The sequence below is a fragment of the Mauremys mutica genome, chromosome 4 (genome assembly GCF_020497125.1).
Source record: "Mauremys mutica isolate MM-2020 ecotype Southern chromosome 4, ASM2049712v1, whole genome shotgun sequence".
NCBI lineage: Eukaryota > Metazoa > Chordata > Testudines > Geoemydidae > Mauremys > Mauremys mutica.
The window spans coordinates 151588456-151658209 of NC_059075.1; the positions used below are offsets into that span (position 1 = coordinate 151588456).

Sequence of the window (69754 nt, forward strand, 5' to 3'; positions counted from 1 at the left end):
TCTGCAGGGATCTGTTCTGGCCCAGTGTTAACATCTTTATTAATGACCTGGATGTAGGAAGAGAGAGCTTGCTGATCTAGTCTGCAGATGACACAAAGCAGGAGGGCTTGCCAACACTGGAGGATAGAGCTACAATTCAGAGGGCTCTTGCTACATTGGAGAACTGTCCTACAGCCAACACAATGAAATCCAGCAAAGACAAATGTAAGGTGCTGCACTTAGGGAAGAAATGCACAAATACAGAATGGAGGGAAACTGGCTTGGCAGCAGCACTGCTGAGAAGGATCTGGGAGTTGCGGTGGGTCACAACCACAACATGAGTCAGCAAAGCGACGCTGTTGCAAAACAAAACAAAACAAACCAAAAAAAATAGGTTGCATTAACAGATTATAGCACGTACGTCAGGTGCTGGTTAGGCCTCAGTTGGACTGTCTCCAATGTTGGTCACCGCTGTACCGAATGGATGCAGAGAAACTGGAAAGGATCCAGAGATGAGAGACAAAGATGATCAAAGAGGTGGAATGCGAGCCCCGGGGGCAAAGGCTGAAGGAACTGGGTCTGTTTAGTTTGGAAAAGAGGAGTTTAAGAGGGGGGACAGGACGACCGTTTTCAAATACTTGAAAGGCTGCCATAAAAGAGATGGAGAAAAGTTGTTCTCTCTTGCCAGAGGGCAGGGCAAGAGGCAATGGGTTCAAACTACAGCACAGCAGGAGAGATTTAGATTCATTTCAGGAAAATCTTCCTATCTGTAAAAACAGTAGGACAATGGAACAGACCTGCCAAGGGAGGTTGTGGAAGCTACTTCACTGGAAGTTTTCAAAAGGAGGCTGGAGCCATCTGTCTGGGATGGTTCAGACACAACAAATCCTGCATCTTGGCAGGGGATTAGACTAGATGACCCTTGCGGTCCCTTCTAACTGTGGGGTTCTATGATTACTGACACTTTTTCACACACCAAAAACCTCAACAGCGAACTGGCTCTCGGTAAATAAAAAAAATGTAAATGATTCTGGAAACAACCTTGATAAAAATAAGTCACAAAACCCAGAGAATATTGACAGCTCTTACCAAAACTTCACATTTTTCTTTCTGGAATCAAAATAAGGGCCCCATTGTACAGCAAAATCCCTTTACCCAAATCCACCTATCCACGGTCTGGTTTAAAAGGCAGCAATTGTTAAGGTTTCCTAACAATCCCTATTAAAAGACCCTGTTTTCAGTGACATAACTTTCCCAAACTTTAATCATTCTGGGGTGAAACTGGATGGCCTCTGGATTCACCCTCAAATTAGTGCTAGCTGAAAAATTGAATTTCCACTTTGTGGAAAATTTTGTGATTTTGGGAGTTTTGTTTTAAACCTGACTTGAGACAAAAAGCTAAATTTTTCAAATGTTACACTAGACCAAATACAAAGATAATTCTGTGTCTGCAACATTGAAAGGGTCAGCTTTAATGATTTGACACATTTTTATTTGAAAAAATGCCCAAATGAAATGTTTTGAGTCAAAAATGTCAAACCTAAAATGTTTTGACCTTTGTCATCTTGGAAGATGAAGGCCACTAGTGGCCATTTTGATTTCTAATCCCACTGCTTCATTGCATAAAAAGGAAGGTAGGAATATGCCAGGTTGGAAAAAATGACCTGCTAAAGTTGAAAAGAAACAGGAAACTTGGAATGAAACTCTAATGTCAGAATGAAGTGAAACAGTAAAGTAAAAAATGAAATAAAAGATCCATTTAAAAACTTGTTCTGATATAAATTTGTTGAAAATTTTGTTAGCATTGACAAAAAAACTAAATGAAATTTTTAGTTCTGACAAATTGATAATTTTTTACCAAAAAACATTAATTGGCCAATTCCCTACCAGTTCTGTTTCAGATGTCCTTAATAGTTCACTTAAGGTAGGGAGACTCTTTTCTTGCTTAGACTTACGGGATAATTTTGCCATGCACTAACGTACTAAGTTGTCCTCAGCTTCTCCTTCTTAGAACCTTCAACTTCCAGTCTAGGCTTTCATTCTGAACATTTGTATGTTTCTACCTCCTGTGTGGGGATTTACCACTATTATTTTTAACTTCAAACTCTCACTCAAATTCTGTTTTCCTTCAGTTTCTCTTTCAGTTCCTGTCTTCTAAGAATCTTTCCCTGTCTTTCTCCAGGCCCCGTCTCGCATTTGTCTTCTTGAAACTGGCTCTTTTCTCTTCTCCACCGTCCTTCAAAACACAACGCTATTCAGAGCCACAAAGAATCGTCTCACAAGACAGCTCTGTTTCTTCTGGGAAAGGTGCAAAAATTGACTCATTTTATCTCACAATATTCCACTCAGCACACACCTTATTTTTAACACAGGACAAGTTCATACTCCTTGTTAGTGCAAAGGGGTATACTGTAATTCCCCGACCCATCTGAGCCAGCCAGTCTAGAACTGGTGTCTTATAAATGAATGGCCCCATATTCCATTCCTTGCCCTCCCTGAGTCAGTCACCACCAGCTTGGCTTGGAGCTGGTGTTCTCTAGAAAGGCAAAGCCCCATATCCCATTCCCCAAGCCAGCCAGTCCCTCTGCCACGGAGCAGGATCAGAATGAGCACCCCTGAGTGGAAAGGCCTCAGTCCCCATTCTTCACCCTCCGCCACCAACCACCATTCCCTCTGCCCTGGGGCTGGATTGGAGCCAGCATTCCCTAGAGAGGAAAGGGGCCATATCTCATTCCCCACCCTCTGAGCCAGTCAGTCCCCTCACATTGGGTCCAGACCACAGCTGGCACCCCTAGAAAGGAAAGGCCCCATTCCCCATCTCCTTGAGCCACCAGCCCCCCTCCTGTTTCAACATATTTATTGATGTTTTAGTTACAGACAAGAATACTGACAGACACCGACAGAAGCAGAAATACAGTTTGCTGCCTCTACAAACAGACGAGCTGAATATGGGGCTAGCAGATTGTCCCTCAACTGGGATCGGGTTGGGTGAATTAGCAATTCTCCTCTGCACTGTTCTCAGAAAGGACAAGATGTTGACCAAACAATGAACCAGGTTTATGACCAGAAACAGTATTCCAGGGCATTACTGCCTCTGCTCAGACAATGGACCCATCTGACCCAGTATCCTGCCTCCTGGCAGCCCCAGGTCAGACCCATGGGCCCACCTAGCCTGATATTTCACCCGCTCCCTGTCACTCTGGATCAGACCAATGGGACTATCTTGCCCAGCATCCTGTCTCCAGCAGCGGCCATCGTCAGCTGCTTCCAAACAAGGTGCAAGAAGCCTCATCATGGGCCATTATAAAATAAATTACTCACCGTGAAAGTTTCTTCCTCCCTCTGCTACATTAGTGTCCGGTTTATGCCCAGAGGCATGACGGCTTAGATCTCTTAGACATCTTTGTCTCATACAGTGGTTTTCAACCTTTTCTCATTAGCAGACCTCTAAAAACATTTCAAATGGAGATATGAACCCCTTTGGAAACCTTAGACGTAGTCTGCAGACCCCCAGGGGTCCACAGACTGAAAACCACTCTTTTACGGTAACAAGCTTTCACAGACCCCTGAGACATAGTTTGTGGACTGACCACGGGTGGAAAACCACTGGTCTAGTGGAAATGCATATGTTCCATATAAATCCTTTCCCTCAATCCTACCGAAGTCTCAGCCCCCATTATATCATGTGTCAGGGAGTTCCAATGGCTAATTAAACCTCATGTTTTTTAAAAAGCATTTAAAGTTCTACTCATTCAAATTGGTCAATGGGAAACATGCACAAACAAAAAACAGAGCAAAACAAACAACTGCCTCCCTCATTCTTAGACACATGCACAGCAATTATGCTGGAGATTTAATACAGGCAAATATGACTCATGTTCACTGCTTGGGACACAGACAGAGATGTGTGATTTGTGGGTTATTCTACCACAAGCAGTTGAAACTCCAAATGCAGGTGGAACCCACAATGTGGGTTTATACCACCCTCTAGTGGCTAGAACAGAGCAAAGATTTATGAGTCTATTTCCTCTAATGTACAAAGCAAGCAATAGAGGCTCATTTTGTTCCGATACAGAGGTTCCCAAATTCAGTTCCCTGAAGATAACTCAGACGAAGGGCCCCAACATTTCAGGCAAGACACAGATGGCCCTAGACAACACAGACACTCCAGGAGGATTGAGTCACCCAGCCAGAGCCCATAAGGAAAGTGAAATCAGCTTTTGAAATGGGATTTCTTGAACCTCCCTTCTAAAGCTGGGTCTGAAGGGGACTGTGCATTAATGATTCCTGCAGAGCAAGGGGTGAAGGGGGAAATTAACCTGACTTGAGGCATTGCACCTCCCCCTACTCCAAGGAGCATTTAGACATCTCTTTAGTAGGGCCCTACCAAATTCACAGTCCATTCCTGAAAATTTCACGGCCACAGCATTTTAAAAATCTTGACTGTCACGGTTTCAGATCTTAAATTTCATGGTGCTGTAACAAAACATGACTCTGACTTTAAAGTCTATGAGTCTATGAATGTGTGTTTGAAAATGGCAAAAGATAAACACACAAAGCCCTTAAGACTCAGTGTTTCTCAAACTGGGGGTCTCGACCCGAAAGGGGTTCGCAAGGCTACTGTAGGGGGGTCACGGTATTGCCACCCTTACGTCTGTGCTGCTTTCAGAGCTGGGTGGTCGGAGAGCAGCGGCTGCTGGCCAGGTGCCCAGCTCTGAAGGCAGCGCTGCCGCCAGCAGCGGCACAGAAGTAAGGGTGGCAATACCATGATTCCCCAAAATAGTCTTGCACCCCCTTTTGGGTCAGGACCCCCAGTTTGAGAAATACTGTGTACTGCTGTGTACTTCTACCCTATAGTATAGGGTACTTTTATAGTATAGGGTAAAAGTAAATAAAAGACCAGATTTCATGGTCCATGATGTGTTTTTCATGGCCATGAATTTGGTAGGGCCCTATTCTTTATATTCCACCAACTGTCCACTAAAGCACAGATCCCTTTAGGGGTTGCTTTGGCTTCTGGTTCCTTCCCTCTGCCCAATATGTTCCAAGGGAAATACACAGAACACCTCCTTCCACCATAATCTACCTGTTGCTGCTTCTGTATTTCCTCCTCTTTTCAATCCTCATCATCTAATTTCCTAACCCATTTACTTATTCTCCAAGGTAAAAATACCCAGTCATCTATGGACAGGTTTGTGAAAGTCCAGAAACAGCCTCAAGTCTTCCAGGAAACCAGAACTGATGCTGGATTCCTCTCTAGTTAATGATGGGTATAAAGCTGGAGTGACCATCCCCACCTCCTCCACTGAAGTTAAGGGAGTTAGGGCTGGATTCTGATCTCAGAGACCTCAGTGTAAATCCAGAGGGAACCCACTGATGTTAATGAAGTCAAGGCAGATTCTGATCTCACTGGCCCTCGTATGAATCTGGAATGACCCCACTGATATCCATGGAAGATGAGTTACAGCTGGATTCTGACCCCACTGACCTTGGTGTAAATCTGGAGCAACCCCACTGATGTCAGTGGAATTATACTGATGTAAAATGGCCATGTAAGTGAGGGCAGGATCAGGTTCCTGGCTTCAATCCCCCTAGAAAGAAGAACTAATGATGGAAACATTGGGGCAAATCTTCACCTGGTATACATCACTAGAACGCCATTCACTGCAGTGGACCCATGCCAATTCACACCATCTGAGGATCTGACTATTGTATCCAGTCCTCAAGGGGAGTATTGGTCACCCTGGAATCAAATTGCCCTGGGAGAAGAGAGTTGACTCTACTGGAGGCAATGTATCAATTCACCAAAGTAGTTAGGATGGACCTTGAGTGGAGACATTGTATCACACTGATCTTGGTCTAGAGATATCACTTGCGAAGAACTGGCCCTCTTGGATACAGTTGTATCAAAGCAACCAGGCCAGAAGAATTGACAATGGTGGAAACATTGTACCAAGTTCTCTGAAAAGAGGAAGAGTGACTCTATTGGAGACAATGTATCAATGCACCCAAGGAAGGAGACATTGCATCAAAGGAACCCTGGCCTACCCTCCAGGGAAGAATTGACTCTCTTAGAAACATTGAATCGAATTATTTACGGAAAGGAGAAATGACCCTGGTGGAAACATTGTATCAAATGTGCCAGGTTAAGAGGTATGTGTGATCCCACTGGAAACATTGTATCAGATGGACCCTGCTAGAGACATTGTTTCAAATCCCCCAGGAGAAGAGCATTGACTCGTAACACTGTTAATCAGGCTGACCCTGGATAATACACTGTATCAAATTCTCCAAGGGACCAGCGGTGACTAGTGGCACCACAAACCCAAGCTGACCCTGAGGGAGATATTGGGTCAAGTTCCCCAGAAGAAGAGCATTGACTCGACTGGTGGATGACATCTCAAGCTGACCCTGGGGGCAACACTGAGTCAAGTTCCCCAGGAGGCCACGTTGGGATTCCTGGTCCACGACTGGAGAGTTGAAGGTCCCGCCCTCTGCCCCAGGCTCACAAGATCTCCCTGGTGTGTGTGCGCCAGTGCTTGACCAGGGTGGAGCTGCGTCCGAAGTCCTTGCCGCACTGGGTGCAGTGGTAGGGTTTCTCACGGCGGTGGCTCCGCTGGTGGTCCGTGTAGTGGGAGTTCTGGGAGAAGCCGCGCCCGCAGTCCGGGCAGACGTAGGGCCTCTCGCCCGTGTGGGTGCGCTGGTGGCGGATGAGGTTGGAGCTGCGGCTGAACTTCTTCCCGCACTCGGTGCACTTGTAAGGTTTCTCGCCGCGCTGGGTGCGCTGGTGCTGGAAGAGGTCAGAGCTGCGGCTAAAGCCCTTCCCGCAGTCAGGGCAGATGTAGGGCCGCTCCCCGGTGTGGATGCGCTGGTGCTTGATGAGGTCCGAGCTGCGGCTGAAGCTCTGACCGCAGTCGGGGCACTGGTAGGGGCGCTCCCCGGTGTGGGTGCGCTGGTGCTTCACCAGGTCGGAGCGCTGGCTGAATCCCTTCCCGCACTCGGTGCACATATTGGGCCGCTCCCCCGTGTGGGTCCTCCAGTGCTGGATAAGGGTGGAACTGCGGCTGAAGCTTTTCCCGCACTCAGTGCACTGGTAGGGCCGCTCCCCTGTGTGCACCCGCTGGTGCTGGGCCAGCAGGGAGCTCCGGGTGAAGCTCTTCCCACACTCGCTGCAGATGGTCGGGTGTGCCTCGCGGTAAGGGGGTTTCTTGGGGGCTGGTCTGGGCTGAGTGGGTGCCAATGGGAGAGGCAGCCCTGGGGGCTTTTCCCACTGAGATTCCAAGGCTGAAGGGTTTTGTGAGCCAGGAGAGTGCTCAGAGGTTTGCCGCAGGGCTGGAACCTGGGATAAAGTCTCATCAGACAATGCCCCATCTGGGTTCTCTTCTATGGACTCATTCCCACCAGGCAGCATCCCATGTGGCTCTTCTCCCACGGAAGCATCCTCATCGGGTGATGCCCCATCTGGATCTGCTCCCACAGGCCCATGCTGCAGGGAACTCTCCTCATCCATCCTGCCACCTGATGGGAGAGAGAGAATCCAGCCAGGGCTCATTCTCTGGGGTTGCCAGGTGTCCAGTTTTCAACCAAACACCTGGTTGAAAAGTGACACTCCCAAGCCGGGTGAAAATGAGTGAGTGAGTGAGTGAGGGTGGGGGAGAGTGAACGACGGAGGGAAGGGGGATGAAATGAGTAGGGTGGGGCCTCAGAGAAGGGGTGGGGCAAGGATGTTCGGGTTTGTTTGGTCAGAAAGTTGGTCTGCTTGGTTGACAAACCCCCCCGGGGTGGCAAATGCCACTGAGCAGAAAACCTGAGGGGCAGGAAGTCAATTCCCTCAAACACTTCCCCAGTAGGGAGAGGAAAGGCTGGTTCTGCCCCAGTGGGTCAGCTGAGCCCTCAGAGAAAGGCTGGGAGAGGGGAGGGTTCCTGCCAGGGGTGGCAGCCGGGAGTGACACCTGCCGTGAGGACAGGGCACCTGCTGGGGATGACACTGAGTGAGAGGAGACAGAACTGGGGGACTCCCAGCAGCTTTGCTGAGATCCCAGCTGTTCCCTTCACTCCTGGCCACTCTCTGAACCAGTGTCACTCATTGCTCACCTTTGCAGGAACCTTTCAGGCTCTCCTGTTCCTCAGCACCCTGGAGATCCGGGACACAAGGCCCTTCCTCTCCCTGCATCACGGCAATCACGGCAGGGATGGGGGAATCCTGCTGGCAGGGAAGAAAACAGGTGAGTTTGTTACATTTCCCCCGAGGGCTCTGTTCAGAAGCTGCTGCCTGGTTTTAAACCTGGCCCTGTTCTGTGCACAGGGGTGGGGGCAGATCCAAGCTGAGGTGAAATTTCACAAGGGCCCTTTTGGGCTCTTCCATAGAGAATCAGTGATCAGCGCCAGAATGATGGAGGAGTCCTGTCTCCCAGCTCTCCCCCTGCTGTAACCCCCCCCCCCCAGACCCCACTCCTCTCAGAGCTGGGGAGAGAACCCAGGAGTCCTGGCTCCCCCTGCTGTAACCCCCCAACCTCCCCTCCCGGAGCTAGGGAGAGAACCCAGGAGTCCTGGCTCCCAGCCCTCCCCCTCCTGTAACCCCCCAGAGCCCTCTACCCTCAGGGGAGAGAACCCAGGAGTCCTGGCTCCCAGCCCTCCCCCCGCTATAACCCCCCCCCCCTCCCGACCCCACTCCCCTCCCGGAGCTGGGGAGAGAACCCAGGAGTCCTGGCTCCCAGCCCCTTTGCACAGCGGCGTGGCTGCTTTCCGCCCCCCATCTCACCCTCGGAAGGACTCAGCCCCAGCCCTGGCCCTGCCCTTTGGCGGTGCTCGAGGCTATTTAAAAGCCGCATCCCTGCAGCTGAGCTGCTCCCTGCCCCCTTCCCGCTCGGCAGCGGTGCGGGGCTCCGCGCGCGGGACCGTCAGCGTCCCCGGGAAGCGAACCCGAACCCACCCCCAGCAGGGGCAGAAGCTCCACCCGCTGGGGTCCGGGGCGAGGATCCGCTCACCCCGCTGCCAGCAGCAGCTCAGCTGGGGACAGGATGCAGTGCGCCGGCAACCCAGTCCCCTGGAAATCTTCCCTGCCGCATCGTTCCTGCTCCTGGGCTGCCTCCCTCTGCCTGCTGCCCGCGGAAGAGCCCGGACTCCTGGGTTCTCTGCCCAGCTCTGGGAGGGGAGTGGGATCTGGGGGGTTGGAGCAGGGAGCCAGGACCCTGGGTTCTCGCTTGCAAAAAATGACCGGGTTTAATGTCTGGGGTTATAGGAACGGGGGCAGGGAATTTTTGTTTAATGCCTTTTTTTAAATCAGAAAATGCATCTTTTATAGCTTTCTCTGCCTCTTGAGGCTCGGCCACATGGAAGATAACAGCCTTCTACAGCTGCATGCTAATACTCCTTTATCTCAAGCAGTAGAGGCCCATGCTGTGGACTTTAAGGGTCTAGAATCAAATCCTGCTGCTAAGTAAGCAGGGGAAGCTTTGTGAAACTTGCATTGTTTGCTACCCAGAGATTGCCCCATTATGTTAGAGCCTAAAAGTGAAATGGATTAGAAACAAAAATGAAATTGACTAGACCAGATTCATTGCCTCACCTGCTTGAAATGCAAAAAGGAAAGCATGTAGTCAGCATGAATCCCTCCTGTTCTGCACGTTGGGTTGTGTTTTATCCTTGTTCCAAAGCAAATGTAAGATGCCCCCATGGAGGTGAGTGGTAGATCTGATCTGTTGTCTTTTAGACTCACTTTGCCCAAACGTGCCAAAAGGTCACAGAGAATCTCTTCTAATTTAGGCCACTTCAGCCATGTCAGGTGTGTTTACTGTGTGTGGAGTAATAATAGATTAATACATTTTAAGGAAAGAAAGGGCCATCAGGATCATCTTAATCTGACCTGTTACCACAGGCCAGAACATTTCTCATAGTAGCTCCTGCATCCATTTCATAACTGCTGGTTGAGCTAGAACTTTTGAAGAGAAATGTCCAATCTTGATTTTGAATGATAAAAGAATCCATCACATTCCCAGATAAATCATGGTTAATCACCTTGACTGTTAAAAATCAGAGCTTTTATTTCCTGTTGGAATTCACCTCCTCCCAGCTCCCAGGCTTTCAATCGTGCTATACATTTGCCTGCTAATATTTAATGATATCAACGACTGTGTTTCTTTAACAGAAATAATTCCACTGAGCTTAGTTGAAACTGTCCAAGAAAGGCAAAGGCATTTTTATCCAGAGACACTCCACCCCAAAGGATTACATCATCAGAACAGATACTCATTGGTGATCGGATCCCAAAGACAGGAAATTTGTAGAGAGGGAGGTTTCTGTAGGTGCATAGAGAGGGAGCATTTTCTCCCTTCTCTGGGATGAGATGCCCTGTTCCAATGAATATGCACAAAATCGGGATGTGCCAATATTTCCCCAGGACTCTTAACTCTGGATTTCCTGATTAAAATAATCAGTTTTACCCAGGCATCAGTGCCTTGCGAATTTTTAATGATGAGGGGAACAATTTACCAAGGAATCGTGGTGGATTCCCCATCCCTGGCCAGTTTAAAATCAAGATTGGATGCTTTTCTAAAAGATCTTCTCTAGTTCAAACAGGGATTAATTCAGGAAAGTCGTAACGGCCTGTGTTATACAGGAGATCAGAGGAGATGATCTAATGGTGCCTTCCAGTCTATGAATCCTTCTGTACACTTTATTCTACTAGTGTCCACTGCTTGCATCCGAAGAAGTGGGTATTCACCCACGAAAGCTCATGCTGCAAAACTTCTGTTAGTCTATAAGGTGCCACAGGATTCTTTGCTGCTTCTACAGAACCAGACTAACACGGCTACCCCTCTGATACTAGTGTCTAGTGATCCTAATTTCATTCAGGGCCCTTGTGCTGAAAAGGGGGGGGCTAGGTCTGAAAAGGGGAAAGATTAAACACTGAAGAGCTGAAAGCGGTCTGGGGTTTCATATCAAATTACTGCTGACTTAAGCCCATGGCAACAACCACCAAATCTTTTTATCATTGTATTAAAGATACCCAAAAAGAAGGAAAACCAGTGAAGGCTGTGAAAAGTCAAGTCTTAAGTAAGGCTTTTATTTTTACCGTCCCCCTTATTCCCTTTCCTTTGAGCTGTAGGGTTTCTTTTTAAGCGTGTCTGACAGTCTTTTAGTGGCCAAGAAGTGGTGGCAGTCCCATCGCATTATCATTAACCAATCACAACACATTTTGCTGACTGCAGCAATAAACGCTCCCTCCCGATTCTCGGCTCTTTCAGCTCCCTGTCACGCCAGCCAGTGACTTCCCCTGGAGCTTTGCAGAACCCTTCGCAGGATCCTACTGCAGCAGAGGGCCCAGCCCTGGTGTTACAGAAGCTGCAGGATCACATTGCAGCAGAAAGCTGAGCAATATCTAACGCAGGAATGGCAGTGTCCCATCCACAGCTCACGGTGCATCCCTGATCTCTACCACTGGGGCGGCCCCCTTGGGTCCTAGGCTCAGCACTGCAACGGCCTCCTCCTCGGTGTGTCCCTGGTGGTGCTGGGTCAGCTGGTGCTTGTGGCAGAAGCTCCTCCCTCACTGGGTGCAGCGGTAGGGCCGCTCCCCTGCGTGGAGGCGCCGGTGCCGCGCCAGGTTGGAGCTGAGGCAGAAGCACTTCCCGCAGTCAGGGCAGCGGGAGCGGGTCTCGCCGGTGTGGGTGCGCTGGTGCTCGATCAGGTTGGAGCTCTGGCCGAAGGCCTGGCCGCAGGCAGCGCACAGGTAGGGCTGCTCGCCCGTGTGGGTGTGCAGGTGAGTCACCAAATGCGGCTTCTGCCGGAAGCTCTTGTCACCCTCGGTGCAGCCGTAGGGCCTCCCAGAGCCCTTTCTGCACCCAGGGGCCCTCCCGTGCTCCCTGGGCCGAGGTGGCCTTGCCACGGCCGAGGGCTCGAAGAGGATGCCCAGGAGCCGGCCGAAGCCTCGCTCCTGGCGTCCGGATGTAGCAGATCTGCTGGGCGGGGGTGCCTCCTGCTGGCTCCCCCAAGCCCTGCCCTGGCTGGGGTTCTGCATGGCCCACTTCCGGGCTATCCCTGGGAAGGTCTGCTGGGGGTCCAGCCTCTTGAGGCTTTTCTCCTGGCTCCGCCTCCAGCGACTCTCGCCTGCCGGGAAAGGAAGAGACATTCAGAGAGGAAGGTGGAACGATGCTGATTTACACCCTCCGGGGATCTGGCCCCACTGATTTTAGGCCAGAAGGGGACCATAACATGATCATGGAGTCTGATGTCCTTCAGGGAACACACGGAGAAAATTTCACAGAGTGATTCCTGAAGAGAATCCAGCCGGGGCTCGTTCCCTGCGCCGGTGAGAGAGGGGTCAGTAAAGGGGTTTGTCACTGAGCAGAAAACCTGATAGGCTGGAAGCACCCCTCCCCCATGAACCTGAACCCTTCCTCGGGGTTGCCCCAACATCCCTGCTGAGCCCTCAGAGAAAGGCTGGGGGAGGGGAGGGCTCCTGCCAGGGGCGGGATCCAGGAGTGACACCTGCCATGAGGACAGGGCCCTGCTGGGGACGATACAGAGCGAGTGGAGACAGAACTGGGGGGCTCCCGCTGGCTTGGCTGGGATCCCAGCTTCCCCCTTCACTCCGAGCCGGTGTCCCTCATTCCTCACCTGGGCGGGTGATCTCGCTTTCCTCAGAGCCCTGGATATCCGGGACCCTTGGCTCTTCCCCTCGCTCCATCCAGGAGATCATGGCCAGGTTGGGGACAGGGAATCCTGCTCGGGGGAAGGAAAGAGGAGAGACAGGGCTCGGTGAAATCTCCCGCAAGGGCTCGGTGCAGAGAATGTGTCCTGATTTTAATCCCAGCCTCGCTCTCGGTGGGGGGGACACAGGATCAGAGTGGAGGGGGAAAGTTCACAGGGACTCTTTGGGGGCAGGGAGATGCCTGGGGGCAGGCGGGCTGTGCCCCCTGTGAGGGAGTCACGGCTCTGCATTATGCTCCATGGGGCAGGGATTGCCTCTGTTCTGGGTCTGTGCAGCACCAAGCTCAGTGGGGGCCCGGCCCATGACTGGGTTTCTTAGGCGTTACCGTAATATACCTAATAAATAATGTACAGTGCCCAGTCCTGGCCCATGACTGGGGTTCCTAGGGATTACCATAATACACTTAATATATAATATACAGCACTCAGCACAGTGCCATGGCTGGGGCTCAGAGGTGCTAGAGCTACATAAATGAAATACATCTCAGTGGTAAGAGGTGGGGGTCTGGGGGCTTCAGGGGCCACTCCACGAGAAATCTACAGAGCTCGGGAAGAATCAAGAGCTGAAGCCACCCTGGGTGCATAACCCCCTCTCCCCCCGCCATCCCCAAGGAGCAGGGGCAGCAGCGCCTCACCCAGCGAGATCAGAGTCTGGTAATTGTCCTGCATGACGTCCCTGTAGAGCTGCCTCTGCCCTTCGTCCAGGAGCCCCCACTCCTCCCGGGAGAAATACACGGCCACCTCCTCGAACCCCACTGGCGCCTGGTGAGTGATCACAGGCCAGACAGTGAAAACAACACTCTTCACATTCTCGCCTGTGTAACTCCCCAAATGCCTCTGCAGTGACCAAAGCGAGTCCCCAACCTGATCTATCCCATCCCCGCTGCCCTGAGCCAGCCAGTCCCCCGCCCCAGGGGCTGGATCGGAGCCAGAGCCCCCTAGAGGGTAAAGACCCCCTTCCCCACCCCCCTTGAGCCAGCCAGTCCCCCTGCCCAGGGGCTGGATTGAAGCTGGCGCCCCCTAGAGAGGGAAACGCCTTGTGCCCCATTCCCCACTGCCCAAAGCCAGCCAGCCCCCCTGCCCGGGGGCCCAGAGCGGTTCTGATTGCCCAAGGGGGTTAGGGCACATTTCTAACCCCACTGCCTCACTCCATACTTATTATTAACTGGGTTGGTTACAGTAGCGCCCAAGGGCAGAGTTCGGGGACTGTTTCCTACCAGGGCTGCCATCCCCCCGGCTGTCTGGTTCTCCTGCTGGGGGTGTGTGTGTGTGTGTGTATGTGGGGGGGGGGGCCTTCTCCCCTCCTCGCTCTCGCTGCGGATCTCGCTCTTCCTCTCTGCATCTGCTCCCCAGCCGGGACACACTGGGGGCCCAGCCCGCGCCCGCCTCTGTCCTTCGGGGGGAGCCCTAGATGAGCACAGCGGCCCCTCCCTTCTGGCCTCTCCCCTGAGGACCCAGGAGTCCGGGCAATCAGCACCGTTATAAACACCATCCCTGGGAAAACAGCCCAGCCGCTGCTGGTTCCTGGCGCAGACTGGCTCCGGGTCCAGCCTCCCTGCGCCGGGGCAGATCGGGTCCGCGCCCCGGGCCCCCCCGCACCCGGAGCAGCCGCGGCGTGGAGGCAGGGGGCTGGGGGGCTGCGCTGCTGGGCCAGCCGGGCTGGAGCCTCGGGGGGAACCCGGGTGCCCAGAGGAAGGATTTCCCGGGGACACCCAGGCTAGAGGCTCCCGCGTTGGAGCCGGAGATGGGATCCTGTCATCCCGCGGAGTCCTTAGCCCAATGCCCTGATCCCCCCACGCTGCTGGGGGTGGGGATCTAGTGGGTTTGAGCAGGGGGAGTCAGCCGGACTCCTGGGTTCTATCCCTGTGTTGGGGGCTGTAGTGGGTTAGAGCAGAGGCTGGGAGGCAGGACTCCTGGGTTCTGCTCCCAGCTCTGGGTGGGGAGGGGGTGGGGGTGTAAAGGGTTAGAGCAGAGGCTGGGAGTCAGGCCTCCTGGCTTTTATCCCCTAGCCCTTCTCTTCCCTTTGTTCCCTGCAAGGGGCACTGCCCCTCGCCCCCCAGAAATCTCACTGCCTCCAGGGGACCCAGTGAACTTTTCCCCCCTGCTTGGATCCAACATCCCTCCGCTACAGAGAACGGGCCTGGGTTAAAATCAGGGCACGGGCTCTGCACCAAGCCCTCAGGGGAGATTTCACCCAGCGCCTCCTCCCTCGCCTGTTTCCTTCCCCACCAGCAGGATTCCCTGATGGAGCCGGGGGCAGAGCCGAGGGTCCCGGATCTCCAGGGCTCCCCGGGAAGGGAGATCCCCAGAGATGCCCACCCAGGTGAGGAATGAGCGGCACTGGCTCGGAGTGAAGGGGAAAGCTGGGGTCCCAGCAAAGCCATTGGGAGCCCCCCCGCCCAGTTCTGTCACATCTCATTCAGTCTCATCCCCAGCAGGGGCCCTGTCCTCATGGCAGTTGTCACTCCTAGATCTCCCAGTTCTACGTTGTTGGGTCTGATGGCCTCTGCCCATCTGTCATTGAAATTATTGTGCAGTGACACTTTCATCAACAGAGCTCGGAGGGTTCTGCTCTGACCTCTGGAATGTGTCTGCAGCCTTAACAAAGTTCTGTAAGATATTAAATTTTTCAGGACCACAGTCTTAGCTGGGGTAAATCCTCTGTAACAACACGTATGGCTCAGGGGTCACCAACTCTAACCCCATCTGTCTAGCGTCTACTTGTCTACCTACCTTTTCATAATTAAACCAGGAGCTATGCTATGTATAAGAAGTCAGTTAAAACCACAAACTAGTAATAAACGCTGATTAAGTTCAATAACCAGCTTTCCTATTGAAATCAGTAAGATTATGTTCACACTGGTTCACTGTATATTAACTGAGGAGATATGAATGAAGAGCAAAGTTAAGCAGCGGGAGCTGAATTAAAACGATGGGTGAGACCCTCCTGCCTGCTCTGGCTTCTCGCACAGCCTAAAACTGGAGTTCTGCAGTCGGGAAGCAGAGGCAGCAAGTGAGTTTGGAAAACCTTCCACCTCCAAAGGAAAGGACCCTAATGAATACTAAGTAAAACATCTCCCTCTCTCCTGTGCTCACATGCAGTATCTTATCATCCTGTACAACCCGCGGCTACAAATCTCTATAATTTACCATGAGTGAGTGGAGACAGTGGGAGGACCAGCGTGTCCTTCTCAGAAGATAGTTCTTTAGCAGAGTCATAAAGCAGCTTCCTAGAGAATACCCACTGATCTCCACCTAAAGGGCCACAATGAATTGCAGGTCAAACAGCATCAAGAAAGATGGTTCCCTTGGAAGCTAGGTGGGTCCAGATGTTCCTGTTCCTTCTCCCGCTTCAAACTAAGAAGAAAACTCAACTATGCAAGTGTGGGCGGGGGGTACGTGTGGGGCCAGGGCTCGACCCTCCCTGGGGCTGAGGGGAGCCACACCGGCTCGCCGCACTTAATGGGGTCAGGCTCTTTGCTTCAGGGCAGCGGCGACAATACCGAGTCGGTAGGGCTTAGGCCTTCAGCTGCAAGGCTGAGCAACAGAGAGTCAATTAGAGCTCAGGCCCTCAGGCAGGGGCTGAGCAGCGAGCGAAACAATAGCAAAGGCCTCCTAGCAGGCCAGGGGGAGGGGGAGTCTGCCACCCTGGGGAGGGTGGCAGGGGGGCGCAAGCCCTCCCGCTCCATTGCATCCCAGCCTAGGGCCCTAACAGCGGCGAGGATCCGCTGCAGTCAGTGGGGATTCTGGCTGCAACACGCTGACATGGGCTCAGGTATATCTGCAGCCTGACTGGGGTCGGCTACCCCTGGGCCACTTCCAATCTCCCTTTCACTGGGTACCTGTCTTCCGCCGGCGTCGTCCAGTGGGTCCCAGGCCATGGGTTCCTCAGGGTACCGGGCGTGGGGAAGCTCAGGCCACTCCTCGGGATAGCGGGCGTGAGGAGGCTCAGGTGGCTCCTCTGGGTACTGAGCACAGGGCAGGTCGGGCCAGTGCTCCTCGGGTACCGAGCACGGGGCAGGCTGGGCCCGGCGGGAGCTTGGGCACCAGCGTCTGCGCTCTCTGGCAGTCTGCCCCCAACTGAACGCTGAGGCTGGGCTTTTATACTTCCTGTCCCGCCCCTTGACTTCCAGGGGGCGGGGACAGGCAGCGGTGGCTCCACCCACTGCAGCATCTGTTCTGGCTTGTCCCTCTCGGGCGCGGCAGGGAGTGAGGCCTCCTCGCTAGAGCAAGAGAGATTTAATTCCCTTATCGGTGTGTATCCACCCCGAACCCATGAGACTTTCCATGGGGGCAGAGAATGGTGCACTGGGGAAGCCCATTTCATACTGTACTGTCATTATTCACAATCTTCTCTCTCCAGGGCTGTCAGCTGGGAATATTTCACCAGCACAAAACTTACTCTGGGAAATTTTAAATGAAAATGTTTGATATTCAAATAAATGAAACACATTTTTAGAAAAAAAAGATTAAAAACCCTCCATTAAACAAGATTCTGTGAAACCAAGGAGTAATTTTAAACAGACTATTTTCATCTTCATATGCACAGCGTATGACACCATTAAACTCAGTACAGCAGAATGGAACAGACACTCGGTTGGTATAAATCACCATAGCTCTGCTGATGCTGATGGATCTTTGACAACTGATGCCAGGTGATGATCTATCCTGATATTCCCAAACTCCGACATGCAGCGTTCAGGATAGTTTAGGCAGTTGGTCCCATTTCACTGCAAGTTATTTTGTGAGAGAAAATGAAGACAACATTTTGGGGTCAAATGCATCAGCACTTTGAGAACAGAAAAACAATCTTTTCTCTTGGTCGACAGAATGGATTTTGAAGCTTTCCTCAGGTATTAGAACTGAAAGAAAAATAGACCACTCACCTTAGTCTTTGCCCCGTAATGTTAAAACTTGTTGCAAGACAGATCTCTCTTTCTTGAACTCAAATGGATTGTGTAAGGGGTAATTGGAGGTGGGGTTTATTTGTTCTGCCAACACAAGAGGACAGAATTCATAGAATAGCAGGGTTGGAAGGGAACTCAGGAGGTATCTAGTCCAACCTTCTGCTCAAAGCAGGACCCATCCCCAGACAGAAATTTACCTCCATTCCCTAGATAGCCTCCTCAAAGACTGAACTCACAATACTAGGTTTAGCAGGCCAATGCTCAAACCACTGAGCTATGCCTCCTGAATCTCAGGTCAGGCACAAGCGGAGTGAGTGTGTCATTAAAATACCAGTTGCGTCTCCCGGCAGCAGGAGGTCGTTAGACACCAATATATGGTCTTCAAATATTGTTCAAGTTCTTAGAAATGTTGATGCTTCTCTTTGTCTTTCCCTCTGTTTCATGCAGTTCATCTGTATGAAAATCCCCCCTAGCAAGAAGCACGTCCAATCATAAATACACTTAGAGGAGCACAGCAAGATTTTAATCAATATCTGCCAGGATTAGGGCTGTGAAGACAGTTTCTTTCAGAGCAGCAGGATTAGACATCTGGATGTCGCACAGCCAAAGGGCAAGGAGCATTCTGCTGCTCAGCGCTGAGCAAGAAGGAACATTGGAAGCAGCAGCATGAGAGGGTCCAGGAGTCCAGTAAAAAGTCAGGAAATGCAGCTGCACGTGCCCATCCGATTCAGATCTTGACTGAGAGCTGTCAAGGGCCCTCAGCAAAGAGCCTGTCATGCCACATGCCATTTAGGCAGGATCCTTATCAGGCAGGATAATGAGGGTGATGCTGCAGCTGGGAACAGGGAATATCCTACCAATGTCCCTAAAGGCCAGGATGTGACCTCACATTAGATCAGGAGGACCAGTTTGGAGATGATAGCAGTGAAAACTCTGGAGAGGGGGATGTGCCTGGGCAGAGACCGGAAGTCTAGGTGGTTACTGCAACTCTCTAACCCCTCCCTCCCATTGTTTTCTAGAGAAATTGGACTTTCAACACTGAGGATTTTGCAAGTTATGGCCAAATAATTTACTGTCCTGGATATTACGCCCTGCATTGCTGTGTGTGTATGTCTGGGGGGTAGTGCAGACGCCACAACATTTGCATGGCCTCCTCTACCTTCCTCTCCCCTCCACCAGCCTCTGCTGGGCACAATCCCAAGTGGATGCAGGGCACTGGGGGGAAAGGTTTGGGAAAAGCAGCTTTGCTGTTTATCCAAGAGCTCACAGTATGGGCTGTACGGCTTGTGCTGAAGCCCACGGTCTGTAGCAAGTCCACAGCTAGAAATCAGTGTCCCTCTGTCCGTTTCACTGCAGGCAGGCAGGTGGGGGTGGAGGGGTTCAAACACGGCTTGGATCAATGCTCTCCATCCTAGCTCAGGCTTTGGTTGGTTTCCTTCGTTTCCCCCCAGTCCTGGTAGCTTGTTCTGGGAAGTTTCTCAGGCAGCAGGAATTCTCCACGGCCTTTCAGGAGAACTGGGAGTGCAAACCTGCTCGGGCCTCCATAATAGCCACGTCCCTACCAAATTCAGGGCTCACTTTGACTAATTTACAAACCCTCTTGCCTTGAAATTGACCGACGTCACCATTTCAGATGTTTCCACCTGACATTTCCTGGTATTGTAACCATGGGGGTCCCGACCAACCTGGGAGAATGGGGGAGTTCAGAGGTTGTTGTGGGGGGGTCACAGCATTGTCACCCTCACTTGTGTGCTGCCTTCAGAGCTGGACTCCAAGGGCAGCAGCCAGCAACCTTTCTGAAGCTAGAGGAGGTTCCCAGATGTGCAGGTGGGTCCCTGCTGTTGGCAGCACCTCAGTTCCTACCTACTACTTGGGAGCACCTCGGCTCCTACCATTTTCGGGGCATCCAGAGAAATGGACTCCTGAGCCCCAGAAGGACCTGCAAGGGAAGCCCAGAGCCCCCGCTGCAGATGCCAGGCAGAAGCCCCAAGCCCAGGCACCCAGAGCGCCGGCAGGAGTTGGGAGGGGCATGAAAGTCCTGAGCCCAGTGCCCCACACTGGCTGGAGCCACAGGGGGCCAGAAGCTCTGAGTCCGGGCACCCAGAGATGTGACTGGAGCAGAAGCTGCCAAGGCCAAAGCCCTGAGCTCAATACTGGGCTGATGCAGCGCACTCACTTCTGCATTGCTCCTGCAGGTGCATCTGATATTCCCACGGAGAGGAAGTCCTGTCCCCAGACGGGCAGACAAACAGCTAGGAGGCCCCTACTGGGTTCTCCTGGCTGAGGGGTCCAGTAGGACAGGAAGATTGCATTTCATGGGGCAGGGCTAATTCAGTCTAGCCAAAAAAGGCACAACAAGAACCAATAGCTGCCAGCTGAAGCCAGAGAAATTCAAATGAGACGTAGGCCCATATTTTTGACAGTGAGGGAAACTTGCCACTGGAACAAATTACCCAGGGGAGAGGTGGAGTCTCTGTTTCCTGGTGTCCTCACGTCACAACTGCCTGTCATTCTGGAAGGTGCCTTTTAGTGACTTACAAGCAATTGGGCTTCATATGGTGCAAAGTGTGTGAAATTTCATAGCCTGTGAAATAGAGGCCAGATTAGGAGATCGAATTGTGTCATAACTTCTATGAAAAGCTCAGTGTGGGGTGCGGAACAGATTCTGCTGTTTTACTGGGTGGCCTGCTTGCTCCTCAGAATAAGTAATGAGCAAGTGGGGTGATCCGGGGTGCAGCTCAAACATCCAGCTGGGCTGGCCAGGGGCAGACATCAGGCCTGCCAGGGAAAGGTGGGTGTGGCAGTGATGTCACAAAGCCTTTGGCAGGAACTCAGCCTATTGGGCAAAGATGATGAGGCGTCTGTGACCTCACAGAGCTCCCTTGCCAACGGCCGGGCAGGACAGGGGTGCGGGGCAGGGGGAACCTCGGAGAGCCCTGTAGCCTTGCTGCAGCAAGCCTCCAGCTCGCGGTCTCTCATTCAGGACCAAGAGACAGTTGCTGTAGAGGAGATTCTCTTCGTGCGTTTGTCTTATCTGTGTGGATTTATTTCAAAGACATTGTCATCTGTGTGGAAGGTAAGAAAAAATATAGGCTCTAGATATAGATACAAGATAGGGGACTCTATCCTAGCAGATTCAAAGGCATCACCACCCTCCTAGGGAAAAAGTTTTTGCTAATATCCAAGCCTTCCACATTGCAACTTGAGAGCATTGCTCCTTGTTCTGTCATCTGCCAGCTCTAAGATTTCGTGAGAATCAATCTTTCATTAGGAAAATAATTCAAAAATGCAAATACAAAAAACTTTGAGTGAAATCAACCCATCCTGATCTTTAGTGTCTGGGGTGTGGGCCTTGGGCGCCAGACTGAGACCCTCATGGGCTAGTAACACCCAGGAAGGCAGTAAAATAATTCCAGTTCTCTTAGCATCCAGGCCTCCCTAATCCAAGGAACAGCTGAGGGCTGCGGGAGACAGAGGGGTGCTGAGAAGGTCTAACTCATGACTGAAAATACAGAGAGGTGTTATTGGCTTTGGTTGGGGGACAAGTAACAAATCCGTTGGGATTCTTGCCCCAAACAACAATCACCCATTGTCCCTTAGAGCACGAGGGCCCTAACGCGCCTGACTTGCTCAATCTCTCCCCTGCTAGGGCTGAGAGAACTTTCTCCATCCCCCAGGATACCGAGGGAAAGAGAAAAGAAGTGACCTCTCTTTGGTCACACAGCAAGGCCATGCCAGAGCTAGAAAGAGAAGCATAAGAAAGAAGTTGTATCAAAATGTTTTGCATTTCAAACTGACAGATTTCTTAAACAAAGGCAATTTGATGTGTGGTTCGTGAACTGAAATGATACATTCTTGTCTCCACATGTTTCTAGATTGATGATCCAGTAGATCTATCCCCTAGTTTTTATCCCTAGATTGAGGGAGGAAAACAAGTTTGCCTGTTTTGTGAATTCCCAATGGCTTTCTTGAATTTCCACAAACTAGTCGATTGAACTGAACGATTTGAATAAACTGAAAGGAAGACAATATTTTCTGCACCTTTACTGCTGCCCAAAGCTGGGTTAGTATTTCAGCTAGCTTTGCTTCCGGGGCCTTAGCTATCACATCAGTGGTGCGACTGGCTGAAAAGCTTGGCAGTGAACATGTTCTACTGAATGTTATTTTTTCTCTTCTATTTAAATTATTTAAAAGATTGTCATAAATTGGGCCCTTATCAGAGGTTGTCAATTTCCAATGTAATGATGACAGTGAGGGAGACTAGCCACTGGAAGAAATTACCCAGGGGAGAGGTGGAGTCTCTGTTTCCTGGTGTCCTACCATCATAACTGGTTGGGAAGGTGCCTTTTAGTGAATTACAAGCAATTGGGCTTAATTGGGTGCTAAGAGTGTGAAATTTCATAGCCCGTGAAATAGAGGCCACATTAGGAGACTGAATTGTTTCACAACAATTGTTTCACAGCCTCTATGAAAAACTCAGTGTGGGGTGCGGAACAGACTCTGCTGTTTTACTGGGTAGCCTGCTTGCTCCCCAGAATCAATAATGAGCAAGTGGGGTGATCCGGGGTGCAGCTCAAACATCCAGCTGGGCTGGCCAGGGGCAGAGGTCAGGCCTGCCAGGGAAAGGTGGGTGTGGCAGTGACTTCACAAAAGCTTTTGGCAGGAACTCAGCCCATTGAGCAAAGACAATTAGTTGGGAATTGGTCCTGCTTTGAGCAGGGGGTTGGACTACATACCTCCTGAGGTCCCTTCCAACCCTGATAGTCTATGATTCTATGAGTGAGGCGTCTGTGACCTCACAGAGCTCCCTTGCCAACAGCCAGGCAGGACAGGGATGCGGGGCAGGGGGAACCTCGCAGAGCCCTGGAGCCTTGCTGCAGCAAGCCTCCATCTTCCCTTTACCAGAGAAAGGTTATGAGCAGACAATGGCTGGAAGCTGAAGCTAGACCAATACACATTGGAAATAAGGCGAGGAGCATTTTTACCCTCAGAGTTTGGAGCAATTCACTGAGGGTTGTGCTGGATTTTCCACAACTGGCCTCTTTTAAAATCAAGCTTGGGTGTTTTACTAAAAAATCTGCTCTAATTCCTATGGGAATTATTTTGAGGCACATTCTATGGCCGAAGTGAAAGAGAAAGTCAGACGACAGTGGTTTCCTCTGGGCTTGGAATTAACCTGTGACTCGCTGGGGGTGTTTGGAATGTGGCCATTTTGCTTCCCTCTTCCTCCTTCCCTCTTATCCCTTCTTCTCAATTGGAAAACGGGCCACCAGAAAAGCCTGATTTCCACCCTGTGCCCCTTCCATTCGTGCTGTAAGCTGAAGGGCATTGTGACTTGAGAGTGAATTCAGCCAGTCAGTGCTAACTCTCCACAGGTGATTTGCATAAGTCAGTAAAGGAACCTGCAGGTTTCCGTGGGAGCGATGCCCAAGGCAGGGCTCAGGCTTCGGGTTTATGCTCAGGGTTCGTGGAGTCAGGGAGCGACAGGTGGCCGAGTTACCTCTGGTGTCACAATGTTACTGCTCAGGTTCCTCTGCCTGCTGCACCACCTGGGCAGTGACTGTCAAGGGGAAGGTTTTGTGGATTTGAAACTTAGAAACCAGGAAGCGCAGGAGAGGACTGGCTTAGAGAGTTTGGCAGTAAAATGTAGGTTTTGTGGCAATATCCTGTGCAATTGCTACTGGATCCGGGACGGAGACAGCATTCCTGCCCCTCCCACCACCTCTTAGCTGGGCCTACATAAAAGAGACTAGCTAGAGTTTTGCACACTTGTTTGTTTGAGACTGAGCAAATAAGGCCCAACAGATTACTGCTAGGGTGAATTTTGCTGCCTCCTCTCCTTGACTAGAATACAAGCAGTTTCTGATTCTCTCAGATGAAGTAGTTCTTCTAAAATCAAGGGCAAGACCAATCAGTGGCTTTTTCACAACCCCCCCCCCCCCCGCCCCGAGATTTTTTTTATTCAAACTGGGTTTTTTAAATTTATATTGAAAAAGTTTTTTTTTTAAACTTATCCAGTATAAAATTTGAAATGATGACAAGTGATGTTAAGGCCTCTAGTTGCTCCAGCCTATTAAAGTAATTTAAATAACTACATATATGAAGAAGTCCATGTTTGCTGCCAAGTGTCAGAGGAAGTCAAAGCACTGAACTGTTGGAAGTCATTGCCTAAGAACCTGGGGGTCCAGAAGTTATTGAAACACTCAGCCAGATTTTGGCAGCACTAGCCTCTTCTGCGGGTGCAGAAAGAATATTTTCTTCATTCCAGTTGATGCAGCTACTTCATTCAAATGTAAGAAACTGATTGGGAGTTTGAAAAGGATGAAGGCTTCTTTTCCTCTTGTAATATATGAATAAAGGCTAGAGAGGAGGAGGTGTGAGCTACTACTTCTAAAATCTGGAAGGATGTTATGAGCAGGAACAATCAGTTCAGTGCACAAACTAGAGATACTTCTTTACCTCAGTTTGTTTGAAATGAAAACAAATGGTTCAGTCAACCTTTTTGTTTTTCTGTATCCTGCAAAACCAGCAAGTCAACATGTTTGAATGGATCCCTATTCCTAGCCTCATAGAAGACTAGGGTTGGAACAGACCTCAGGAGGTATCTAGTCCAACCCCTTGCTGCAGGCAGGACCAACCCCAACTTCATCATCCCAGCCAGGGCTTTGTCAAGCTGACCTTTAAAAACTTGTAAGGATGGAGATTCCACCACCTCCCTAGGGAACCCATTCCAGGGCTTCACCACCCTCCTAGTGAACTAGTGTTTCCTAATAGCCAAGCTAAGCCTTCCACAGTGCAACTTGAGACCATTGCTCCGTGTTCTGTCATCGGCCACCACTAAGAATTTCATGAGAATCAATCCCTCATTAGGAAAATCACTCAAAAATACAACTACAAAACATTTGGAATGAAATCAATCCACCCTGACCTGTAGTGTCTGGGGGTGTGGGCCTCTGAGGCTAGACTGAGACCCTCATTGGCTAGAACCACCCAGTGAGCCAGTAACAATATCCACTCCTGTTACCGTCCAAGCCACCGCAGTCCAAGGAACAGCTGAGGGCTGCGGGAGACAGAGGGGTGCTGAGAAGGTCTAACTCATGACTGCCAACCCAGAGATGTGTTATTGGCTTTGGATGGGGGACAAGGAGCAAATCCGTCAGTCACTACAACAGGTCCCACTCGGAGCCAGGGAGACTGGGAATCGAGTCCTGCTGGCACTGCCAGCTCTGGCTTTCTGGAGGAGGAGGAAGCCCCCAGCTCCCCTAGCTGACCCTGAGGCACCTTCTGGTCCCAAATGGAGGTGGCCCCGGGTACAGCTATGGAGTGTCCCAGGAGCGTTCCACTAGTGGCATTGTATTGTTTTCAAAGCCAGTTTCGATCGCTGGTTGCTACCCCTTGCCCTGCTGGCAGGGCATTGAGCGGCACCCGTTTCCGGCCACCTGGGTGCGGAGAGTGAGGAGGGTGAAGGGAGGAGCAACCCCGAGCATCTGTCATTCAGCTCCATCTGATCTAGAGTAAGTAAGTGGAGTTCTCCAGAGCCATCCCCCGTGTGGTGGGAATATCCCACAACTGGGGCTCCCGGCCCATCCCTTGTCAGGGTTTCTTCCCCAGGTGGAGGGTTCCTGTGCCCTGGGGTGGGATATGTCGGGAGGAAAAATTGCCTCAGCAGAGGGGAGGTGGGCAGGGGAGCAGGCAGGCTCGTTAATGAGAGGCTGCTTTGAAGCCAGACTCATGGCTGCTCCCCACTCCGTTCCAGGATGGAGCGAATAAGGCGGATGCTGAGGAGGAAGGCCGGGCACGGGGCTCCAGAGCCGGCAGCAAACATCAGGCAGCCTGCCCAGGAGGAGAGCGGCCCCTGTGTCCCCGCGGGCGGGGAAGAGGCTCGTGGCCAGGGGAAAGGGAGGAGCTGCTTCGCCTGCTGGAGGAGGCGAAAGACAGCAGCTCCTCTAGCTGACCCGGAGGCACCTTCTGGGCCGAAAAGGAAGTGGCCCCGAGTTCCGCTGTGGAGCAGAGAGCCAGGGGAGGGCAGGAGCCGGGGACGGCAGCTCTGGGGCTTCCACTGCAGGAAGCCAAGGAGCCAGGAGCTGTGCCCCAGGGCCCAGCAGGAGCCGCCAACCACCGTGGCAGCTGAGGGGCCTCCCGCCGGCCCCAGCCTGGCCCCGGAGGAAACTCCCGCCGGCCCCAGCCTGGCGACTCAGAAGCCTCCCGCCAGTCCCACTTTGGCGACTCAGAAGCCTCCCGCCAGCCCCAGCCTAGCCCCGGAGGAAACTCCCGCCGGCCCCAGCCTGGCCCCGGAGGAGCCTCCCGCCAGCCCCAGCCTGGCGACTCAGAAGCCTCCCGCTGGTCCCTCCTTGGCGACTCAGAAGCCTCCCGCCGGCCCCAGCCTGGCGACTCAGAAGCCTCCCGCCGGTCCCACTTTGGCGACTCATAAGCCTCCCGCCAGCCCCAGCCTAGCCCCGGAGGAAACTCCCGCCGGCCCCAGCCTGGCCCCGGAGGAGCCTCCCGCCGGCCCCAGCCTGGCGACTCAGAAGCCTCCCGCTGGTCCCACCTTGGCGACTCAGAAGCCTCCCGCCGGCCCCAGCCTGGCGACTCAGAAGCCTCCCGCCGGTCCCACCTTGGCGACTCAGAAGCCTCCTGCCGGCCCCAGCCTGGCGACTCAGAAGCCTCCCGCCAGCCCCAGCCTGGCGACTCAGAAGCCTCCCGCCGGCCCCAGCCTGGCCACTCAGAAGCCTCCCGCCAGCCCCAGCCTGGCGACTCAGAAGCCTCCCGCCGGCCCCAGCCTGGCCCCGGAGGAGCCTCCCGCCGGCCCCAGCCTGGCGACTCAGAAGCCTCCCGCCGGTCCCACCTTGGCGACTCAGAAGCCTCCCGCCGGTCCCACCTTGGCGACTCAGAAGCCTCCCGCCGGCCCCAGCCTGGCGACTCAGAAGCCTCCCGCCGGTCCCACCTTGGCGACTCAGAAGCCTCCCGCCAGCCCCAGCCTGGCGACTCAGAAGCCTCCCGCCAGCCCCTGCCTGGCGACTCAGAAGCCTCCCGCCAGCCCCTGCCTGGCGACTCAGAAGCCTCCCGCCGGCCCCAGCCTGGCCCCGGAGGAGCCTCCCGCCGGCCCCAGCCTGGCGACTCAGAAGCCTCCCGCCGGCCCCAGCCTGGCGACTCAGAAGCCTCCCGCCGGCCCCAGCCTGGCGACTCAGAAGCCTCCCGCCGGCCCCAGCCTGGCGACTCAGAAGCCTCCCGCCGGTCCCACCTTGGCGACTCAGAAGCCTCCCGCCGGCCCCAGCCTGGCGACTCAGAAGCCTCCCGCCGGCCCCACCTTGGCGACTCAGAAGCCTCCCGCCGGTCTCACCTTGGCGACTCAGAAGCCTCCCGCCAGTCCCAGCCTGGCGACTCAGAAGCCTCCCGCCGGCCCCAGCCTGGCGACTCAGAAGCCTCCCGCCGGTCCCAGCCTGGCGACTCAGAAGCCTCCTGCCGGCCCCGGCCTGGCGACTCAGAAGCCTCCAGCCGGCCCCAGCCTGGTGACTCAGAAGCCTCCCGCCGGCCCCAGCCTGGCACTAGTGGCGCCTCCTCCCAGGCCAGAGCAGGAGTTCAGTGACAGCACCAGCTCCGTATTCTCCTGCGGGTCCAGCAGCTCCTCCGTGGGGTCTGGGAGCCCTGTGTTTCGAGGCTCCCTCTTTGGAGGTGAGGGGAGACCCAGGGGAAAGGGAGGAGGACTGGGGCGGTGGGGGACTAGTAACACCCTGTGCCCATGGGCTCGCCAAGACGCCGGGACTGACCCACATGAGCCCCACTGACACCAGTGGGGGTGGCACAGCCACGCCCCAAGGCAGGGGATGCTGGGTGGAGTTGGGGAGCTCTGGCCTCCCCTGATCATGTTGGGGGGGGGCTGACTGCCACGGGGCCCTGAGGCTGATGGGGCTGAGGGCGTCTCTGGGAGGGGCAGGGTGGGGCCCTCGCCGCCATGGGGCTCCTTACAGAGAAAGGGGAAACATGGAGCCTTCTCTGTCCACTGCATCCCCCCAGCAGCAGAAGGGATTAAACTTTCTCCTTCCCTCCCTGGTGCAGACACCCCCAGCGCCCAGGTGTGGTGGGGTGAGGAGGAGGAGGAAGAAGAGGAGGAGGAGGAGGAGGATTCATCCCCCATCACGCCTCAGAAGCCTCCCGCCGGCCCCAGCCTGGCACTTGTGGCGCCTCCTCCCAGGCCAGAGCAGGAGTTCAGTGACAGCACCAGCTCCGTATTCTCCTGCGGGTCCAGCAGCTCCTCCGTGGGGTCTGGGAGCCCTGTGTTTCGAGGCTCCCTCTTTGGAGGTGAGGGGAGACCCAGGGGAAAGGGAGGAGGACTGGGGCGGTGGGGGACTAGTAACACCCTGTGCCCATGGGCTCGCCAAGGCACCGGGACTGAGCCACATGAGCCCCACTGACACCAGTGGGGGTAGCACAGCCACACCCCAAGGCAGGGGATGCTGGGTGGAGTTGGGGAGCTCTGGCCTCCCCTGATCATGTTGGGGGGGTGCTGACTGCCACGGGGCCCTGAGGCTGATGGGGCTGAGGGCGTCTCTGGGAGGGGCAGGGTGGGGTCCTGGCTGCCATGGGGCTCCTTACAGAGAAAGGGGAAACATGGAGCCTTCTCTGTCCACTGCATCCCCCCAGCAGCAGAAGGGATTAAACTTTCTCCTTCCCTCCCTGGTGCAGACACCCCCAGCGCCCAGGTGTGGTGGGGTGAGGAGGAGGAGGAAGAAGAGGAGGAGGAGGAGGAGGATTCGTCCCCCATCACGCCTCAGAAGCCTCCCGCCAGCCCCAGCCTGGCACTTGTGGCGCCTCCTCCCAGCCCAGAGCAGGAGTTCAGTGACAGCACCAGCTCCGTATTCTCCTGCGGGTCCAGCAGCTCCTCCGTGGGGTCTGGGAGCCCTGTGTTTCGAGGCTCCCTCTTTGGAGGTGAGGGGAGACCCAGGGGAAAGGGAGGAGGACTGGGGCGGTGGGGACTAGTAACACCCTGTGCCCATCCGACCATCCCCCAGCCGGGGCCCAATCCACCCACCCGGTATCTGAGCCCTTCCCAGCCAGGAAGGAAACTCCCCCCGAACACCCTGGGGCAGGGGAGCAGCCTCCCCGTCTGGCAGGTGGGAACTGAGATGCAGAGGAAGGGCTGTGGGCCTGGTCACACAATCCTGGGTGTAGATCTGGGAAGTGGACTGGGTCCCGGCCTAGAGCCTTTCCCCCAGGGGCACCTTCGCTTCTGCCCCTTTATTCTCCCCTCCGGCTAGGGGGTCTGAGAGTGTGAAATGAACAGGGAGGGTGACGGGGTCCTGGCACACAACCTGGATGGGAGCTCCCCTTGGCTTGGAGCCCAGGCTCAGAGACATCTTTGTCATCCCGCTGTCCTTCTGTTATTGCTAGGAAGGGAGTCCCCCGATGAGGGGTCTCCAGGCTCCAGTAAGTCATCCACATTCCCTCCCGCATGTACCCCCTGCCCTGCCCTGCCCTCCGGTTTCTCGCTGTTGACTCTGGCTGGACTCTTGACTCCGGTCTCTGGCTATGACTTTGGCGTGACCCTTCTTGGCTCCAGATTTGGGTTCTGAACCCCGGCTCAGTATTCTCCTTGCCTTTCTCTAGCCTCGCTCCAGGCCCTCCAGCCACCCGCTCCAGCCCTGCCTACTCCTCCTCGTGATCTTCCCCGACAACGGCAATTTCGACCACCCGGCTTCGACCTCCGGCGCAGATATGGACTCTGGCTCCGGATGGGCCTGCACATAGTCAACACCTGGCTGCAGTAGACAGGCCCCACCGTAAATCAAACCCCAACCCTGCCCCATGACCCCTTAGTCCCTCCCACCTGTCACCGGAAGTCCTGCCCCATGGGGGTATTACTTCGTGGTCAAGGCGGCCACATGACTGGAAGCCAGGTGTGTCATGTGACCCCTCTAAGAACTCCTCCCACCACCCTCTACCAATCAGGATGGGTTTCCTCCTGGAAGGACCACCCCAAGAGGAGATTTGACCAATCAGGGCGAGCTCTGGGGTGGGAGGGTGACCTATCCCGACGTGTGTCTTGTGACCCCTCTAAGAACTCCTCTCACTGCCCTCGACCAATTAGGATCGGTTTTGTCCTGACAGGACCACCCCAAGAGGGGATTCTGACCAATCAGGGCGAATTCTGGGGCAGGGTGACCCCTCCGGGAGTGGGCTGTTTGACCCCACTAAGAACTCCTCCCAGGGCCCTCTGCCAATCAGGGTGCAGCACCATCACCTCCTAAGTCCCAGTGCTGGACGGACGAGGCCATCTCTCACCAAGGACACATGGTTTAGAACTCGTGGGAAGGCTGCGGAGAGGAAACCTGGACTCCTTCACCACCCCCGTGAGAACTTCGGACTCTGTCTTCGCCCCGAGGGTCTTTGACCATCCGAGGAGAAAGCGCTACATCAGCGACAGTGCCGAGGAGGAGGAGGGAGCGACCGAGGGGAGCCCTTCGGCCCAGCCGTTGATGGACACGCCGGAACCCGAACCCAAAACCCAACTGCTTGTGAGACACCCCGATGAGCATGGTGGCCTCTCTTTGTTCACCCCCTTCGAGGTGGAATGCGACTGCGGCTCGGGGGAGTCACCGGCGCACAAGGTGAACACAGGTAAAGGAATGATTAAGTCAAGGGTGAAAGTAACTTCCAGGACTTCCCGGTACTGCCGGAGTACAGAGGGGGTGTGGCCTCAACCGGAAGGGGCGGGGCCTCTCAAGATTGAAAGGTCCTGTAGCATCGGCTGTGGCTGGGAGCCCCAGGGCCTTTAAATCCCCCCCGCAGCTCTGGCAGCTGGGTTCGAGCGTGGATTTAAAGGTCGCGGAGCTCCCATGGCTGTGGGGATCCTGAGCCTTCCCCGGCTGGAGCCAGGATTTAAAGGGCCCGGAGCTCCTGCCGCTGCGAAGAGCTCTCAGCCCTTTAATTCCCTGCCCCAGCCTGGGTGCTGGAGCTGCGTGGAGGGGAATGAAAGGGCTCTGGGATCTATGCAGCCACGGGGAGCGCTGAGCCCATTAAATCCCGGCCCCAGCCAGCTGCTGGAACTGTGTGGGGGCGGGGAGAGATTTAATGAGCTCTGGGTTCCCAGCAACCACCGGAGCTCTGAGCCCTTTAATTCCCGGCCCCAGCCCAGCTCCTGGAGCTGCGGGGGGAATTTAAAGGGCTCTGGGCTCCCCGCAGCCGTAGGGGTTCTGAGCCAGAGATGAAAGTAAGCCGATACGGGCCAGTACAGCGTAGCGGCAAGAGCCAGTACGCTGTGCCGGACCGCACCGGCTTCCTCAGCGGGGATTTAAAGGGCTCAGAGCTCCGGCGGCTGTGGGGAGCCCAGAGCCCTTTAAATCCCTCCTCCCCTCCCACAGCAGCTCCGGCAGCCGGTCTGGGGCTGGGAATTAAAAAGCTCGGTGCTCCCTGCAGCGGCAGGAGCTCTGGGCCCTTCAAATCCCGGCCCCAGCGCGGCAATGCTCTGGCTCCCCGCAGCCGTGGCAGCTCCGGGCCCTTTAAATTCACACCCGAACCCGGCTGCCAGAGCTGCGGGGGAATTTAAAAGTCTCTGGGCTCCCTGTAGCCACGGGAGCTCTGAGCCCTTTAATTCGCAGCCCCAGCCTGGCTTCCGGAGCTGCGGGGGGTATTTAAAGGTCTCTGGGATTCTGGCAGCTGTTGGATCTCCGAGCCCTTTAAATCCTGGCCCCAGCCCGACTGCTGGGGTTCCGGGGATAATTAAAGGGCTCTGGGCTCCCCGCAGCCGTGGGATCTCTGAAGCAGAGATGAAAATAAGCCATTACGGTCCAGTACGGCGTACCAGGAAGAGCCAATATGCCGTGCCGGACCGCACCGGCTTCCTGAGCAGGATTTGAATGTCTCAGAGCTTTGGCGGCTGCAGGGAGCCCAGAGCCCTTTAATTTTCCCCCGCAGCTCTGGCAGCCGGGCTGGGGCCAGATTTAAAGGGCTCGGTGCTCCCCGCAGCCATGGTAGCTCCGGGCCCTTCAAATCCACACCCGAATCCGGCTGCCGGAGCTGCAGGGGGAATCTAAAGGGCTCGGGGCTCCGTGGCGGCCTGAGCCCTGGGCCCTTTAATTTGCCCCTGAGCCCAGGGTTAATTTAAAGACCCTGCGGCTCCCAGCCATAGCCGATGCCTCAGGACCTTTAAATCTTGAGAGGCCCCATCTCTTCCGGTTGAGGCCACGCCCCCTCAGGATTCCAGCAGTACCGGTAAGTCCTGGAAGTCACTTTCCCCCCTGCTGTGAGCCCTTTAAATCCCAGCTCCAAGCCAGCTGCTGGAGCTGCATGGAGGGGAATTAAAGGGCTCTGGGATCTATGCAGCTACGGGGAGCACTGAGCCCATTAAATCCCGGCCCCAGCCCAGCTGCTGGAGCTGTGGGGGCAGGGGGGGATTTAAAAGGCTCTGGGTTCCCAGAAACTGCCGGAGCTCTGAGCCCTTTAATTCCCGGCCCCAGCCCAGCTCCTGGAGCTGCGTGGGGAATTTAAAGGGCTCTGGGCTCCCCGCAGCCGTAGGAGTTCTGAGCCAGAGATGAAAGTAAGCCGGTACGGGCCAGTACAGCGTAGCGGCAAGAGCCAGTACGCTGTGCCGGACCGCACCGGCTTCCTCCGCGGGGATTTAACAGGCTCAGAGCTCCGGCGGCTGCGGGGAGCCCAGAGCCCTTTAAATCCCTCCTCCCCTCCCACCGCAGCTCCGGCAGCCAGTCTGGGGCTGGGAATTAAAAAGCTCGGTGCTCCCCGCAGCGGCAGGAGCTCTGGGCCCTTCAAATCCCGGCCCCAGCGCGGCAATGCTCTGGCTCCCCGCAGCCGTGGCAGCTCCGGGCCCTTTAAATTCACACCCGAACCCGGCTGCCAGAGCTGCAGGGGAATTTAAAAGGCTCTGGGCTTCCTGTAGCCACGGGAGCTCTGAGCCCTTTAATTCGCAGCCCCAGCCTGGCTTCCGGAGCTGCGGGGGGTATTTAAAGGTCTCTGGGATTCTGGCAGCTGTTGGATCTCCGAGCCCTTTAAATCCTGGCCCCAGCCCGACTGCTGGGGTTCCGGGGATAATTAAAGGGCTCTGGGCTCCCCGCAGCCGTGGGATCTCTGAAGCAGAGATGAAAATATGCCATTACAGCCCAGTACGGTGTACCAGGAAGAGCCAATATGCCGTGCCGGACTGCACCGGCTTCCTGAGCAGGATTTGAATGTCTCAGAGCTTTGGCGGCTGCAGGGAGCCCAGAGCCCTTTAATTTTCCCCTGCAGCTCTGGCAGCTGGGCTGGGGCCAGATTTAAAGGGCTCGGTGCTCCCCGCAGCCATGGTATCTCCGGGCCCTTCAAATCCACACCCGAATCCGGCTGCCGGAGCTGCGGGGGGAATCTAAAGGGCTCGGGGCTCCGCGGCGGCCTGAGCCCTGGGCCCTTTAATTTGCCCCTGAGCCCAGGGTTAATTTAAAGACGCTGCGGCTCCCAGCCATAGCCGATGCCTCAGGACCTTTAAATCTTGAGAGGCCTCGCCTCTTCCGGTTGAGGCCACGCCCCCTCAGGATACCGGCAGTACCGGTAAGTCCTGGAAGTCACTTTCCCCCCTGCTGTGAGCCCTTTAAATCCCAGACCCAAGCCAGCTGCTGGAGCTGCATGGAGGGGAATTAAAGGGCTCTGGGATCTATGCAGCTACGGGGAGCGGTGAGCCCATTAAATCCCGGCCCCAGCCCAGCTGCTGGAGCTGTGAGGGCAGGGGGGGATTTAATGGGCTCTGGGTTCCCAGAAACTGCCGGAGCTCTGAGCCCTTTAATTCCCGGCCCCAGCCCAGCTCCTGGAGCTGTGGTGGGAATTTAAAGGGCTCTGTGTTCCCCGCAGCCATAGGAGTTCTGAGCCAGAGATGAAAGTAAGCCGGTACGGGCCAGTACAGCGTAGCGGCAAGAGCCAGTACGCTGTGCCGGACCGCACCGGCTTCCTCCGTGGGGATTTAACAGGCTCAGAGCTCCGGCGGCTGCGGGGAGCCCAGAGCCCTTTAAATCCCTCCTTCCCTCCCACCGCAGCTCCGGCAGCCGGTCTGGGGCTGGGAATTAAAAAGCTCTGTGCTCCCTGCAGCAGCAGGAGCTCTGGGTCCTTCAAATCCCGGCCCCAGCGCGGCAATGCTCTGGCTCCCCGCAGCCGTGGCAGCTCCGGGCCCTTTAAATTCACACCCGAACGCGGCTGCCAGAGCTGCGGGGGAATTTAAAGGGCTCTGGGCTCCGTGTAGCCACGGGATCTCTGAGCCCTTTAATTCGCAGCCCCAGCCTGGCTTCCGGAGCTGCGGGGGGTATTTAAAGGTCTCTGGGATTCTGGCAGCTGTGGGATCTCCGAGCCCTTTAAATCCTGGCCCCAGCCCGACTGCTGGGGTTCCGGGGATAATTAAAGGGCTCTGGGCTCCCCGCAGCCGTGGGATCTCTGAAGCAGAGATGAAAATAAGCCATTACAGCCCAGTACGGCGTACCAGGAAGAGCCAATATGCCGTGCCGGACCGCACCGGCTTCCTGAGCAGGATTTGAACGTCTCAGAGCTTTGGCGGCTGCAGGGAGCCCAGAGCCCTTTAATTTTCCCCCGCAGCTCTGGCAGCCGGGCTGGGGCCAGATTTAAAGGGCTCGGTGCTCCCCGCAGCCATGGTAGCTCCGGGCCCTTCAAATCCACACCCGAATCCGGCTGCCGGAGCTGTGGGGGGAATCTAAAGGGCTCTGGTCTCCGCGGCAGCTTGAGCCCTGGGCCCTTTAATTTGCCCCTGAGCCCAGGGTTAATTTAAAGACCCTGCGGCTCCCAGCCATAGCCGATGCCTCAGGACCTTTAAATCTTGAGAGGCCCCATCTCTTCCGGTTGAGGCCACGCCCCCTCAGGATTCCAGCAGTACCGGTAAGTCCTGGAAATCACTTTCCCCCCTGCTGTGAGCCCTTTAAATCCCAGCCCCAGCCCAGCTCCTGGAGCTGCGGTGGGAATTTAAAGGGCTCTGTGTTCCCCGCAGCCATAGGAGTTCTGAGCCAGAGATGAAAGTAAGGCGGTACGGGCCAGTACAGCGTAGCGGCAAGAGCCAGTACGCTGTGCCGGACCGCACCGGCTTCCTCCGCGGGGATTTAACAGGCTCAGAGCTCCGGCGGCTGCGGGGAGCCCAGAGCCCTTTAAATCCCTGCTCCCCTCCCACCGCAGCTCCGGCAGCCGGTCTGGGGCTGGGAATTAAAAAGCTCGGTGCTCCCTGCAGCAGCAGGAGCTCTGGGCCCTTCAAATCCCGGCCCCAGCGCGGCAATGCTCTGGCTCCCCGCAGCCGTGGCAGCTCCGGGCCCTTTAAATTCACACCCGAACCCGGCTGCCAGAGCTGCAGGGGAATTTAAAAGGCTCTGGGCTCCCTATAGCCACGGGAGCTCTGAGCCCTTTAATTCGCAGCCCCAGCCTGGCTTCCAGAGCTGCAGGGGGTATTTAAAGGTCTCTGGGATTCCCGCAGGCGCGGGATCTCCGAGCCCTTTAAATCCTGGCTCCAGCCTGACTGCCAGATCTTCAGGGGGTAATTAAAGGGCTCTGGGCTCCCCGCAGTCGTGGGATCTCTGAAGCAGAGATGAAAATAAGCCATTACGGACCAGTACGGCGTACCAGGAAGAGCCAATATGCCGTGCCAGACCGCACCGGCTTCCTGAGCAGGATTTGAATGGCTCAGAGCTTTGGCGGCTGCAGGGAGCCCAGAGCCCTTTAATTTTCCCCCACAGCTCTGTCAGCCGGGCTGGGGCCAGATTTAAAGGGCTCGGTGCTCCCTGCAGCCATGGTAGCTCCGGGCCCTTCAAATCCACACCTGAATCCGGCTGCCGGAGCTGTGGGGGGAATCTAAAGGGCTCTGGTCTCCGCGGCAGCTTGAGCCCTGGGCCCTTTAATTTGCCCCTGAGCCCAGGGTTAATTTAAAGACCCTGCGGCTCCCAGCCATAGCCGATGCCTCAGGACCTTTAAATCTTGAGAGGCCCCATCTCTTCCGGTTGAGGCCACGCCCCCTCAGGATTCCAGCAGTACCGGTAAGTCCTGGAAATCACTTTCCCCCCTGCTGTGAGCCCTTTAAATCCCAGACCCAACCCAGCTGCTGGAGCCGCAAGGGCTCTGGACTCCCTACAGCTGCCAGAGCTCTGAGCCCTTTATATCCCCGCCGAGGAAGCCGGTGCGGTCCGGCACGGCATACTGGCTCTGGCTGGTACTCCGTACTGGCCCGTACCAGCTTACTTTCACCTCTGGATTAAGTGACGGTCGAGGTCGTGAGACGTTCCATAGAGCTCTCCTGGCCGCAGTGCCCATGACGGAAGGTGGTACGTTCCGTTCCGCCATGACATTCATAAACACATCCCATCTTTAAGGTCCATGTCTGCTAGGAACTGAGCGCGTCTGGGTCACGGCCCAGACTAAGTCGAGCATGTTAGAACCATTAACCACAGAGCCTTTGTACACAAAAGCCCCTTTATCGTTCCATGAAGAGAGATTTGTAGCCTGGCCCAGCTTCTTTAGCAGTACGAATGCATTTTTCTTAGAACGCTTCTTCACGTTATCCAGCACCTGCTGAGCAACAGACTCTGAGCTCTTTGGTGTTTCTGGGGGGTTGCAGTTACATTCTGTCCCTGTTCTGGTAGATACAGACTGATTTTCACTTTCTCCGCGTCGCTCAGCTTCATGTACATTAGGCACCTTTGAAGCTCGGCGCTGTAAGGTTTAGCCTTTTAGTATTCGGCTCAGTCAGTTCTTTGAAGAACAGACTCGTTTCAGCATCCAGTAAGTGAGTTGTGGTCGGTCGTTATGCCCCCTGAGGATACAGAGGTCACCAGTGTTCTGAGCGAAGCGTCAGATTTTTCCCAACTCTCTTTAGAATGCCGTTTTTTAGCCCCCCCGCCCGCCCTCTGGGGACACAGCGTCCATCAGTTTTCTGAATGAACCATCAAACTGTTCCCAAATACTAGAATATAGGGGAGCGGTGACGAGCTTATGGTTTTGGGAGAATGGTTTGTCAGTCCTTGGTGTTTTATTCACAACCCCTAGAGCGCATGCTCCGGGTTTGTGAATGTGTGTGGTTCTGCGCACGTTCAGAGTCCCTCGAGCGCATGCTCCGGGTCTGTGAATGTGTGTGGTTCTGCGCATGTTCAGAGTCCCTCGAACGCATGCTCCGGGTTTGTGAATGTGGGTGTTTTCTCAGGGTTTGCTGTGGCAGTGGCTGCTGAGGAACTGGAGTTGTGGTTGTTGTTTACCAGAGTCTTGTTTTGCCCTTGGGTTTGCCGGATATGAGGTTTGGACTGCCCGGATGCTTCATCTGCACTCTTGTGCTGTTTTGCGTTGTTAAAAGTCTCAAAGCAGATTCCTGGTTCTTTGGCGGTTCTGGAGGAGGTGTCCTTGTAGCGCGGACTAAGCGTTGTCAGAAAAGTTGCCCATGCCTATGGGGGGTGGGGGGAACCATTTTACAAAACTGAACTTTACCATCTTTCTCACCCACACCTATGTATTCACTTCAAATACAAAACCTCACAGAACAACCCAACCAATAAGCAATATATATTTACTGGGCTTCTTCCATCCATCAGTCACTGATGCTGGTGAATTTTCCCTTTCAGCTGTCTCGTTCCCTTTTCTTCTGAGCTTGTTTTCCCTCTGCTCTAAGGATCTCTCATGTTTTCACCGTACTGTGGAGCAAACAGCATTATTATAAAACACATGAAACCGTCTTGTAAACTTAAAAACTAAATATTCATTAGGGTGTTTTTCTGTTTAAAAAGTCACAGCTTTAAAACAAATCATCCAGTTCAGGCTGTACGAGAAACACCGGTTTTGAGTTTATTTCTACCACTTAAAACATAAACCAAAAAACAACAAACAAAAAAACAAACAACAAAAACCTCAAAAACATTTTTTTAAAATACATCTCATTTTGCAGAATAAAAACCAAACTGCTTTTAAAATCCATTTTAAACCACATTTTGCACAGGAAAAAACCTTGTTGGTTTGAAACAAACCAAGTACTTTTAAAACCCTACACCTATGCCTTGCCCAGACCCCTTTCACACACAAATTAGCAGCTTTAGAAACACACTAAACCAAGTTTGCCTCCATATACTTTTCAATAACTCCCACCCCCCCATGCATTTAAAAGTCAGTTGCAAAAAAGTTCCCTTTCACTAAGGGATCAAGTGTTGCAGGCACATGCTTGTCCCGTTCCCCCATGTGTGTTTGGGCCTTCAGGTTAAAGAACAAGCAAAAACGTTAGTTACTATTACCACCAAATCCCTATACAAACTGTGCAATACTTAAAGATTTTTAAAACAGTATTAAGCACAACTATAGTTAAAATGGTTTTTACCTTGGCCTGGTGGTGAACTGCAGCTTAACGTTCTGGGTCCATGCTAAGCAGATCACGCTGCAATGAAGATAGGCACCATGATTTTCCTAAGACAGCCTGGGCAAAGAGTGGCATTATACAATGTATAGTTTCAGAGTTCAAGCCAGCCAGCCCTACCTCTGTCTGCCGTCCAGCAGCCTTCCAAGAAAGTTTCTGTTGAAAAGGACAGTCTCCAACAGACCTGAGGTTTTTAGACCATCTTAGCCCATTGCACAAACAGACTTCAGCATAGTAGCTAGCAGGTTAATTTAATCCCCACGGCTCTGAACTAATAGATCCTTAAGGACTTTAGGCACCCCTCCCGCAGCACCCCCTGTGGTGATCTGGGATGGGGGAACCAAGCTGTCTGCACAACAGGGCTTTTTTTTTCTTTTTTCCTTTTTTCTGTAAGTTAAAAGAAATGTTTCTGTGGGGCCTTCTTAGAGTATTGAACAGTCCCCATTTCCAAGCGGGGGGCCCTTTGCAGATATCAATGAATGTCTTGGGGCTTGGGTTTTTTTTTTTTAAACACGTTTCTTTCATGCTTAAAGTTTGGGGTGGGGGTGTTTTCTAGAAAGAATGACCCAGAGCATTCGACCAACTCCAGGGCCATATTTAATCTGTCCAATAGTGTTCCACCAACTCCTGGGGTCATATTGAAACTGTCTAATTGAGTTCTGCCAACTCCAGCAGTTATATTGAAACTGTCCAATAGCATCTGCGAATTCCTGAGGTTTTATTTCATTTCATATTAATCAGAACTCACCATCCACCCCCACCCACCCCCATCAAATTTAACCCTATGGCAACAAGGGTAAGTAATCGCAGTCACCCTGGCTATTCAGTGGGGGGGGGGGTTAAACCCACTCAGTTCAACAGGATAAGTCAACTGTATTGTACTCAAACACAGGTCTGAACAGCCTGCTTGTTTTATTGTAAGCACATTTCTTAGGATTTTCCCCCCACCCACAACATACATTTCAGCTTTTTGCTGTAAATGGGTCACTTTTACACTCAACACCCACAAGCGCTAGCTTCTCACAAACAATTGATTTTTTATTTAAAAGACATACAGCTCCTTGAAACCAAGCCAAGATGCTTCATTAACACTTTTAGCTCATTTAAGGGCCAAAGGCCTTTGAACAGAAACACAGATAGTCACAAAGCCCGTTTCAATAGGGTTTATTTTAAAATTTACAGCTACCAAGTTTTCTATTGCGTGTTTGTCCCCTCACCATTCTCTAGCTGAATCCTTTTAGATTCCTTACAAATAGTCTTTTCCTTAAGCAGGAATCTGTAACTTTTTGTGCAGACTAGACGGCCAATATCACGCCGTGTCGTGGATAAATGACCCCGCGTTGTGTTTGGATCAGAATCACACGAGGCCCCTTTATTACGAGCATGCCGGGGGCGGGGACCAGCGAACTGGCTTACCCCTGAATAGAGATTTTTCAACAGGTTTTATAGCAAAAACCCCATAATTTGTGGGTCCTTGTTCACATGATTGCCATAACTGGAGAAATGCTGTGCAAGTGAGTGAGTGGAGACCCTGACTGTGTTTTAAAGAAAATGAACCAGAAGGTGCCTGCAATTTTTTCACTCCAGCTGTAAGCAGGTTATTTTCTTTAAAACACAGTCAGGGGCTCCACTCAACTGCACAGCATTGAACAAGGTCCCCCCTTGCACTAAATGTTCTTGGCTTAGGCACAGACATTGCACAGCAGAACCTCTGGCAATCACAGTGTTTAATCAGCTTTCCAAACCCAGCTCAGCAAATAGGCCCCAGAGCTTGTGGTTTATATCCACTAAAGTGCAAGACACTCAGTCGTGGGGCTGTTGGCGTGGCGCATCTGTGACACGGCCCTTGCAATCTTCACAAAGCTTTTCCCTCAGGCAGTGCTTAAGGGCAGCATAAACAGCAACGCGTACAATAGTCTGCGTGACTTTTTTACGCTCACGACGTGGCACTGGCTGAGTTAGTTCTATGCCAAGCCTCCTCCGAAACCCCTCATGACCATCATCCGCAGAGTCCTCTTCAACAATTTGTATCGGCATTGAGCAAAACCGAGGTGGGCCCAGTTCATCTTCCCTGCTTGATGCAACGCTGTCCAGGGCTTCCAGGCCGTCTAGAAAGGCATTGTCGAGCTGTTGAGAGATTTTCAGAACAGAAACAGTGTAAGCGCCACAGTGTTTGTTTTTAGATTTACACAACTCCTGGTTCCTTACCCGTTAAGAAGCGATTGCTTCTTAATCATTCATTTACCTGTGTGACGTCTTTACCATTCACCTTGTCCACCGGTGACTCCCCCCAGCCTCAATCGCATTCCACCTCTAAGTGGGTGGACAAAGAGAGGTCACCATGCTCATTGGGGTGTCTCACAAGCAGTTGGGTTTGGGGTTCTGGTTCCGGTTTATCCATCAATGGCTGGGCCGAAGGGCTCCCCTCAGTCACTCCCTCCTCCTCCTCGGCACTGTCGCTGATGTAGCGCTTTCTCCGCGGATAGTCAAAGACCCTTGGGATGAAGACAGTCTGAAGTTCTCACGGGGATGGTGAAGGAGTCCAGGTTTCCTCTCAGCAGCCTTCCCACGATTTCTAAACCATGTGTCCTTGGTAAGAGATGGCTTCATCTGTCCGGCGCTGGGACTTAAGGGGTAATGGTGCTGCACTCTGATTGGCAGAGGGCCTTGGGAGGAGTTCTTAGTGGGGTCATACGGCCCACTTCCGGACGGCTCACCCTGCCCCGGAATTCTCCCTGATTGGTCAAAATCTCCTCTTAGGGCAGTCCTATCGGGTCAAACCCATCCTAATTGGTAGATGGCGGTGGGAGGAGTTCTTAGAGGGGTCACACGACCCACTTCTGGATGGGTCACCCCACCTCGGAACTCACCCTGACTGGTCAAATCTCCTCTCAGGGTGGTCCTTCTGGGATGAAACCCATCCTGATTGGTAGAGAGTGGTGGGAGGAGTTCTTAGAGGGGTCACATGATACACCTTGCTTCCAGTCATGTGGCCACCTTGACCCCGGAGTTAAACCCCCCATGGGGCGGGACTTCCGGTGACAGGTGGGAGAGACTAAGGGGTCAACGGGTAGGGCTTGGGAGGGTCAAGGGGAGGGGTTAGGGTTTGATTGATGGTGGCCTTCCTGATGGTGGATCTCCCTGCGTACAGTCATGAAAACCAGTCCTAAGAGCAGGCCCTTTTGGGGAAGAAGAAATGTGGGACTCTGCTACGCCTCTCTTTAGACAATCAGCTCCTGAACAAAGTGATCATTTGAAACCATTACCCTCTGCTGCCACAAAAAAAAAGTGCCACAGAAACGTCAATCAAATCTCCAGAAATTCACAAAATCGTAGGTAGCCAGCCAGAGATGCCAAATATGACAAACAGGGTTCAAAGCCGAAAGGAAGTCCCTGTTTCGATGGAGTCTCTGGTTAAACCCAAAAAACAAATAAAGATAGCGGTATGGAATGTTCGAACAATGTATGAAACAGGGAGAACAGCATTAGTAACAAAGGAAATGAGAAAATATGGTATTAACATCCTTGGGATCAGTGAGATGAGGTGGAAGGACACTGGTATGTTAACACTGGACTCTGGTGAGACAATTTTTTATTCAGGACGCACAGATGGATATCACCATGAAGGGGTGGGCATCCTTGTCGACAAACAGACGAGAAAGAGTTTGTTAGGATGGAGTCCTGTTACCTCCAGAATAATAAGAGCGAGATTCTTCTCCAGATATGCGAAGACCACCATCATCCAATGTTACGCACCTACTGAACAAGCCGAGGAAGAGGAAAAAGACTTGTTCTATATCAGACTTCAGGAAGAGATACTTAAGACCCCATGCCACGACATCCTGATTTTGATGGGCGACTTCAACGCTAAAGTCGGTTCCAATAACGACGGGTATGAAGCATGTATGGGGCGGGAAGGAGTTGGAGAGAGAAATGATAATGGTCAACGATTTGTAGATTTATGTCCTGAGAATGGACTGGTGATAGGTGGAACAATTTTCCAACACAAGACAATACACAAGTTGACGTGGATATCACCGGATGGGAAAACCAGGAACCAAATTGATCACATTGCGATCAATCGAAAGTGGAGAGGGTCGTTGTTGGACACCAGAGTATCAAGAAGTGCAGATGTAGGTGGCGATCATCACCTTGTATTGAGTAAGCTTCAGATAAAACTGAGAAAGACGAAGAAAGTTTATGGGCAACAAATTTTCAACTCAAGGAAGTTGAAAGAACCGTCGGTAAAGGCACAGTTCATACTGGAGCTCTCGAAAAAGTTTCAACTTCTAAATGATTTGCAAACTGGTAATATACATACTATTTGTGATAACGTTGAGAAGGTATATGCGGAGGCCAGCAAGACAGTGCTTGGCTATGAGAAAAGAGCGCAGAAAGTATGGATTTCAGATCATACATACATATTCATTGAGGAGAGGAAGATAACAAAATTACATATGCTGACTGGAAGTGGTGAACAACAGAAAGCTGCGAATGAAGAATACAGGGTGAAAAACAAGGCTGTGAAGAGAAGTGTTCGAAAAGATAAAAGGGATTATATTACCAGTCTGTCAAGAGAGGCACAATCAGCAGCCGTGCGGGGCGACAAAGAACTGTGTATAGAATCACGAGGACTTTGACAGGAGGGTTCAGCAATAGGTCAACAGCAGTTAGAGGAAAGGATGGGAGAATATTGATAGAAGAGAAAGAACAAATTAATCGATGGGCAGAGCATTTTCGAGAGACTCTAAATAGACCAAATCCTGAAGAGGTAGCTGAAATAGAGGAACCGAGTTTTCAGATGGAGGTGGAACAAGGGCCTATCACAGAGCGAGAGATAGAAGAGGCCATTAGACAGACAAAAGAAAATAGGGCACCAGGCGAAGACAGAATGACCGCAGAAATGCTAAAAGCCGACCTGAATATGAGTGCCGGGATTCTAGAGGAGCTATTCAACAAGGCATGGGAAGAAGAGAAAGTACCTGAAGCATGGAAGAAAGGTATCATTGTGAAATTACCAAAGAAGGGTGATTTGTCTTTGTGTGATAATTGGAGAGGTATAAACCTGTTACCAGTGCTCGGGAAGGTTTTCTGCAGAGTCCTGTTACAGAGAATAAGACAAGCAGTAGAAGAGGTCCTGAGGGAAGAACAAACAGGATTTAGGAGTGGGAGAGGATACGTTGATCAGATATTTGTATTACGTATGATAATGGAACAATCCCTTGAATGGAACTCGCCACTGTTCATTAACTACCTTGATTTCGAGAAGGCATTTGATAGCGTCCACCATCCATCTCTCTGGAATATCCTAAAAACATATGGATTCCCTCCGAAAGTTATTAACATCCTCAAAGATATGTATGCCGATGATAAATATTGTGTTCGCCATGAAGGACAGCGGAGCGAGTGGTTCCATGTGAGAACGGGAGTTAGACAAGGATGTGTTATTTCACCCATCCTATTTCTTGTGGTTATAGACTGGGTGATGCGGAAAGCCACCGAAGATAGGCCAAGAGGGATCGCATGGGGACCCTCTGGTTATATTGAAGATTGTGACTTTGCGGATGACATCGCCCTGATTTCAAGCTCTCAGATGGACCTTCAAGAGAAGACTGATAGAGTAGGTAGAGCAGCAAGGTGCGTGGGACTTAATATCCACACCGGTAAGAGCAAAACAATGAAAGTAAAAACAGCCAGCTCAACGAAGACAGTAGTATGTGACGTAGAATTGGAGGAGGTGAACGATTTTAAATATCTTGGTAGTTACATATCAGCTGATGGTAATATTCAGAAGGAGATATCTACCAGAATTGGTCTTGCAGCAACTGCATTCTATAGACTTCAGAACATTTGGAGGCCGGCCATCTTGCAAGTGAAAACCAAGGTAGAGATCTACAGGTCGAACGTCCGCTCTATGTTGCTTTATGCGGTGGAAACATGGAGGACCAAGAAGAAGATAGAAAGTCGGCTTTGGGGTTTTGAAGGAAGGTGTATTAGGCGAATTCTTAACATACACTGGCCGCAGCGTATCACCAATGTTGAAGTGAGCCGATTAACGGGCATTAACAACATAGTGGATGAAGCCAAACAACGAAGATGGAGATGGTTGGGGCATGTGTTGAGAATGGGTGCTGATAGACACCCTCATATTGCCCTACAATGGACACCACAAGGAAGAAGGAGGAGAGGTAGACCATTGGGGACGTGGCGAAGGACCATTGAAGAGGAAATGAAAGGCATGGGAATGAAGTGGGATGAAATTTGCTGCCTCGCTCAAGATCGAAACGAATGGAGGAGAATGGTTGACGCCTTATGCTCCACCGGGAGTGAATAAGAGGAAGAAGAGCCTCTGCTGCGAATCCCACAATTGTTGGCTCACAGGAAATCTGCAAAGGGTTTCATCAAACTTCCTCTGCAAGGATTTCCAATCTAAGGCTCGTTTGGGCAAGGGACAAATGGAAGACAGATTTCAAAACACACGATGGACATTTTAACGGTCTGATATGCTATTTGAGCTAACTAAGGGTCCCCTGACCTTGAAACACTTAATCAGTGATGTATTTGGGGACAGTGTCATCTATTGGGGTGACATACGTCTCTTTTTGGAGAACCCAGAGCAGCACGCGCAGCACATCCGAACCTGGAGAGGTTTCGGCTGCATGGTCTCAACGCAGAATTGGAAAAGCGGAACCTCCAGCCAACTCTCCACAGAGTTTTGGGGGTACATCCTCTCCCCAGAAGATGTTATGATTGATGCAAATAAGGTGGAAGCCATTGATAAATGGGGCAAAGTTGGAAGTCCTCAAGAAGTGCAGCGTTTCCTAGACTTCACTCATCCTGTGAAATCGAGACATGCTGGCTCTCAGTGAAGCTTAGACGGAAAACCACGCACCCCACACAGAGGTTGGAACCACCCACTCCCAGGTTGTCCTGAGGAGCCATGATTTCTCCAGGAGCTGGGGAAAGGGCACCGGGATCAGCCTCTCAAAGGTAGGGGAGGGTCGTGTGAGGAGAGGGTCTAAGAGAGGAGGAGCGTGGGCTAGGCTCTGTATTTGGGCTTGGCAGGGATCGAGAGAAGGGAGAGGGCCGTTAGAGGGCAATGCGAGGTGGGAGGGGGGTCGGAGATGGGGGCAAGGCCTGAAAAGTTCAGCTGCTTTAGATCAATTGTGCCAGAGAATCACTGGTTGAAGTGACTGAAAGCTCTGAGCTGGGGCTGGCCAAAATCCTCCTCCTCAGATGGGAACATCCCAAAAGTCTGTAGAAGCTCAGCCTCTGAGGTGAACGTTGTGGCCCTAACCTCTCTCTGCTCTGTACCTCACAGGATTCCAGCCGGCTGTTCCAATCCAGGAGGAAAACTGTGCCACCGAAGTCTCCCAGCACCTGGGCAGTGAAATGCCACTTAACCCTGCTGTGATGCACAGACCTTGCCCTGGCTGGCTGCACAGGGCTGAATTTCACCCCGTCAGAGTGTAAGGAAATAATTGTCTGAAAGCCTTTTTCTTTTTGGATGTCTGTCTAGTGGGAAAGAACCATGGGGATTTTTACCTGTTTTGCTCCTATGCCTGGTGCTTCAATGATGCAGAGACGTGCTGATGCATTGGTTGATTTCCCCACCTTTTAATCTACTCTCTTCTTCTCTTTTAACAGGTATTCTAAGGGCCCCCCCCCGTGCATCATATGGGCATTCTTGAGTGTGTAGATTGCATCAGACCTGCACCTGAATAATTAATAGTGACTGAAATATGCAGACACTAAAGTTCTGCAGCCAAATTCTCAGAAACCTTCCTCTTCAATGTAAGATCAGGATTTTGGTTTCAATTTATTTTTATTTAAAAAAAAAGTGCTAAGCAGATGCTACACTGTAAGAAGAGGAAAGAGAATCAAAAACTGAAAGATTGTTACTAAAACCAATGAACAACTGCAGAGAGTGGAGACCCGGCAAAGCAAACAAATGAATACTGTGAGTAAATAACCTGAAAGCAAATGGGGAAGAAAACCTCATCTGGGTAATTGTGGCTCTTGGGACAAAAATTGGGTTCCTGGTACGTAGCCTGGCTGAGATCATCCCTTTTCCCTGGGATTCAAATGTCATTCTCTGTGTGGTGTCCTTATTTTATTCCTATGAAAAAGATCCCCAAAGGAGATGTAAGGATTCGGAACTCTAATGTCTGCCAGAAGCTTCAGCCACCTTCACAGGTAGAAGTCACTGGCTTTCCTACAATGCCACTAGTGCTCTTTCTGCTTTCCAGGTCTGCTCCCTTCAGCAGGACAGAGACACCCCTTAACCCCCTGAGTCCTGATTTCCTGCCATTCAAGGGGCTGAGGGTTTGCATTGCCCCCACCCCCACCATCAGAGACTTTTCCTATGGGAATCTCCCCAGAGCAGGGGAGAAATCTGTTCTTCCGTTAGAACCAGTCTGCTCAGTAAATCCACCCACACTGACCTCATCTCAGATGCTTTGTTTATCTGAGATTAGTGGTATCTTTGGAAAACCCTTAGCGTGTCGAGGTGTGAGGTGGAGCAGGGAATACAGGAGCACCAGCAGATTCCCCTGAAGAACACCACCCTGTCTTTCTCTGATCAGGCTAGGGCTCACCGTCCATTGCGGAGGTGAAGACCAGATGAGAGCTGCTGGATTGACCTTGATGTGCCATGTCCTTGTGTGGATGAAGGACCTCCATCTCAGGGATGGCCAGCAGCAGATGTAACACATGTGTCCAGGAATGGGCTAAATAACCTACATTGAGAGGTAGGTAAAATCGTGGCCACATGTAGACATCACAGGAATTGGTGGGGATTGACCCAGGGTCCTTCAGCACAAGCCCCTCTCACTCACTGTCAACAAATCCAGCTCCACTCACTAGACCACACCCCATTCCAGAGCCCCAGATCCCAGGAGCCCTGATTCTCAGACCCAGGCCTCACATCACAAGGCCAAACCTCCTCCCATTCTGTGCCCTGTAGAAGGGACCATTGGCAAAAACCTCCTCTACATTCCCCCTGTCAGAGACTGCGGCCACGGGTGACAAGTGAATGAGCTGAGATCTCCCCTGTGGGAATCCGAGGGGCTGCACATTGGGGGTTTCACAGGGATGGCCTCTGGCAGCCATTGACAGAGTGTTCCTGGGAGGAGATTTTCCATCTTTAACAAAGGGTTTCTGTTCCCCCAGATCTCAGCCGCCCAGCAGAATGCGGGAGAGCCGAGTGCTGATGGGCTAGAGGGTCCCAGGAGTCGCTGTGCAGCAGGGGCAGTGTCTGCAGTCACCATGGGCCACACCCTGCGCTCCAGACAACCCAGGCTGGTTCCCTGGATTGCAAAGGGGACTTTAGCTTGTGGAATTGGTGCTGGTGCCTGTGTCCACAACTGGGATGTTTTCATGAGGGTACTCCATGGTCCATGAAGCGCCATGCAAGCAAGGGGAGAATGGACATTAGAGAGCAAGGCCGGTGCCTTTGCAGGGCTGCTGCAGTCGAACATCCACAGCCAGAAGAGAGACGATGGGAAACTCGCTTCAATGGCTGGCCACAGCCACAGCAGCTGTCTCATAAAGCTCTGCTCATCCTCCAGCCAACAGAGGCAGGACGAAGAGCCACACTGGGAGAGCCTGATTTGCAATTAGCAAGACGTGGTTTTTTCAGTGGATTATGCTGCCCTGACCGTCTATTTCCTGCAATGTGCACATCCAGCCTCCCTGGCTGACCTCAGTGGGAGCTAGGTTCTCCGTGCCCATAGGACAGGGCTGGCCTTACCATGAGGCGAACTGAGGCGGCTGCCACAGGTGCCAGACTGTGGGCGGGCGCCACTAGGATCCAGAGTGTAGAAAAATTGTGTCTGGTGCTGGTGCATATGTTTTCTCGCTGCTGTAGATGCACAGAGATGGTGGAGTGCTGTGCTGGAGGAAGGGGGCCCAAGAGACATAACAGACAGGCAGGAGAAAAGGGGAGAGGGAATAACAGAAAGCAACAGGAGCTTCAGGGAGAGAGAGGAGGAGGAGCCTCTTATGTACCTCTTGAGCACCCCCAGGAGCTTGGACTGATTAACACCAGCTTCTCAGGGAGCTTCCTATTTCCTGAAGTAGTAGGAGCCGGTTAGGCCCTTAAGAGGCTGATATTTTCCCTCACTCAGGCCCTGCTACCAGCCTGCTTCTTTGTCCCCTTCAACTGAGTGTTGAGAGCCACTCAAGCTGGCACAGAACAGCCGTCATGAGTGAAAGCAGAAAACGCCCCTCTGGGGCAGCATTCAGAAAAAGAAAGCAATCAAAAGAAGCTTTTCTGTCTAAGCAGGAAGGAGCTCTCCCGAGATACAGAGACACAAATGTTCACGGTGAGCCTTCCATCCCCAATGAGGATGTGAGTGGTGAGGAGATGCCTGATCTTCCAGTTAGTCAGAGTGCAGGCGACCTGGCGGCTACTGCAGCATCCATATCTCCATCCCAAATGGATGTAAACCATGCACATGCCTGAAGAAAAGTGTAGATCAGAGAAGAGTGTGGTGGAGGCACAAGAAACAGCTGCTGCTGAGTTTAGTTCCTTAAGTCTAGATGATCCAGGACTGTGGACCCACCTGAGCAGTAGCCTGAGGGACTTCCTTGTACTGCATGGGCCACAGCGAGTGAAAAACTTCATGTTCCCCAAAGACAATGAAAACAGAAGCTTCCATCCAATACATTCCTGGTGTGAAATCCCCAATGGTGACAAAGTGGAGAGGTCATGGCTTAGGTACTCAAAAACCCAGAATACTGCATCCTGTTTTTGTTGCAAACTCCTCCAGTCTAACGTTCCAGCCACATTGCGTTCTACAGGAACAAAGGACTGGAAAAATCTGGCTAGAAATGTGGCATGCCATGAGAAGGCAGCAAATCACCAGAGAGCATCTCATAGGCGGAAAGAGCTTGAGATGAGCCTAAGGGTAAAGTCCACCATAGATGATCAGCATCAAGAGAAGATTGCATCAGAGTCTCTTTACTGGCAAAATGTTCTGAAAAGGCTCATTGCCATTGTGAGAATGCTGCTACCCAAAACCCAGCACTGTGTGGCACTTCAGATCAGCTACATATGCCAAACAATGGAAACTTCCTTAAAATTGTGGGGCTGATGGCTGAGTTTGATGCCATAGTTGTCATTATGGAGGATAATGCTATGACAGGAACTGTTCTTGGGAGAACAGTAGCAGAGGGAAATGGAATCACCAGAAACATACTTAACTTCAAATTTCTGTGTGGCTTAGTGTTGTGGCATGACATACTGTTTGAAATAAATGTTGTAAGCAAGAGACTCCAAGTTGTTGACCTTGATATATCTGGCGCAATGGAACAACTGGACAAAGCAAAATCAGACCTACAGTCTGACCGGTCAGATGAGGGATTTCAAACCGTTCTGAAGAGTGCACAGAAGTTGGCAGAGGAACTTCACACTGAAGCTATTTTCCCACCCATTCAAGAATACAAGAGTCACCGAAGAAGAAGACATTTTGACTACGAGGCAGGGGATAATCCCATAAGAGACCCCAAACTGAAAGCCCTTTCAAGTTACATTTCAGCGGGATCTACTCCAAAGTCTGTTCTGGAATATATGTGCACAAATAAGATGACCAGCCTCTTTCCAAATGCTTTTGTTGCTCTGCACATACTTCTATCACTTCCTGTAACAGTTGCCACTGGAGAACGCAGCTTCTCTAAGCTGAAGTTAATAAAAACACGTCTACACTCCACAATGACACAGGTCAGCCTTGCATCCATCTCAATAGAGCGTGAGCTGGCCCAGACGGTGGACATGCAGGAAGCAGAAGCAGTTCAAATCTTTGCAACCAAGAAGGCACGGAAAACACCGCTTTGATTATTCAAACAGATAAAAATGCCAGTGTTTCCCATGCAGACAAGAAAAGTTACATTTGCTGTTCAGGCATGTGAAAGTTGTGTTACTTAAAATTTTGGAACAAGGCATTTTAAGTTATTAGTTTCTCCTTCTTGTGGGAGGTAGCAGAGCAGTACCATGAGAGGAGTAGAACAGGAAGAAGGCAGAATTGAGACCTTTCAAAGTTTTGGCCCGAGCGAGGGGGTATGGGGGGTGTCATTTGAGCTCCCTGCCTCAGATGCCAAAATGTTGTGGGCCGGCCCAGCCACGGGATCAGTGCTCAGAGTGTTCTCGCAGCAGCTTAGCCTTCAAAAGTGGAATATGAGGGATGCAATGGTCCAAATAGTTAAAAACTCGTCCTCCCTGTTTGTCTCTGCGGTTTTTGTGTTTGCAATTAAAGGAAGCCAGATATCTAGCTACTTGAGAGCCCCCTTGTTCCAGTCAGAGTGAAAATCAGCGCTCACGTGCGCACAAAACATTATAGATGGATTTTTAACCTAAAGCCACACTCAGTTCAGAAGATACCAAGAGGAACTGCCCTCTTTCAAAACAGCTTGTGTCTTCTATTCTCAAGGATGGCTCTCTGGGCTGACATGGACCACCAGCTTCTGTGAGGGCAGCTTGACTTTACTGCTTTGGAAATAATGGCAGATGGTGGTGTTCCTATTGAAAGAGGACCTCTTTGCTTAAAGGCAGCTTTAGCCTCATTCCTGTCAACAATGATGAGAGCTGGTGGCCATTTTGAAAGGTTGCAATTCTCTGAAGAAGAACAATTCACCATTAAAACTTTCGGAAAATGTGCCCCTTGCCTATGGACTTTTTACACACATACACATAAATTCTTATGCATCAACCATTTTAGCAGAAAATTTCAGCTTTTTCTCAAAAAAAATAAAGCTTGAACTCTGGACATTTTTATTTCTCTTCTCTGGACTTTTTCAATTCTAATCTATCTATCTTTTTTTTTTTAGATAGGGCAACCAGAACTGCACAAAGTATTCAGGGACTGAGGATACAATATATTTATATATAGGCAATATGATATTTTCTTTCTTATTATTTATCCCTTCCCTAATGGTTCCTAACATGAAGTTAGCTATTTGAACCACCACTTCACATAGTTTTCAGAGAACCATCCACAATGACTCCCAAGATCTCCTTCTTGAGTAGTTTAATGCAGTTCTTTATGGAACCCCGTTGTTTACCTCTTTCCATTGTGAAAGCTGACCATTTATTCCTACCCTTTGTTTCCTGTCTTTTAACCAGTTAGTGCTCCAGGACAGAACCTTCTCTATTACCCCATGACTGCTTAATTCGCTTAAGAGCCTTAGGTGATGGGCTTGGTCAAAGGTTTTCAGAAAGTCCGGGTACACTATATCCATTGGATCACCCTAGCCTACATGTTTGTTGACCCCCTCCAAGAATCCTAATAGACTGATGAGTCATTATTGCCCGTTCAAAAACCATGTTGACTCTTCCCTAACAAATCATGGTCATCTGTGTATCTGATAATTCTATTCTTTACTATAGTTTCAACCAATTTGCCTGGTAATAAAATTAAGCTTACTGTTGTAATTGCCAGGATCATCTCTATGTCGTTTTTTGAAATCAGGGTTATATTAATTTTCCTGCAGTCATCTGATACATAGGCTCATTTCGGTGATAGGTTACATACCACAGTTAGTAGTTGCGCAAATTTCATATTTGAGTTCCTTCAGAACTCGTGCTTGAATAACATCTGGTCCTGCAGTAAAGACTGATGCAAAAAAATCCATTGAGATTCTTCCCAATGGCCTTATCTTCCTTGAGTGCTCCTTTAGCACCTCAATTGTCCAGTGGCCCCACTGGTTGTTTAACAGGCTTCCTGCTGCTGAGGTACTTAAAAACAACTTTCTGTTTATGTGTCTTTTTTGCTAATTGCTCTTCAAATGCTTTTATGGCCTGCCTGATTCTATTTTTACACTTGGACTTTCTCTTAAGCTTGGTTTTCCTCTGCTAGCCTCAGGACTTGCTCATGCAATACTCCAGGTGCCTATGAAATGCTACCTCACTTTGAAAAGGCTGCCCCGGGTCACTGTAAACACTTCCTGGGTTGCATCTCTCCGTAGGAAGGTAAAATCTCCACGGAGTCTGAACTAAGGTGGAGTTGCTATAGGAGCTCACAAGGGGGCACAGGGGGTGCTGGAGCTCCACCACCCAGTCCCAGAGCAACTGAGGCTGCATGTCCTGCCCTTGGGAAAAGTGGTGACCCTTTAGACAGAGTACTAACGAAAACAAGCTTGCAGGTACAGTGATTTAGAAATAAATTACTAGGTGAATTGTTTCAAAGACTATGACACTATCAATAGTGTTTTGTTAATACATCTTGCTCTGAAGGGGACATTTTCAGTTCAGTAAAATAGCAGGGAAAAAGACCTAAAAGTTCTTTAAAAAAACTACCCACTGCCCCAGATCCACCCAAGACTTAGTTCTTTGGTCATTTCCATTGAGATAGGGAGGACCTGGGTTGGGTTATTTAGGGAGAAATAAATGGTTTGACGCTGTTAAATTTTTAAAGGACATCTTTTTAAAATTAATTTTAACTCAGAAATTAATTAACAGATTCACTAGCAAATTCTCAGAAAATTCATTCTTTAGTTAGGGTGTAGTGCTGTAAATACGAAGAGGACGTGGCTTAAATATCTCCAGAGTCAACAACTGGACACAGACAGATTAATAGGGGAGTACAAGGAAACAAGGAATTAATATGGTCAGCATGAAAGGCAGTGACCTCAGCACACCATAGTGAATCTCTGCTTAAGTGGAAGCAAAGTCAGCCTTATCTGTGGCACTACCTCCATGCTATCCAGTACATACATTGCACTTTGAGCCATATGGAAATTTTTTTCAGTGTTGCAGAAAAGTTAGTTTGTCATTTAGTTCTGCTTTACTGGTTAGAAATATATTGATAATTTTCATCTCAGTTGCATATATGTCTATATTTTGCACTAAAACCTGATCTTATTAAAGACAAGTGGCAAAACTTCAATTGACTTCAAACTACCTGAACTCTAATAATGCATATGCAGAAGGGGAAAGAGTTAAGATTTCACCTGTACGTTTAACTTTGCTGTTTCCTAACTCTTGTGTAACACTGGTAAAACTGTTTGTCATCTATGTAGCCCCTTCTTTGTTTAGGACCAGAATGTGGTATATTGCTACCCAGGTCGAGTCCAACTTCCTCTGATGTTTCATGGGGAAACCAAAGGAAACCAAACCCCAAATATTTGGGCGGGACATTTTCAGTGTGTGGTGAAATTTGGAACTAAAACCCTACAGATTTTAATAACATTTTTTCCAAACCCAAAATATTTACGTAGAGAGGAGAGATGCTGTTGTTTTGTTTTTCTGAAAACTGTGATGTTCCTGGGGGGGAACCTCCATGATGTTTCCCACAAAATTAAAATTTAATTATTAAAATTAAATTAATTATAATTTAAAATTTCTAACCAGCTCTAATGCTGCTCCATGACTTATCAATGTATATGAATGGTGCATAATTAAGTAACTGAGACTCATGTTGCAGACAGCCATTTTGGGTACAGAATAACTGCCCTCAGATATATTGTTCTGTTGGGAGTGGGGGTGTGAGAAGAGATTTTTACTCATGCCCACTATTTCTATTCCTGTTTTCTTGCACAGGGATAATGGATCTTCCACATTTAGGTGGAAGAAGGTCCAAAATAAAGCTCCAATTTCTGATTCTATTCTATATAGACTTACATCACCATAATATCTGAGCATCTTCCTGCTGTGTATTAAGTGACATGATTATTTGTTCTCACTTCTTCTCCCCATTATTCCTGGGGGAATTCTGCACCATTGCACAATGCGCAATTCACGTTGCATTAATATTCTGTGCAGAATTTCCTTCACCTCCCCCAGATTTGGTAATGCAGAGCTGCTGGCTGCCACTAGGGGCTGCTGGACCCAGAAGAGCCCAGCTCAAAGCTTGCCCATAGAAGATGCTGCCAGGATAGAGAGATGGAGATGAAGGGTTCCCGGCACACCCTGAAAGGAGGAGGTGACATGCAGGAAACGCCATACAAGCACATGGCCCAGCGTCGGGTTGTTTCTCCCTCTGGATCCCTGGGCTTTGGAAAGGGAGGAGTGCGAGTGTCTGGGCTTGGAAGGCTGCAGCTTGGCTTGGCGAGACAGTATGGGTACAGGTGTCTGTGCCAGGGGGGCCCTGTGGCTGGCAGGTATTTTGAAAAATTACCCAAATAATTGAAACCAGTGTGATTATATAGTGCTATTTTGACAAATTAAACATGCAGAATTTTAAAATATTGTTTTGGTGCAGAATTCCCCCAGGAGTACCCCATGGAGAAATCTCTGTACAGTGGAGTATATTGTTGTGGTTGAGGTTATTAATTATTATTATTTATTATGAGCTGGTTTACACAGCTGGAACGCCAGAGGATTTCAGTGTAGTTCCTCTTGATTTGCATCTGTTTATAGCTGTTTAAGAGAGACCTGAATCAAATCTGACTTCAGATTTCAGTTTTCAGTGTAACGGCCTCGAAACTCGCCTGTCACAAGCACCCCCTCTCTGGCGGATAAGTGCCTACAGTCACTCAGTTTGGAATGGGGCAGAACCCACTGGTTCAGATTCTCTCTTTAGAAGGAATTTGATCTGCAGAAGCATTTGGATTCACCAGCCTTTTTATGAAACACTGAATAAACACATAGAAATTGCCAGATTGGATCAGACCTGAGCTCCATCTAGTGCAGTATGTTGTCTCTGATACGGGCTAGTATCAGAGGTTTCAAAAGAAGGTGTAATAACCTTCAACAGGCAGATGTGGAACAATCAGCCCTTCCCCACATCCTGCCATGATCTGTAATAATTAGAGATTGGTTTAAGCCCTGAAGCACGATGTTTAGTATCCCTTAAGCATCCACATGTTCCATACACTATGCCATATAAAGCTGTCAAATCCCTCCAGTTTCTTTGCAGTGCTGCTCTAACAGCTTTCCTAGGATCTACAGACATTTCCCAACTTCTCAACTCACCCAGAACAAAAGCTCAGACCAGCAAGGTACTGAGCACGCTAGCCCCAATCCAAAGAAACATAAGCACAAGCTTAACATGCTTTAGACCAGGGGTCTGCAACCCGCGGCTCCAGAGCCGCATGCGGCTCTTCAGCCTCCTTGTTGTGGCTCCCTTCGGCCTTGACAAAAGAAAAAAGAAAAAAAGAATAACGGTTATTTATTAATTTAATTTTTATTTATATATTATTTTATTTTTGTTTATTTTGTTGCACAGTTATCTTGGAGTTCGAGGTGATACTTTAACATCAAATTTTTAAAAGTTTTTATAATTTGTCAATTAAAATATGCGTCACATCCACGTCTATAGCCCTCGCCTTTACCTGCAGGCGGCTTCTAGAGTGTGCGACCCCCGCGGTAAGCTAACCATGAATACATCCCAAAAAAGAAAAATCTCAGAAGAAAATAGAGAGTTTAATTCTGCATGGACAGATTCCTTTGCCTTCACTGCCAACGACGCTGGCTTACCTGTGTGCTTGATATGTGGCGAGAAATTAGCAAACAACAAAAAATGTAACGTTGAAAGACATTTTCAAAACAAGCACTCAGCATTTTCTGAAAAGTACCCAACTGAAGATGGGCGAAAGAGAGCGATTTCAGAACTACTACGGAAAGTTGAGCAGAGCAAACATACTTTCAAGAAGTGGATCAACTCTCCAAACTCAACTACAGCTGCTAGTTTTGTGGCAGCTCATGAGATCGTAAGGAGGGGGAAGCCGTTCACAGACGGAGAATACATGAAAGAATCGTTCATAAAAATATCAGAGCATCTATTCTCCGAATTCAAAAACAAACAGGAAATTATTCAGAAAATTAAAGAAATGCCTCTCTCTGCAAAGACCGTCAAGGACAGGACCATTAAAATGGCAACAAACATCACCAGTAAGCAAATTGATGACATCAATTCAGCTCAAGCATATTCAATTGCCTGTGATGAGTCAAGTGATGTAAACGATATTGAGCAGACAGCACTGTTATGCAGATATGTGAACTCTGATGGGCCGCAGGAAGAACTGATTGAACTCATACCGCTAAAGGGCCAAATGCGGGGACAGGACATTTGTGAGGCTGTTTTGAGTTGTCTAAAAGCCAAAGGAATAAACACCACTCACCTGGTGTCAGTGTCTACTGATGGTGCAACCAGTATGAGAGGAGCACAGAAGGGCTTTGTGAATTTACTTCAAAAGTCGCTGGATCGAGAGCTGATGACGTTTCACTGCATCTTGCACCAAGAAGCACTGTGCGCTCAAACATTCCCCCCTGAATGTGTGGAAGTGATGAACCTCGTTATTAAGATAGTGAACAAAATAATTGCAAACGGGTTAAACCACCGACAGTTTTGTTCATGGTTAGATGAAGTCGAGAGTGCATATTTGGATCTCCTGCTGCACTAAGAGTTCGGTGGCTGTCAAGGGGAGACGTGCTGAAACGCTTCGCTGCTTGTCTGGAACATGTGAAAACCTTCTTGGAAAGCAAAGGCCTCAGCTATCCCGAACTGGGAGACCTCGATTGGCTGGAAAAGTTTTACTTCATGGTGGATATGATAAGTCACTTAAACACGCTGAATAAAAATCTCCAGGGAAAGGGAAGCACGGCCCTGCAGTTGCTGGAGGATGTTCTGGCGTTTGAGCGCAAGATGACAGTGTTTGCCAGAGATGTACAGAGAGGTACACTCTCTCACTTCCCCTCCCTGAGAGAGTTCAAGGAAGAGAACAATCACATAAATTGTGATTATTTACACTGTGCAATTATGGCAATGCAAGCTGCATTTGAAGAAAGATTCAGCGAGTTCAGAAAGGAAAAAAACACTCTGTCCTTCCCTGTCACACCGCTGGACATCGACCCATCCCTGGTGAACATATCCACATTCACAGGGATAAGTCAGCCCGATCTTGAAATTGAACTGGCCGACATAGCGGATAAAGACTTATGGGTGTCCAAGTTCAAAAGCCTGACAGCGGATCTCGAAGAAGTCGCCCGTCAGAAGGCCACTCTCGCTAAAGAGCACAAATGGAATGATATTGAAAACCTCCCCAAACCCGACAAACTTGTTTTTGAAACATGGAGTGCCATTCCCGACACGTATATGAACATGAAAAAGTATGCATTTGGAGTCCTGTCCATCTTTGGCTCAACATACTTATGCGAGCAAGTTTTCTCGAGCATGAACTTCATAAAGTCCAAATATCGCTCCCGCCTCACAAATGAGAGCCTACAGTCCTGTGTGAAGATCAAAGTCACATCTTACAGCCCCGACATAGGGAAGATCAGCATCGAGCTTCAGAAACAGAAGTCACATTAAACAGGTGAGAACACTAGCATTTAATAGGCTATTATTATTCAGAAAAAAACATTTATTTCAGACCCGGAGCTGATGTAGTTTTTTATTGTATGTTCAGGTGCTTCGGTTGATTGCTGGCCGAGAAAGAAACCCGAAGAGGATGAGAGCACACTGAAATGGACTTGTCAAAAAACGTTCCTAATTTTATGTTTACTTTTTTAAAACTGCTAAGCTGCAACTATATGTTTTTTTATATTAAAGTGGGCTACGTTTTATTTTAATTTTACACAAATATGGGAAGGACTCAAAAAGGCCTGCATAGTTCAGTGTTTAATTTATTTCAAAGTAGGCCTACACATGCACACTGCACTTCTGTTTGTTGTATTCTGTTGTTGTAACAGGTAAAATTTAAAAAAGATTAAAACTTTTAAAAGTTTATAAGCAGTGTTATGTTTTGCGGCTCCAGACTATTTTTCTTTAGTGGAAGAGGGGGCAAAATGGCTCTTTTGATAGTAAAGGTTGCTGACCCCTGCTTTAGACTGTAAGAAGCCCCGTTGAAATCAAGGACCCTGGGGCTCTGGTCTCAGTTTGCACGTCCAGTCACTACTGTAAAACTAACAACATTGAACTACGGGCAAGTTTCAAGTTTCAACCACATGCCAGGCTCCTTCTAGGATCCTTTGATTTTATATGTCTGACCCAACAGGGCTCCCCCCTTCAGGAATGGAGAGATTGAAAAGTTCTGAGGAATCACAGCCTAACCCCTAGGCCCGCTGCCTTTCAGACCCATGACGCCCAATTTGCTCCCTTCTGCCTCCTCCTGCTGCCACCCCCTTTCCGCCCTCACCCAAACACAGAGGAGTTTTCCTCTCACTCCCCTGCCCCCAACACAGCTCAGCCCCAGGGCCAGGGAAAAGCAATGCTAAAGGCTGGGGAGCCGGCTGCGTGGCCTACAGAGGTAACAGTCTCCTAGAGCTGAGAACTGTGCAGGCAGAGGAAGGGGGCAAAAAACAGGACCACACCCAGCTACCAGCACCAGCCATCTTAACAGAAAACATCCCCCAGCCCATGAAAGGGTCATAGGACTGGAAGGGACGTCGAGATGTCATCAAGGACAGGCCCCTGCACTCATGGCAGGACCAAGCACCAACAGGAACATCCCTGACAGGAGTTTGTCTAACCTGCTCTGAAAAGTCTCCCCTTATGGAGATTCCACAACCTCCCTAGGCAATTTATTCTAGTTCCTACTACCCTGATGATTAGGAATTTTTTCCTAATGTCCAACCTAAACCTCCCTCGCTGCAATTTAAGCCCATTGCTTCTTGTCCTATCATCAGAAGTTAAGGAGAATAATTTTTCTCCCTACTCCTTGTAACAACCTTTTAGGTATTTGAAAACTGTTATGTCCCCTCTCAGCCTTTTCTTTTCCAGACTAAACAAACCCAATTCTTTCAATCTTCCCTCATAGGTCATGTTTTCTAGACCTTTCATCATTTTTGTTGCTCTTCTCAGGACTCTCTCCAATTTGTCCACATGTTTCCTGAAATGTGGCGCTCAGAACTGGACACGCTACTGCAGTTGATGCCTTATTAGAGCTGTGTAGAGTGGAAGAATTACTTGGCCTGTCTCGCTTCCAACACTCCTGCTAATGGTAGATTGTCTGTCACTTGAAGTCTTTCCAACTGGGTATCTAGCTAAAAGATGTGTGAGAGCTAAAAGAAATAATAATTACGGGCTTGATACAGAAATTACTGGGCAAGGTTTTGCTATGCAGGAGGTCAGATTAGATAATCATATTGACCTCTTCTGGCCTTAAAACTGTAAGAAAAATCAGTTTTACCCAATCAGGGGTGGTAAATTGTAAGGCATTATTAGGCACTAATTTTAAGGGTAGGGTGATTGCTTGGCATCTACGCAGAACAAAGTGAAAGTTGTTTGTTTGCTGTAACTGTGCTTTTTCCATAGTTAAACATGTCTGGATTTCTTTTAAGCCTAACTTTGACACCAAATTCACTGAGTCCTCCCTACGGAAGGAAAGACTGAACCATTCGTTTTCAGTGACACTGCTCTTGAGACTTCTCCCTGTGGCTCAGCAAAACAGCAAGAGCTTTCCATAAAACTAAGCAAAGGCAAATAACCAAATCTACTTAGCATGTTAGGGCACCAAGGAGGGCATTGTAATGAGCCCCTCTGTGCCTGCCTTGAGACTACAATTGGAGGTGTGACTTCAGGCACGTGATCTCTAAATGACACAGAAATTAATATATAAAGGTTGTTGGTGCCCTAACATGATCCCTTAGGGATAAGGAGTGATTGGACACTCTCTTCCGCCAGTAGCTGTGATACAATACTTCTTTCTTTCAGTGGAGGTGGCATAGCTATTTTCCTTTGGTTCTGAATCCTGGACATAACTTTCCATTTTCTCCATGTACTTGGAAATGTGATGTTAGTGCAGTCAACAGTTTTGCAACTTAAGACAGACATTGTTTGTTTGTTCATTCTTCTGTCTCAGGATAAATTGCAGTGGCAATGGACATGGTTCATGGAAGACCCTGAAAGGTCCAAATGGATATTAGGTAAGACTCCAGTATTATACATAGAGATGAACCTGAGTTACACACTTCAGATCTGGAATCCGATTCAGATCCGACTTCTTCAACCTTTGAGGATTTTCAGATTCTGGGCTTTGGTTCCAGCCAATTATAGAGATAAGTTCAGGGTTGTAAAGTTTGTATTTATTGCTGTTGTGTTGTCAATTAGAGGTCAATGCCCCACTGTACTAGGTTCTCTGGATAAACATAGTAACAGAGAGTTCCCACCCTCAAGAGCTTACAGTCTAATAAACAAGACAGAAGAGGGTGGGCGAAAGGAAGGATTATTATCAACATTTTACAAAGAGGGAATTGAGGCAAAGAGGAAATCTTTGCTTTGTCCAAAATCACACAGGGGGTCTGTAGCAGAGCCAGGAATTGAAGGACGATCTCAGTCTAATGCCCCTAGTGCCAGTCTGACCATTACCCAGTGTTGTGTATGCGTGTGAGTGAGGGAGGGAGGAGGACGGACACTTGGAGCCAGTGGCTTCTGGTGTGGCCGATCTCTAACCATAAGGAGGAAATAACAATAATTATTTGCACTGCAGCAGCCGCAGTCATGGTCGTGTTTGTTTGAAAAATGTAACCACTGGGCAGCATTGGAAGGGTGGAGGTGGTAGATGACATTGCAATAGCCGATGAGCCTCACTGTGTTAATAGACTGGGAAGGGCCTTCGATTGAAAACAAGCTGTTTGTGTTTGATGAAATGGGGAAGGGGGAGCCAGAAGAAGGAAGCAAATGGAGACACCTCACTTTTGAGGTGTTCCATAGTTTTGCCTTCTTACGATACCAAATTCTGAAATATAAAAATCGTGCACAAAACAGAATTACACTTCCCTGCCCCCTCTCTAAACGCTGGGTGTGTTATTTTTTAAAAGATCCCAAGATATTAAGCCAATTGCATGATTTTTGGAACCCTGATTCATGGTTTTCAAATGCTTGGGATTAGCAACACTGCCAGGGGATGTGTTACGAAGCAGCAGTAACCAAGTGACTGGGACATAACAGACATTGTGGTCATCTAAAAGGATTATCTGGAATAGGGTGACCAGATGTCCCGATTTTATAGGGACAGCCCCGATTTCTGGGTCTTTTTCTTATATAGGCTCCTATTACCCCCCACCCCCATCTTGATTTTTCCCATTTACTGTCTGGTCACCCTAATCTGGAAGGATCTAAAAAGTATGAATGCTTTCTAACTTACCCTCAGCGAGCAGACACTATAAAGTACCCAGCTCAAACCCAAACACATACCAGGTATATTTCATTGGAGAAAATTTGTGATAATGTACATAAATCTGGAAACTCCCTATGGGGAACTGGATGCCTAATTCCAGTCAATTTTATGGAGACTTGGATGTCTAAATCTCCTAGACAGCCTTGAAAATCTCAGCCCTGTTAAAAAGTGAGTGTAAATCTAAAGCTCCATCCCAACTCTTCCCAGACATCTCGGTGGCTGGTTTCCTGTAAGATATTCACTACCTACATTCAAGACCAATGGTGTCATTCAGATTTAATTCATGCCATGAAATTTCCTTCTTCCATGCTGCTCACTCTTATTATCCTGGCAGGTATGGTTTCATGCACCCCTGTATAAATGGCTGAGGGCAATCATAGCACGGTGACCCAGTTCATCCTCCTGGGGCTGACGGATCGTCAGGAGCTACAGATACCCCTCTTCATGGTGTTCCTAGTGATCTATTTTCTTACGCTGGTGGGGAATCTTGGAATGATTGTGTTGATCAGAGTTGATCCCCGACTCCATACCCCCATGTACTTCTTCCTTGGTAACCTGTCTGTTGTTGACCTCTTCTACTCCTCAATCTTCGCTCCAAGGATGATGGTGAATTTCTTAGTGAGGAGTAAAAGCATTTCTTACTCTGCCTGTATTGCCCAACACTTCTCTTTTGTTGTGTTTGTGACCACAGAAGGGTTCCTGCTGGCAGTGATGGCATATGACCGCTATGTAGCCATCTGTAACCCTCTGCTCTACACTGCTGTTATGTCTAAAAGAGTCTGTATTCATCTAGTGGCCAGCTCATATGTAGGGGGGCTCGTGAACTCACTGACCCACACGTGTGGCTTGCTGAGGTTGTCATTCTGCGGGCCCAACGTCATCAATCATTATTTTTGTGACACTAACCCATTGCTGAAGCTCGCCTGCTCTGATCACCACATCAATGAGATTTTGCTTGTAACGTTCTCTGGGATTATTGCCATGTCCACCCTCCTGATTGTTATAATCTCTTATCTGTACATCCTCTTCTCTATCCTGAGGATCCACTCTGCCAAGGGCAGGCGTAAAGCCTTCTCCACCTGTGCCTCTCATCTGACAGCTGTCACCATGTTCTATGGACCTGTCAGCTTAAGCCACATACAACCCAGTTCCAGCTACTCACTGGAACAGGAGAAAATCTCTGCTGTGTTTTATACCCTGCTGATCCCCATGTTGAACCCCCTGATCTACAGCCTGAGGAACAAGGAGGTTAAGGATGCTCTTAAGAGGGTGATAGACTGGAAAAACATTCTCAGCTAATTTGTTCACCATGACAATTCCAGTCAATTGAGAAGAACAATTGGAAGAAGGATCGTAGTATGGTCTATGTGTCACTGCCTTGGTTTGTGTATCACAAATGTTGTATAAGAATTAAATGAAACTCAAAGAACTGATGTAGCATGTGGAAATTATGTTTTACAATTGCTTGAGAGGACCAGTGTTACCTAATGTCCTGTCATTATGTGGCTGTCGGAATATAGGCACCTTTCCTTGTTTCTTGACCATTACTCTATTTAAAATGGTGCCCTGCAAGGTTATCTGAGATTAAAAATGAAATAAACATGCTTAATTTCTTAATGTGTTGCTTTAATTAATGCTCAGTATGTAACTTGCACTATGAGAATTCAATGCTTTTGCTCTCTTTGGTCTCTGAGCCTCATACGGCCTGCCAGAGTTGATCTCTGTCCCCTGTATAACAGCCCTTAATGGAGATGAAGACTTATCAGGTCCCTCCTCAGTCGTCTGGTCTCAAAACCAAAGATGCCCAATTTTTTTTCAAACCTTTCCTAATAAATCAGGCTTTGTAAACCCTTTTTGTCATTCCCCTCTGGACTCTCTCCTATTTGCCCATGTCTTTGCTAAAGTGCGGCTCCCAAACCTAGACACAGAACTTCAACTGAGGCCTCACCAGCGCCAAGCAGAGCCAAACAATCACCGCCCTGGTCTGACATACAACACACCCGGTAATACACCCCAGACAGACTTTTTCACAACTGCATCTCGTTGTTGGCTCATACTCAACTTGTGATGCACTTGAACTCCCAGATCCATCTCAGCAGCACTTCTCCCTAGCCAGTTATTCCCCACGTTGTATTTATGCATTTGAGTTTTCCTTCTAGAGTGAAGTACTTTGCACTTGTCTTTATATTGATCACATCGATATTCATACTAGCGCTATATACATCTATTCTTAACGGTGTTGTCATATATACTTAGGCTTGGAAGGAACAGATTTTTCTCAATAAATGTTGGTAAATATTGATTTCACCATATGCACGCAAACCAATGAAAAAAATGTTGCCATCAATAATAATTGAAATTTACAGCTAGGCAAAAGAAGAAAAATTACAGCTTGCGACTGTATTAGAGTTTGATTTAAGGATATTTATGTTGTATATTTTGACATGTCATGTTGGCAGTTATAAAGCTTTAACTTTTTGAATCTCAGTGTCGGCTGTCATTAAAAAATTGATGTCTGACCTCCCATTGTCTGATCCCCCATAATTTCCCGCAATTGTAAAGGTTTAAACATTTAAAATAAAAAAGGCTTAAAAATAAACATTGATAATATAAATTAAATGTATAACTAACTTAAAAAAATCCAGTTCTGACAAGGCTCTATATACTCGTTATACGGCTTTATTCTCAATCATCTTGTGGTCATTTTGTGCTGCTCCCCATCTGTTTGTCATCTGCGCCGTTGGCTCTTATTTTAAGTTTACATTACAAGCTCCTTTGGCCAGAGGTTGGTTTTTTTGTTATATGTTGGTCCAGCACCTAACAGAATGGGGCTGGAATTAAGCCCAATACTAATGAATTCATGAAGTAATATCAATAATAATGCTCATGTAATGTTACTCCCACCAATGCCATATATTTCAGAGAGGTAGTTGGGTTAGTCTGTTTCGGCAAAGACAACGAGGAGTCCTGTGGCACCTTAAAGACTAACAAATTTATTTGGGCATAAGCTCTGGGTTCCAGCCCACGATAGCTTATGCCCAAATAAATTTGTTAGTCTTTAAGGTGCCACAGGACTCCTCGTTGTCAATGCCATATAGTGATTTTCTAGGTTTACTTACAGCAATGCTATAAATTCATCATATATTTTAAGGGCTAGAAAGGACAATGAGATCATTTAGTCTGACTGTATAACTCAGGTCACACTCCTTTACAGTTACCTTTGGTATTAAGCCCATTAACTGGCATTTTATTAAGTGTATCTTCCAGAGAGCCATCAGGTCTTGATTTCACAGCAGCTCTAGCTGGATAAACCATCACTTCCCATGGTAGTTCATTCCAGCCGTTAACCACCCTCACTGTTGAAAATGTGAGCCTCATGACTAATCTGAATTGGGCTAGTTTTACTCTGAGCAATACGATATATTGTTCATTAGAGCTGGGGTTGAGAGGGGAATTGGACCAAAATACTTTTTTTCTGAGCAACACAGATTTGGGTTAACTGAAATATTTCATGAATCTGTGTCAAATGAGCTGGACTGTTTTGCTTTGATCTAAAACCTCAGAAAAATCTAAAAGGTCAAAATATTTTAAGTTTCCCATTTAAAAGACTTTTTGTTTCAAAATTTACTTCAATTTAATTAAAAAATATAACAATTGCAAAAACAGCAACTGATCAAACATTTCATTCAACTTGTCAGTCAGCCAAAAAATTTGAATTAAAAAAAAAAAAATCAATGTGGGTCAACCAGAAACTAAATTTTTCATGTATGTTTCAGAATAGCCAGCAAACCAAGAAAGCAGCTATTCACAGAGCTCTTTTGCGCATACAATTTTTTTTCTCCTCATTGCTGTATACTGATTAGCCCTATTCTCACCAGTGAGACAATTCTATTGCTTTAGGGCTGGTTCACACAGGAAACTGGCTCTACAGCTATCTAATGTAACTCCCTACATGGCCTCAAATAAGAATGCCATTTTCTGGTTTAGTTTAATCCAGTAAATTAAGAGTGTCCATACCAGGAGCTATTCAGGAATAGCTCTACTGCCTTAAATTCACATACTACCACTTTTTTACTTTACCACCCCCAGCTTATGTAGCCAGCAGTGACAGAAGCTCTCTCTAGCTTTTTCCAGGGTTATGCTGTGCTCATGCCCACTGTTCGGCTTTCTCATTTTTTAGTTAGTTGACATGGTCTGGAACTGTAATTAATGCTCCTATTGTTGTTGAAGTCTGATCCCGTTTTTAGAAGACAAAACAAGAGAAACAAATACAGAAAGGGAAAGACAAGAACAGCAAAGACAGAAATTTCAGCTTCTGTCTGTTGTGTTAACTTTCACTGCCATCTCACTTCTGGCGAAACACAGGGATGGGACACTATCTTATTAGCCACTCTGCTCATGTTATTCCAGGCCAAGAAATGATCTGTGGAAACTGGTATCCCATATTGCCTGTGCAAAGAATAATATCAGATCTTCATCTAGCCATCAGTCCAGAGACACAGAACATGCCAACTGAGATTCAAAACTTTGTTATGAAATATATGTCACAGTGTACTCCTGGCAGCGACGGGGCTACCAGTTGAGAACTTCTCTGATTCAGGGCAATGGGGGCAGCTCATTTGGAAACTAAAAGAAGGAGAATACAGAGGACACTTGAACTTATGCCCAACTATTGGAGACAACAAATCTTGGTGATTATCCCCAATCTCCAAAAGGACGTACAGGATATTTAATGATCTCATTTCTGCCTCACCTGTGATTCTGAGTCTTGAGGTGCTGTCCCTGGTGGCCACTGAAGCAAATATAAATAGTCTGCATCATCAACACACCAGCGTTTAGAGAGAAGGATGAAATCGCTCTCGCCACGGGTAAGTCTCCTGGGTCTGGCGCCAACAGAAGTGGAATAAACATTATCTCTGATTATTCTTTTGAGGTTAGTTTTTTCTGCACTCGGATTTTTGGCCATTTCAACCTTATGTTTGTTTTGTTTTTGTTTCAGCATAAAATATAGTTTCCTGACTGTTGGATGTATTTATTTCGGTAAGAACAAAATAGATTAAGGGGGGAAATTGAAAATAAGGTGTTTGGATGTCTAATATTTTATGTTTTGTGTAATTTATTCAGTCTAAATAACTTTCACTTTTCCGTTAATACCAAGAATTCTGATCCTGAAAGAAAGAAGATTTAGTTCGGGTTTAAGGTGATGGAATGACTTCCATGGGGCTAGAGGTTCTCAGACTATACACAGAATATGTGCATCCTAAATCAGATCCAATACATGATTCCACTTTACACTCATCCATGGTCTTCAAATATTCTCTGCAGGTCAGAATTCACATTACAGGAGGAAGAGAAAACAGGGGAAGGTCTGTGGAAAGGCTGCAAAGCACTTTCATTGCGGTGCCTGTTTTGAGATTAAAAAATAGGATTTCAATCTCAATAGCCTCCAGTAGCCCCTTAGCCGTCAATGGGTCAGATCTCAACATGGTGTAAGTCAGTACAGCTCTATTGGAATTAATGGGCAAAATTTGCAGCTGGTGTAAGTGGGCCATAGTTCTATTGAACTATCTATTGAATCTATCCCCATACACCCTTATATCTATCTACTTAATCGTCCAAAAAAGGATTTGACATAGGTATGAATATTAAAAGTGTCTGTATTTGCATTGGAATGGTGACTACGTTTACAGGCTTTGGGACATGGGGTTTGTTGCAGGTTACTGACTAAACTGAGGAGGAAACTTCCCCCATAACCATGTTATTCCATAATGCTTATTACGATGGCTTGCACCTACCTCTGAAGCATACTGTAATGACTACCACCATAAATAAATAGCTCATTAGGGGACCTGTTCTGTAAATTCCTGTGTTCTGTATATTTAATTTAACTTTTTAAACCCCTGACACAAGTAGCATGTCAGAAGGAACTGGCGAGATTGAGAGCAGTTTGTTTAATAAATAGGAAATACTCAAGCTATTGTCAGGTAACTTTCTATCTAGACTAAAAATCCGAAACAGGAATGAGATACTTCACTGCCATCGGCATACGTCTCATATTAATTTCAGCAACATTGCTGACCGCACACTGTTCTCATGCACACAGGTATGCACCCAGGGTAGCTCAGCTGAAGTCGTTGGGCTAATTAAGAGGTAGCCCATTTCCTGTTTTCTTGAAGCAAATGGAGATCGTAATGGAACGTATCAAACAGAAAATGGGGAGTCTGTCTGTATCATCGCTTTCAGAGAAAATGTTGTGATCAGGGCTGGTCAGGTATGTTCCCACTGAACACTTTTTTCATCACCCATTCATCAAAACTGGAATGGTTTGCGGGAAAGGATCAGTTTGGGCAAATTTTTCAACATGAACATTTGGGGGGGGAGCTTATAAATTGTTGAAATGTTTTTGTTTCAAAATAAAAAAAATCTATTTTCATGATTCAACGTAAAAAGTCGTTTTGAAATTTCAGCTAATTGCAGCTAAAAAAAATGTTTGCAGCCAAACCATGATATAGATGATCTAGAATGTATCAAAATAAAATATTTCAATTGACCTGAATTTATTTCTTTTCCTGATTTTTGGTTAGCAAAAAATTTCAATGTTTTGACTCCGTCCCAATTCAAGACAGGAAAAAGCGTCAATATCTCAAACTTTTTCATGGTCTAGGAAAACCATTTCCTGCCCTGTTCTGCTCGTGTTCTGGGGGCAATGGCTGTCATGTATCAGTGCAGGGAGAGCTTAATCACAGAAGCATTTTATATCCCGTGTGCAGTCTCTGTCCACTCAGGCTGGCCAGTGCTATCAGACAAACAGGGAGTGAGGCCAGGATCTGGTTCATCTTCAAGCCAGCTGCTCATGCAGCTCTCTGCGCGCTCTAGCTAACCCACCCCCATCACTCAGGGAACCCTAGTGGTAGCATTCCCCCTGAATTCTGCCCATGTGCTTCCATTTTCTGTGAGTACCTGAGACTTGCCCGGGTCTACACTCAGCAAGAACCTGTCAGTGCCTAGTGTTGGATAAGCCAAAACCAGTAGCTTGCAGATGAGGTTGCCTGATACCATAGCACTTTCCCTGCTGAATCTACACAGAAAAGGCTTTTAGGTGGTATAGACTAAAAGCATCACTGCCGTGTAGAAAGATTTGCAATGTGTGGGAGAAAATAGTTATAATGCACATCTGCAAAAGGTACATTTTATTGCAGTGGGTTTATAACAGATCTCTATTACAGATGTCCACTATTAGGGGTCTAAATCCATATTTAGTTAATGCATTTTAAACTGGCCTGTGTTTTCAATAGAGCTGTGTGAATAACAGATTTTTTTGGTTTGTAGCAATTTCAAAAAGTCAGAAAAAAATCATTTTGGGTCATGGAATTTATTTGAAATTTTCAGCAAATCTTACAGTAAAAGAAAAATCAGGGTCAAACAATGTTTCAGGTTTAAAAAAGTTTTGTTTTCTTTGAGCATTTTTAAATGATTAATTAAAAAAAAAGGAAATGTTGAAACTTACAAGTCATGTAAACTAAAAAGATTTTGGTGTTGCTGAATCTGCATTTTTCCTGGGGAGGAAAAACATTCAATTGAAATTTCTTTCCAGTTCTAGTTTTCAAAGGGGATGAGTACCAGAGCTCCCAGGGATATCCGTGGGATCAGAAACAGAAAAGCAGGGCTAGTGAATGAACTCTAGACAATTCACTGGTCTCTCGGTTTATTCATTGACTTTGCTTTTCATATGGAACATTACCATTCTCTGTTGCCTCTAAGTGTATAGGCTATCAGGTTGGATGCACTTTAATACACAGTATGTGCTAATTCTCAGCATGACAAAGCCTTAGATGTAGTGGACAGTGTGAGTGTAATGCAAACAGTGTATTCCCTAGGATTGTCCCCTGATGTATTCCCACTGCCTCGGGTTGGTACAATATTTCACGAGGGAAGTCAGAATGAGTGTGAAGGATCCACTCTTGGTCCTTTCTTGGCTCCTGTTTAATTGTACATTTCACTTTTTCCCTGTAAAGGAAAACATGGTTGGAAGAAATGGCAGAGGGAAATCACACCATGGTTACGGACTTCATTTTCCAGGGATTCATGGATCATCCTGAGCTTCAGGTCCCCCTCTTTGTGTCGTTCCTAATGATCTATGTTATCACCCTGGCGGGGAATCTAGGGATGATCGTGTTGATCAGGTTCAACTCCCGACTCCACACCCCCATGTACTATTTCCTCAGCAATTTGTCTCTTGCTGATGTTGGTAATTCCTCGGTGGTTGCTCCCCGGTTGCTGATGACTTTTGTGGTTCAGGCCAAACCCATTTCTCTCGCTGCATGTGCAGCACAATTTTTCTTTGTCTGTAACTTTCTGACCAATGAAGCTTGCCTGTTGGCGGTAATGGCATATGATCGCTTCATAGCCATCTGTAACCCCTTGCTCTATAGCGTCGTCATGTCAAAGACACTTTGTGTATTACTAGTGGTTGCTTCATACATATGTGGCTTTGTGAATGCAGTTATTCAGACTCCATTTATATTTACCCTGTCCTTCTGTGACTCCAATGTCATCAACCATTTCTTCTGTGACATCCCCCCAATTCTTAAGCTGTCCTGCTCTGACACCCACAGTGCTAACATGGTGCATTTCACCTTGTCCACTATAGTGGTCATGACGACTATTCTCATTGTACTGTTCTCCTACATGTACATCCTCATTGCCATCCTGAAGATCCACTCTGCCAAGGGCAGATACAAAACCTTCTCCACCT

General features: G+C 49.4%; 5 protein-coding genes across 5 annotated transcripts in view; 3 read left to right on the forward strand and 2 right to left on the reverse strand.

The window, feature by feature from the left end:
- Positions 1-4737: 4737 nt before the first annotated feature.
- Positions 4738-8960, reverse strand: LOC123368339 (zinc finger protein 629-like). Its single transcript, XM_045013086.1, has 3 exons — positions 8912-8960; positions 8074-8182; positions 4738-7497 (listed from the first exon to the last, which is right to left on the reverse strand). The coding sequence occupies exons 2-3, from the start codon at positions 8150-8152 to the stop codon at positions 6485-6487; spliced, it is 1092 nt and encodes a 363-aa protein (XP_044869021.1). The 5' UTR covers positions 8153-8182; positions 8912-8960; the 3' UTR covers positions 4738-6484.
- Positions 8961-10968: 2008 nt separating this feature from the next.
- On the reverse strand, positions 10969-16568 carry LOC123369122 (zinc finger protein 316-like). Its single transcript, XM_045014483.1, has 5 exons — positions 16530-16568; positions 15838-15942; positions 13323-13449; positions 12595-12699; positions 10969-12084 (listed from the first exon to the last, which is right to left on the reverse strand). Exons 1-5 carry the CDS (start codon positions 16566-16568, stop codon positions 11525-11527), a joined length of 936 nt encoding a protein of 311 aa, XP_044870418.1. The 3' UTR covers positions 10969-11524.
- A 1302-nt stretch (positions 16569-17870) lies between these two features.
- On the forward strand, positions 17871-29492 carry LOC123369123 (myosin-1-like). Its single transcript, XM_045014484.1, has 7 exons — positions 17871-17904; positions 20537-20670; positions 24963-25108; positions 25351-25588; positions 27740-27893; positions 28278-28520; positions 29199-29492. The coding sequence occupies exons 1-7, from the start codon at positions 17871-17873 to the stop codon at positions 29357-29359; spliced, it is 1110 nt and encodes a 369-aa protein (XP_044870419.1). The 3' UTR covers positions 29360-29492.
- A 31612-nt stretch (positions 29493-61104) lies between these two features.
- LOC123368346 (olfactory receptor-like protein COR8) lies at positions 61105-62387 on the forward strand. The gene has a single exon (XM_045013099.1). The coding sequence runs from the start codon at positions 61360-61362 to the stop codon at positions 62296-62298; it is 939 nt and encodes a 312-aa protein (XP_044869034.1). The 5' UTR covers positions 61105-61359; the 3' UTR covers positions 62299-62387.
- A 6634-nt stretch (positions 62388-69021) lies between these two features.
- The window catches only part of LOC123368370 (olfactory receptor 1019-like), a 957-nt gene continuing 224 nt past the window's right edge, over positions 69022-69754 (forward strand). Inside the window, exon 1 of the mRNA XM_045013137.1 lies at positions 69022-69754. This exon is cut by the window's right edge and continues 224 nt beyond it. Within this exon, the coding sequence (XP_044869072.1) occupies positions 69034-69754 (721 nt within the window). The 5' untranslated portion in view covers positions 69022-69033.

Coding starts and splice junctions, on each gene's coding strand:
- LOC123369123 (XM_045014484.1), top strand. CDS start 17,871: ATGCCTCCTGAATCTCAGGTCAGGCACAAGCGGA. Junction 17,905..20,536: donor TCAGGTCAGGCACAAGCGGA/GTGAGTGTGTCA, acceptor AGAGCCCTGTAG/CCTTGCTGCAGCAAGCCTCC. Junction 27,894..28,277: donor TCGAGGCTCCCTCTTTGGAG/GTGAGGGGAGAC, acceptor TCCCTGGTGCAG/ACACCCCCAGCGCCCAGGTG.
- LOC123369122 (XM_045014483.1), bottom strand. CDS start 16,568: ATGGCCTGGGACCCACTGGACGACGCCGGCGGAAGACAG. Junction 15,943..16,529: donor ACGACGCCGGCGGAAGACAG/GTACCCAGTGAA, acceptor GTGGCCCTTTAG/GTGGAGATCAGTGGGTATTC. Junction 12,085..12,594: donor AAGCGAGATCACCCGCCCAG/GTGAGGAATGAG, acceptor CTTTCCCGGCAG/GCGAGAGTCGCTGGAGGCGG.
- LOC123368339 (XM_045013086.1), bottom strand. CDS start 8,152: ATGCAGGGAGAGGAAGGGCCTTGTGTCCCGGATCTCCAGGGTGCTGAG. Junction 7,498..8,073: donor CCTGAAAGGTTCCTGCAAAG/GTGAGCAATGAG, acceptor CTCTCCCATCAG/GTGGCAGGATGGATGAGGAG.
- LOC123368346 (XM_045013099.1), top strand. CDS start 61,360: ATGGCTGAGGGCAATCATAGCACGGTGACCCAGTTCATCCTCCTGGGG.